The 72,089-nt window shown below is 42.7% G+C and overlaps 2 protein-coding genes and 1 long non-coding RNA gene across 3 annotated transcripts; all 3 read right to left on the reverse strand.

The window, feature by feature from the left end:
- Positions 1-16,850: 16,850 nt before the first annotated feature.
- On the reverse strand, positions 16,851-18,369 carry LOC127329082 (transcription factor bHLH95-like). Its single transcript, XM_051355627.1, has 3 exons — positions 18,013-18,369; positions 17,457-17,933; positions 16,851-16,865 (listed from the first exon to the last, which is right to left on the reverse strand). The coding sequence occupies exons 1-3, from the start codon at positions 18,367-18,369 to the stop codon at positions 16,851-16,853; spliced, it is 849 nt and encodes a 282-aa protein (XP_051211587.1).
- A 1,492-nt stretch (positions 18,370-19,861) lies between these two features.
- LOC127334548 (uncharacterized) lies at positions 19,862-23,088 on the reverse strand. The gene is made up of 3 exons (XR_007872233.2): positions 22,812-23,088; positions 22,280-22,685; positions 19,862-20,649 (listed from the first exon to the last, which is right to left on the reverse strand). It is a non-coding gene; the product is annotated as an uncharacterized lncRNA (long non-coding RNA).
- Positions 23,089-51,905: 28,817 nt separating this feature from the next.
- On the reverse strand, positions 51,906-54,513 carry LOC127330380 (transcription factor bHLH95-like). Its single transcript, XM_051356612.1, has 3 exons — positions 54,157-54,513; positions 53,613-54,077; positions 51,906-52,053 (listed from the first exon to the last, which is right to left on the reverse strand). Exons 1-3 carry the CDS (start codon positions 54,511-54,513, stop codon positions 51,958-51,960), a joined length of 918 nt encoding a protein of 305 aa, XP_051212572.1. The 3' UTR covers positions 51,906-51,957.
- Between the last annotated feature and the right edge of the window lie 17,576 nt (positions 54,514-72,089).

The following is a 72,089-nucleotide window of genomic DNA, read 5'->3' on the forward strand; positions in this document are numbered from 1 at the left end:
GTATGTCGCCATATAAAATGGTTTATGGAAAAGCTTGTCATTTACCTTTAGAACTAGAGCACAAAGCTTATTGGGCTGTAAGAGAACTAAATAAAGATCCTAAACTTGCCGGTAAGAAGAGATTGCTACAATTGAGTTCTCTAGATGAATGGAGAAGTGAAGCTGATGAAAATGCTAAACTCTTTAAAGAGAAAGTTAAGAAATGGCATGATAGAAGAATTATCAAAAGAGAATTTAATGTTGGGGATAAAGTCCTATTGTATCGGTCTTGTCTCAGATTCTTTGCAGGGAAATTACTCTCGAAATGGGAAGGACCATATGTCATTGTGGAGGTGTATCGTTTAGGAGCAATTAAAATCAGTTCTATCCAAGGAGATGCCACACAAGTGGTGAATGGACAAAGACTCAAGCATTATATCTCTGGCGATTCTTGTAATGAAGATGTTGATGTTATTCGAGTGGTAACTCCGGAAGCTTTCATCAAAGGACAAATTGACAGTCCGGCAGAGTTCGACTTTGAATAGGTAACAGTACTGGTAATAAAAAGTTCGCGTTTTACTTTCCGAACAATGTTTTTGCTGTTTTTGGAAAATATGAAAAATTACGAGATCGAAACGGAGTGGAGGAGACGCACGAGGGCGTGCCCCCATAGGCCGGCGCGGGCCCCAGCCTGGCCGCGCCGCCCTATGAGGTGAGACCCTCGTTGCTCCTCTCCGACTCTGGTTCTATCTGGTACTTTCCTTTTGTCGCAAAAATTTATTCTATATAATCCCCCGGACCCCTGGAGGTCCGTATATCGTATTCTCGATGTGTTTTGTTTCGAGCTGTTTTCTGCCAGGATCTGTCTTTGATCTAGAAGCACCATGGTCTCCAACAACAAGGGCAAGGGGCCTTCGGATGAAGATATTCAAGATCCCGAGTGGAAAGAGGTGGACGAGAGTGTCAAGGAAGAAGATGAGGAAGAAGTGAAGAATATGCCGTCAAAACGAGAGCAACAAGCTGTTGGAAGCAAGCAAATCTTGGTGGGATCTGTTGACACTCGACGTTCTTTTTCTCATAACTTGCAGGGACCCTTACCACCTGCTCCTAGCCTCGACTCTTTCCCTGTTTTGGAAGAAGCTTTACAGGTTACCGATGAGTTTTGTGATCAATACCGTGCTCTAAGAAGGGAAGTGGAGATACTTCAAGAGGAGAATCATCGACTTCAAAGAATGCCAGAGCGGTTCCTCACTCCCATCGAGGTTGTTCCATCATCACCACCACCGCCGAAGGAGTAATTCATCATCGGTATTTGCATCCCCTTGGTTTGTTCCAAGCTTGGGGGAGTGCCGCGGTATCACATCATCACTATCTTTTACTTTTTACTATCAAGTAGTGTCATATCATGAGTAGGGAAGTTATCATATTAGATGGGTTGCAGTGTGGAAGTATCTCTCCTTTAGTTGGTTGTCTATGTATCCCTTGGTGTGAGTTATCGTTATGGAATATTAATGAGAAGTCTTATCATTTACATATTGCACATCTTATTTTAGTTTGCAATCTCTATTATATGATTGATCTTGTTATTAGTATTGGTATCACTTTGGGAGCATTGAGTAAATCTATTTGGTTTTGGCAAACTTAGCATTGGTCAATAGCAACAACACTTTGAGGTTTAAGTAGAAAAGAGAAATACACGTAGTTGTTTCATTGTCTTTCTTTCTTGTTAGCTCTTAGCTTATTATTCTGAAGTTAAAATTGTTTGTGCTTACAAGGAAAATGCATGATTGTTTCTATCACATTTATATTTGTTTGTTTCCCTCAACTCTTATGCTTGCTAATCAACCTTGCTAGCCAAAGACCTGTACTGCGAGGGAATGCTTCTCGTGCATCCAAACTTCAACCCAAACCTATGCCATTTGTGTCCACCATAACTACCTACTACATGGTATTTTCTGCCATTCCAAGTAAATACTTCGTGTGCTACCTTTAAACAATTCAAAATTTACTATCTCTTATTTGTGTCAATGTTTTATAGCTCATGAGGAAGTATGTGGTGTTTTATCTTTCAATCTTGTTGGGCAAATTTCACCAATGGACTAGTGGCTTCATAAACTTATCCAATAATTTTGCAAAAAGAGCTGGCAATGGGGTTCCTAGCCCCAATTAATTAACCTTCATAATTTTACAAATAGACACTCCTCCATGGTATGTGATTGTTGGAAGGCACCCGAGGATTCGACTAGCCATGGCTTGAGAAAGCAAAGGTGGGGAGGAGTGTCATCTAAATAAAACTAAAATAAAAAGACACTCCTTCATGGTATGAGAATGATTGGAAGGTGGTTTGTGAAAGCAAAGGTTGGAAGGAGTGTCAACCAAAAATAAAACTTTATGGGAGCCGCTCTTCGAGAGTTTGTCTGGCAAGGGGGTTAGAATACCCACTACCATTCGTTGACAACAACAATCACCTCTCAAAATTTTACTTTTATTCTCTTTATATGATTTCAAAACTGAAAAAAGCTCTAGCACATGATTTAATCCCTGCTTCCCTCTGCGAAGGGCCTGTCTTTTACTTTATGTTGAGTCAGTAAACCTACTTCCCTCCATCTTAAGCAAGCATTTGAGTTGTTGTGATCGAATCATTTATATTGTGATATGCTTAATCATGCCTTTTATTCTTCCTTGTTTAGTACAAGTTTTATCTGAATAAATATAGCTTTGAAAGTTATCAATGATTATGAGGAGATTATTATGATTGAGTATGCAAGTTGTGCCATATAAGCTTTAACATAAGAGCACTGCTCGATAGATAAGTACAATCTGTTAATTGTTCTCTGACTAAGAACGAAGTTTGCCATCACCAACTATGATTTCTTATGCACCTTTATTTGTGATCACCTTATACTTGTTCCAAGTTGAATTATATGAGGAAGTTGTTTACTAGAATGTCTTGTGTGAATTAATATGATGCTTCTTGTCCGTATTTGGTTTATCGACTCTTCACTCCATAAACATTGGGTCCTGTTTACCGAGTTCAGTTTCGCTTGGGGACAAGCGAAGTCTATGCTTGGGGGAGTTGATACGTCCAATTCGCATCACTATTTTATATCATAATTTACTGTTATTCATTGATATATTTCATATTTGGAGGTGATACTTATGTTATTTCATCTATTTTGCATGTTTCATGATTGTTGGAGAATCGCGCACCGGAGTCAGGATTCTGCTGGAAAAAGCGCCGTCAGAATACAATATTTCGGAAGATCAACAATTGACGGAAATTATACTAAAAATCCTATTTTTCCAGAAGACGAAGGTAGCCAAAAGGAGGATCCGAGGAGGGCCACCATGGGCCCCCCATAGGCCGGCGCGGGCCCTGGCCTGGCCATGCCGCCATGTGGGGAGGGGGCCCACTGCCCCCTCTGGCCTCCTCTCCTTCGCGTACTTCTTCGTCCCGAAAACCTAAGCTCCAGAGGATAGTCGCGAAGAGTCACAGCCGCCTCTGCGGGGCGGAAAACACCAGAGAGAAAAGAGCTCTCCGGCAGGCTGAAATCTGCCGGGGAAATTCCCTCCCGGAGGGGGAAATCGACACCATCGTCATCGTCATCGAGCTGGACATCATCTCCATCATCATCACAATCATCTCCATCATCATCACCGCCATCTCCACCGCTGTAACAATTAGGGTTGGATCTTGATTGTTTGATAGGGGAAACTCTCCCGGTATTGATTTCTACTTGTTATTGATGCTATTGAGTGAAACCATTGAACCAAGGTTTATGTTCAGATTGTTATTCATCATCATATCACCGCTGCTCATGTTCCATATGATGTCTCGTGAGTAGTTCGTTTAGTTCTTGAGGACATGGGTGAAGTCTAAATGTTAGTAGTGAATTATGGTTGAGTAATATTCAATGTTATGATATTTAATTTGTGGTGTTATTCTTCTAGTGGTGTCATGTGAACGTCGACTACATGATACTTCAGCTTTATGGGCCTAGGGGAATACATCTTGTATTCGTTTGCTCATTGCGGGGTTGCCGGAGTGACAGAAACCTAAACCCCCGTTGGTATATCGATGCAGGAGGGATAGCAGGATATCAGAGTTTAAGACTGTGGTTAGATTTATCTTAATTACTTTCTTGTAGTTGCGGATGCTTGCAAGGGGTATAATCACAAGTATGTATTAGTCCTAGGAAGGGTGGTGCATTAGCAGAGGTTCACCCACACAACACTTATCAAAACAATGAAGATTAATCAGCTATATGAAGCGAAAGCACTAGACTAAATTCCCGTGTGTCCTCAAGAACGTTTGGTCATTATAAGTAAACAAACCGGCTTGTCCTTTGTGCTAAAAAGGATTGGGCCACTCGCTGCAATTATTTCTCTCGCATTTTACTTACTCGTACTTTATTCATCTGCTATATCAAAACCCCCTGAATACTTGTCTGTGAGCATTTACAGTGAATCCTTCATCGAAACTGCTTGTCAACACCTTCTGCTCCTTGTTGGGTTCGACACTCTTATTTATCGAAAATACTACGATACACCCCCTATACTTGTGGGTCATCACTGGTGGCTTTGCGTGGTCTGTGATAGCGTCGATCGCGTTGAGTTCTTCCTTGGCTCCAAACTTCGAGGTGATCTTCTGGAAGTCCCTGTCGCAGCTGTCTGAACGAGAAAAGCTTCCGTGGATAGTTATTGCTATCCCATTATTGCCTGGCATCTTCAACTTCAGGTACGCGTAATGGGGTACCGCCATGAATTTGGCAAACGCTGGTCTACCGAGGATCGCATGGTACTGAGATTCCCAATCGACCACTTCAAATTCTATTTTCTCCTTCCTGAAGTTGCTAGGTGTGCCGAAAACCACGTCCAACGATATTTTACCAAGGGAATAAGCGGGTCGAGTCGGTATGATGCTGTGGAATCCTGTGTCGGACTCCCTTAGCATGTCGACTGTTAGGCCCATTGCTTTCATTGTGCTGGCGAATAACAGCTTCAGGCTGCTTCCTCGGTCCATGAATACCTTGCTCATGTTGTATCCTCCAATCCGTGCTTCAAGGACCAAGGCAGCGTGGCCAGGCCTTGGAACGGCCTTCGGATGATCTGCCTAGCTAAAAGATATGCTTTGGTCTAACCAGTCGATGTATTCGGGTGCGTCGACCATAGCAACCTCTGCGTACTTTACTTCCCGTGAGAACTTCTTGACTTCTCTCTTTGAAAAACTGGTTTTATGGATCATGCTGACCTGTCCGCGAGGTTCTGGGAACACTTCGGTTGTTACGTACTTGTCGCCTCCTGCTGGTACGCATGGTTCTGGTATATATGGTTCTGGTGGATAACTGTAGGATGCCGCTCTTCTCTCCATTGCATGAACTCTTGCCGCAGCTTCGGCCCTAAGATCGTCGCAGTACTGCCGAATTTCGAGGAACTGCCGACAATTTCTGAGCGGATGACTTGATTTTTCAAGGCTGTCCTTTGGATCGATGTAATAATGTAGATAACACGGTGCTTCAAGTTGCTCTGTGGCCGATAAATAAGGTGTGCGAAGACGACTCTTGCTCAGCTACGTGCTGTGGCATCCTCGCTCATACTGTCGGGGGCGAGTCGCGATTTTCTCTTCATCTTCACGGCGTGAATCCCTTCTTCTTTTCCTTTGCTCCTCTATGGCGCCGAAGCTGCTTTGGCTGCCCTCTCCCGCACTCCTAGATAGGACTGCCAAGGCTACTGTTGGCGCGATACCTTCTGGAGCCGAAGTTCTTGGGCTTGATGCGTTTGAACTAGGGAGGCGAAGGAACCCTCTGGAATCGATGATGAAGTGTACACCACCGAAAGTAGTATCCATGTTGCCGTGCGATTCTGTGGAGATCGGATGCGACGCCTCAGTGTGCGGTACGAACTCGAAGGATCTACAGCGAACAGAATCCCTCGGGTCTGATGGCTTTGGTGACTCTAGTACGAACGCCGCAGATGTGACTAGTACTGCCGATGACCTGCCTTGTGCCGACAGGCTTCCCACATATGGCGCCAATTGTCGAGGGTACCCCTCGGCAATGCCCTCCGATTGGGGCTTAGGGTTGATGGAATCCTGTAGGCTGACATGAGACATCGGTTAACAGACAAGCGGGGAGAGCGATTTACCAAGGTTCGGGGCCCTCGATGAGGTAAAACCCTTACGTCCTGCCTGTCTGAACTTGATTATGAGAATATCGGGTTACAATGGGGTGCCGAAGGTTTCGGTTGTGATCTCGTCGAGAAGCTAAGTGCTATGAAACCCTAGCTCTAGACTTCTTGTGGCTAAAGTTGCTAAGATTGATTGTGTGTCCCTCGGCAGCCCCTCTCCTAGCCCTTATATAGGGTGCCAAGTCTCAAGAGATCTGTCCGGGTACAACTAGGTTACAAAAGATCCTAGTTCTAGACTTTCCTTCCTTGATTCGCCTCATCGTCTTGTTCTTCAAGGAATCTTCTTCGGCACCGCCATAGTGGCCCACCTTGCCATCAAGTGTCTTCATGGGCCTCCGGTTGGGCCACAGATGATAGGGCAATAATAGTTACCCGAAGGGTAATGCCCACGTCACACCACGACCATGCTTACCTGCCTGTTATGTACCTTTACCCCCAAGAAAAATGCAATGCATATGACCAGGTAACGCATAAACTATGTGACTCATGGAATCGACTAAGAAAGTTAGTGAGTCGAGAGGGTACCATAAAAGGGACTCGTGTGGTTGTACGCTCGGTCTTGGTTCAAGAGGCGAGAACTCGGTTCCTAGGGTCGGCAGAAATGAAACAACCCACCACATCCCAATGTGGCCTCTCGTCTGAGCCTTTAATCATGTTTATCGACATCTCTACACTTACCACGTCAACCTATCATGCTAGATTCATTTCATTGTAAGGCTCCAGTCCGAAGACCGGAGTAGTAGCGTGTAACAAACTAAGCATGGCTAAGCATAAAGAGACAAAGGCTCTCGCGACGCACACATGCCAAACCTAGTTATGCTAGGAGCAGTGGATCAGGGTATCGAGGCTACAAAGGTCGGGCATGCAACAGATAGGGTAACTCTATCTATCGATAAAAGACAGTTGAATCGTATGCGATATGTAGGAACCACAAATAAAAGCATTTCGAAATCATAGATAAACCAGGTTAGGGCTTGCCTTGTCCCTCAGCTGATGGGTACTGTTCTTCGGTGGTGTTGACGTCGGACTCCGGCTCAGATCCTATCGCGAAGAATCAAATACCGGAAAGGGAAAAAATCATTCATGACATGGCATAATGCGATGCACATAAAATATGAATGACATGTCAGGTTAATAGAATTTGGTAAACCCTAGGTGCAACATCGGATTAAAGGGGTTCCAGCATCGGACCCCGACATATGAGAGGGGTTCTTTTAGGGTTTCACTAAATTTGCAAGTTTAAAGGTTGCAATGATGTATGAAATGCTCATAAACATGTATGGTTTAACTTTCTGAACAATTTGATATAAAATACATAATTTTTGAATTATAAATAAAACAAGAAATATAAAAGGGTCGGCTGACATCATGATGACGTCAGCACGACGTCAGCCATGGCCATGGCTGGCCAGGTTGGCCACGGCCTCGACGATTCCGTGCGCGCGGGGCAGCGAGGCTAGGCTCGTTCGATGCAGGGGCTCGGGGCGAACCCAACGAGGGCGGCACCGCCCGCTATTGGTCACCGGAGGGCTTCCTCTGGCAAGCCCGAGCGGCGGGGCAGACAGGCGCGCATCGCAGGCACGATACATGAAGCAATCGGTGAGGGGGCGGCCACCATGATGCTCAGAAGCTCACCGCGAGCACGGGAGGCTAGACGGCGTCACCGGAGATGGCCTGAATCTCCGGCGAACGGCGACGACTTGCGGCACGGGCTCTGGCCGATTCGGTTGATTTCGGGCGCCTCCGCTGGCGCCGTTTGGTGGAGGAGGTCGAGGGCGACACGAGGAAGCTGACGGTGTCGTCGGCTGGGCATGGGGCAGCGCGGAACGATGACGAGGTAAGTTGCCCGGCGCTAGGGTTTGCTTGGCGCAGCTCACATAGGAGGGGAGGGAAGGAATGGGAGGCGTGCTGGGGTTTGCTGCGTTGACAGCGAGGTTTTAAAGGGGTCCAGGGGGCGGCGGGGAGCATCCCGGCGGCCGGCGGCATCGGGCGGCCACCGAGGTGCTTCCAGTAGGAGAGAGGAAGAAGAAGAAGGGGATTTTCTGAAAACCCCCCTAGGTTTTTGGGAATTTCCCTGGAAATTAAAAACAGGAGGGATTTTGGGGTATTTTAGGTTATTTTGACTAAAATTTAAAGGGCTTTTTGCATCAAATTTTTAATAGAACAAAGATACAACATTTGCAACATGGTTTCAATCCATTTTGGTGCAAGATTGTCTCAAATTAAATGCAAATGCATGCCATGCTTATGATCAACTAACAACATTATTTTATTAACAAAGTTGGTCTGTTACAGTTGATAATTGTTAGAGGGGTGACAAATAATGCATTCGCCGAAATCCCACAAATATGTATGCCTCATGTTTATACCAAAATTATACCACTTTTGGGACGTTTGAAATTACCAAAACTATATCCCAAACTATATTCCCTAAAAGAAAAGGAATGCGAAAGAAAGTTGATAATTGTTAGAGAGGTGATAAATAATCCATTCACCGAAATCCCACTAATATGTATGCCTCGTGTTTATACCAAAATTATGCCACTTTTGGGACATTTAAAATAACGAAAACTATATCCAAACTATATTCCCTAAAAGAAAAGTAATGCCTAAAAGAGTTTATATTTTTTAGCGCGTGAAAAATAATACAGATAGAGGGTGAAAGCTAGCCGCCGACAGAGAGAGAGAGAGAGTGGTGGCCCCGATCAGAGAGAGAAAGGGGTTATCCTGCCCGTTAGATCATACGATCAACGATCGGCGGGCACAATCCGCATGACAAGGGCTAGACCAAACAGGGCAAGGTTGGGCGTCCCCTGTGAGAATTTGTGAAGGGAGAGGGCAAAACTGAGTAGTATCAAGAAACCAAGGGCACGTGAGTAGTAAACAGACTAAGGGATTCAAATATGAGATTTAAAAAATGGAAAATGCGTGTTTTGTACAATGAAACCCATCTTGGCCTACCTCAAACTATTTGCAATACAAATATATATGAGTGTGAAAATTGTGGCCTCATTCAGACAAATTATGTTTTGGGGAAAGCTGTTTTGGGAAGGACTTATTGTGGAAAACCATGCACCTTCATAGCTACTAGGTGATTTGAGAAGTGGCAATTTGTGGTAAAACTTGAGTTATCTATGATTGTTATGGTTCCCAACGTGGCAGGTCGCGCAAGAAGACTCCATGAGTAAGTGTCACTATGATTTTATCTTTTTTGGATTTTTTTGTGCATGAAATGACTCAATTAGATAGCTTAATCCCATTTGATGACTCTCTATTGATCAGCCACTTGAGGGTAAAACTGAGTATATTGCACTAGCCAGTAGTAGCACTCAAGGGGAAAACTGAGCACACAAAAAATGCTAGTATAAGACTCGAGGGTATACCTGAGTATATCAAAATTTCAAGGGTTAGAATCGAGGACGCGTGTTGCGGTGCAGAAGTGGAAGACGTGCAATTGTTGACGCGTAGGACGCGGGTCGCGGTGCAGAAGTTGAAGACGTGCAATCGTGAACGCGTGTCGCGGTGCGGAAGTCGAAGACGTGCAGACGTGCAACCATGAACGTGTAGGACGCGGGTCGCATTTACGACCCCTCGCCTTTATAGATGCCTCTCCCTGTTCGCCTCCTCGCACTATCTCACTGTCACTCTCACTCCCTCACGCAACGCCACCTCTCACGTCCCATCATCTTCTCCAAAGCAAAAATCCCTCTCCCTCTCCTCTGCCGGCGATGGACAAGGAGAATGCGAATCTGTCCTCCATCCTCGACGCCATCCCCTCTAAGCATGGCGCCTCCGTCTTCGGCGCCGTCCCCTCTACGGCCGTCGCCGCCGCCGGTGTATTGGCGGCTCCCGCCGGTGCATCGGAGGCTGCCGCCAGTGGCGGTCAGATCCGGCCGGAATGGGACCCCTACGAGGAGGTGCCGTACGACCGTCCGGCGAACCCCTACGACACCTGCATGGAAGACCCTTGGAAACAGGTAACTACGATTTTCTCCCTTGTTGTTCCCCTTCCCTTCCTTTTTCAACCCTATTTTTGCTTGTTCCATGATTACTTGCCGATCTGTAGGTAGGATGAGTATTGGGTTAATATTTACGCCGATGTTATTCCATTTTGATTTGATCCCTTCTTGATTTATGCAAGTAATCATGAGATCTCAATCAGTTAAGATTTGGGGTTAAGATTTGAGGTTCGACCGTTCGGTTAATTTATGCAAGTAATCATGTGATCTCAATCAGTTAAGATTTGGGGTTAATATTTGGGGTTTGACCGTTCGGTTAATTTAGTCAGATCTGGAATTTGTTTCTTTGCCGATGATGAATCGTTGGGCACAAATTTGTACACGGCGGGTTCAGCGAACCATTGCTGTGTACAAATGTGTTGTGCATGAGCTTTGGTTCGCTAACCCCGTCCCTGTAGATATATAATCGTGTTCAATCTAACTGAGGCTGCTTCTGTTTTTCCTAACTTTGTTATGTTGAAACTAATTCACGCATACTTTCCGTTTGATATGGATCAGGTGTCTGGCAGCGACGTCGGCAGCGACGAGGAGGAACAACACACCAAGGCTCGGCAGGTGCTGCGGAGGTTGCAGGTCGGCCAGTTCGCCTCCTACTTCGCCAAAGGTGTCTATAAGTGCCCCTTCTGCACTAGGAGACTCGGCGGCACCGACTTCAACTGCCTCCTCACACATGCCGAGGACATCGGAAGGACCTTCCCCAAGGTCGGTGCGACAGTGAACGTCTACTCCTTCCGCGCCAAGCACAAGGCGCTCGGCATTCACCTCCGCAACTTCCATCGGGTGGAGATCGCCGTCGGGCGCATGCCTCTAATCAAGCCCAAGGTGCCCAAGATCAAGGGATAGGGGGGCAAGAACTGGAGGAGGAGCCAGATGGAGTAGGCGGAGTCCAGGATGTGTGCTGCTGCTGCAAAGCAGCTTTTTATTTTGTTGTTGTTAATATGTTGGTGTTGTCAAGAACCTAAGAACCTTATTTTGGCTGCTGTATGCAACTTATTATGTACCTATTATCTATCCCTATTCTACTATACTTGATTGTTGGGCTCCCTTGATTGCTCAGATGTTTTTAGAGTGGACTGCATTCAAACTAAAAAGTGTGAACCTACAAACTAAAACCTAGACTAGATACAAACTAAAGTAGATGAATTAAAGAAAGAACCAAAACATACATCCACAGAGGGAGTACATATGAACCAAGATTGGTGAGGTCATTATTATGGACCAGAGGGAGTACTAGATTTGCTGCCATATTGAGCAAAAAAGGAGAGCCAAAAGGAACAAATAATTGAAGAAAGATAGAAATAGAACCTTCTCTAGATATGATAATAATTTGGTGAAAGAAAGAGATAAAGAGTGGAAAAATGTGCTCTTAAAAAGGGATATGCCAATTTGGGCCGAGAGAGACAGAACCCAGCTCCTGCTCACGTACAACCAAACGCAGTCTCGTCCTGTCCCACGCGATCTCTTTCTACCAGCCCCACGCGACACGGTCCCACACGACGCGGCCCCACACGTCAGCACAGAACGGTCAACTAAACGGGAATCCTACCATCCGAGCTCCTTCTCCGGGTTTCAGACAAGGGTCTGAGGAAAACTGAGGAAAAACTAAGGAGCTGGAGAAAACTAAGTACAATTAAGAAACCGAGTACACGAAAATAGAAAGACCTTTAAAAAATTATTGTTTAAATATATAACCAGTTAAACCTACATCTAGTCTTAGTAATTTAGTATTCTAGATTCAGAACTATCAAAATTCTGTAAAAAGAGATAAAAAAAATCTATTAGATAGTGTTGAGTTATGTTTGTAAACTAAAATCCCATCCAATTCAACCGCCCAAGTTATTCTTTTACGAAATATGCTAAGTACTTTTACATGTTACTACACGCTAGGGAATGATTGTATAGGGCATGTATAGGTTCCATCTATATCCACAATAGATAGCTAAATTATGCCATGCTATTTTAAAAAAATAGATAAAATTAAATAATTTCATAAAGCTATAAACATCTAGATTTGTTTCAAAAATATTGTGCAAATCTATATCTCTTATAAAGCAAAACCCCACTAGAGGGTCATTTAAGTTGTCTATCTCAACATGCAAGATATCCACACAATCCATTTTATTAGCCATCTAATTGTCCATGTCATCCCCCACTAACATTCATTAATACTCTACATACAAGCTACATCATCTATTTTTAAGCCATCCAATTATCCACATCATCAACTTTTAGCCGCCAACTACATAACCATTTCAAGTCGGTTTTTTTTTTTAAGTTAGCCTCTTGACTATTTACGCCAATTGAATCATGCATGTTCCTACAAATAACATCCTATTTCAATCAACTTATATTCTTTTTGTTTTTTATAAAATAGAGTTATCGGAGAAATTCCCGCTGCAACGTACGGGGTATCAGTTCTACCTACGTGTAGTCTTAATAATTTAGCATTCTAACATCAGAATTATCAAAATTCTGTACAAAGAAATCAAATATTTTGTTTGATAAGAAGCTAATTTAGCCTCTATTGTTTTACTGAACCACCATTATGCTTGTGAAGTTTAAATTAAACTAAAACAATTTACAAGATATCGCCTCAATTCCAAAAAAAAAACATCCAGCATGTTGTATACAAACTACACCTTCAATTATCACAATCGTAAGAAATTTTTTTAAAGTTTCATTGGGAATCCTAGGTTATCATTCCTAGTATCCACAAATTATGAAACCTAAACTCACTGAAAAAAATCATTTTCTATACCACCCTCCTACATCATATTGAGCTTTCTGCATGTAGCCCCAATGATAAATCATTAGCACACTTGATACATGTTTCAATACAATTCACTTAACTACCACCTTATCCTCCACCTCAAGTCCGAATTTAGACATTATTTTTATTAGTGAAATGACTTGTAAAATTTGATTTTTTATCTTTCTCATATGTTGTATGGACATTCCTGACAATATCAACCAAGAAATGAGCAAATACGTGAGGCAATTTTTATGGATGAATTCAGATATTCTTGAAAAGGTCATGCTCTTGAAACATGAACAAGAGTTTACATACATAAAAAAGTCAAGAATGCTTGTGTGTGTTGAATATCAACATCCCAAATAAAGCTTTTCTTGGAGAGGTCGACAAATTTTCAGTTGTCTGGACATTCTTTGAGTCAATATAATTTGGACCACCTAATGTAGTACGACTAGAATTCCTGGAAACCACTTAGTAGGATCCTTTTTGTGGAAAATTTGTTTACAACTTTGGTTTATATAATTTATGGCAAGGTGTAATTGAAATGATCAAAGGTTTTTCTTGAACTGGCATTTATCATGATAGTTATATGCACAAAAGATTTCTCATTTCGTTTATGTAATAGAACTTCTATATATTGTTCATCACGTCATTTAACATGAGTTCTTAGAGGACTTACTTAATTTGCCTTTATGTCAATTGGCTCATAAGATTTTCTACAAATGGAAGAAGTTTTTGAACATACTATTACTGTTAGTCGGGGATTCTACCAATGCGTGGAATCATAGTTTGGGGAATCAACATTTTTTCATCTCACGTGGCCTATAAAGTGATTGTTGATTTTCAACCCCCACCTCCCTATTTCAATTACATTTGGTAATCTTTATGTAAAACCAAGTAGTCATTGTTCTTATGGTTACTATTGCATGATATATTGAGAACTATATATGTAATGTTAGAAAAAGAATTCTAGTTACCATTATTGCACTCTACAACTCTTTAATGTTCACAAGAAGACCCTATACTATCTATTTCCCATGAGCCTAGATTTTTTCTCCCCAAAGAACAAGAAACTTCCCAAATTATAGTGATATCATGTCCCCTTCTTCACGCTTCTTATAGTCATTGCATCTTGGGGTTTTGGATTGTTAGGAACAATGAAACTTTGAAGGAACGGAGACCCAATGTCATTGGATGAAAAGAAAAATTTATACATGAGTTGGCTCTGGTTTGCCATAGAATTCAGAATAAATATTCCCAACATTTAGAGGTTCGCCGAAAACACAACTTAATCCTTATATTTTCATATGAATTTGAATTAGAATACCACTTTATTAATTTACAACCTATAGTTGAGATCTCTCTGATGGTTTTCCGTAAAGAAAGGAAATTAACACACAATCAAAATAGTAAGAACAAATACTAGCTTGCATGGGTGGAGGTGTCGAGTGTGGTAAGGTTTGGCAACATCATGCGTGCATTTAGCCTAGGATATATAATAAAATAGGAACATGTTTTATTATGCATATAGGAAGAGAAGTTATACCTTGTTGGAATGTTTTGTTATAATTCAAAGGGTCCAATATACTCCATCCATCCCGAAATACATGGCGTATAAACTTAGTCAAATGTCTATGCTTTCAAAGCTTGACTGAGTATATATACAAAATATGAAGATTTAAAATACTACATCAATACCAATAGATCAACTATAAGATATATTTTCATGATTTATTTACTTAATATTGTAACTATTGATATTACCTTTTGTGTAATTATTCAAACCTAGCAACCGTTGAGTTTTCATTAAATCATAAGTCGTGTATTTCAGAACGGAAGGAGTATAATTAAAACAATTCTATAGGTTTTATCTTGGAAAGTTTGGATTTTCCTAAATTACATGTCATGTATTTTGGGACCAAAGTAGTATATGGCATGTCCATTTCAAAATTGAGAACTATATGTGACAATGTTATCCCTAGCTCTAGCTAGACCTAAAAGACAAACATCATTGCTTTTTTACCTGGATGTTGTGTGAGCGTGACGGAGAGAGGAAGATGAAGCATGATAGGGAGGAACACTCCAAGGAGAACTAACATGATGGTGCTATATTTTCAAGTTCATCATTGAATGGTCTTAACTATCAGTTCTGGGTGAAGAAAAGGAACATCCTAAATGCTAAAGACTATGAGGCAACCACCATGTTAAAACAATATATGATACTTAAAATATTACAATGCAATATTGGCTACTGAATGGGTGTATATTTATTTTTATGTGATCTACTCTGAATAAAATAAAAAGGTTGATGTCATCGAATCATTAGAGTATATCCCATGTTACCATGTAGGTGATTCTCCCACTTTACTAAACTATTTTTGACAATGTAACTTTGTAACATGTTTTGACTCTAGTGGATACACACAATCATATAAGATCCACACTTCTTCCTAGTTTACTGAATTGTTTCAAGAATATTTTTATAATAAGTTTTGTTATTAGAGGATATACGCATTCTGATAAGATTGCGGTGCAAGTCCTGAATCTCTCACTATATTGAACCATTTCGATACCGTGGAGACTATATTCTATAAAATAAGACATGTGCAAATCTTGAGACTATATGCTATAAAATAATATAATTTGGTACATTTTCACATTAAAGATATATATTTTCAAAAAAAGATAGTGTAATTTTTGCAAGTGATGATTAATTATGTTAATATAAGATTCTTTCATATGCTGCTAACTTAAGTTACTTAAGACCCAAAAAATTTTTTTTGCCAACATCCCCATTTATCTTCTTTCTTTTTGAGTTTAAAAATGGGCACGTCACCTCATCACCATCCAGATGTAAAATTTTCTTTATAATGATTTTGAGGGGCACGGAAACCTTCAGTTAGCAAACTGGAAAATATTTTCTAGGAAGAAAGAATTCCGGGCAAAAGGTGTGCATGATCTAGCTAATGTCAATTTTTGTCTCCTTATATTCTAGATTAAAATATGTTCTAAGGAATGAAGGAAAACTTTGGAGAACTTCAGTTGCTGCCAAACATAACACATGCAACACAAATATCTTCTCGTTAAAGCTGGAGGAATTTCGCAATTTTGGAAGGTGTGATGCGTACATTGTAGAATATTAGATTTTTTTATAGGTGGCAAATAATAAATGGTGTAAAAGTTATATTTTGGGAAGACACATTGTGTGGAACTTCCCCATAGAAATTAATTCCTTTGAACTATATGTCTTGTGCCATGAACAGTAAAATACTGTCCAAAAGATTTGGAATTGTAGTAACCTTAGGTTCACTTTTAGGAGGAATTTTGCTGCCTCGTGTGCAACAATGGTATGAATTGAAAAGTATTACTACTAGCATCTCTTCCTCTGCTGATAGTGATGCTCTAAGTTGGCAATATGAAAGTAATGCAGGGTATGTTTCATCATCCCTTTATGATGTTCTTAATTTTGGTGGAGTCACACCCATGTTTGTCCTTGATGTTTGGCAACTCCGCAACTCCTTATTCCTCCCAAAGTGCATGTTTTCCTATTTTGTCTCAGGACATTTTGATGACTAGAGACAACGTGATGAAAAGAAATTTGAATAAACCTGAATGTGGTATTTCATGTGCTGAAAACAAATCAATCCATCACTTATTCTTTCACTACATTGTACCTATACAGATTTGGCAAATCATTCTGTTTTTTCATGTTTCTTTAGAAATGATTACTTGTCAATTGCCAATTGGGTAGATAACAAAAAGCATACAGTTTTAAATTCAGTCTGTGATGCTACTCTCTAGTGTATATATCTGGAAAGTTAGGAATGCTATGATCTTTAACGGTTAAATTTGGCTGAATTTGCACCAATTTTTGAGAATGATATTGCATTCATTCAATAGATGAAAGATCATATTCAAGGACCACTTGTCTGCAACCATAGACAAAATTATGGATATGTGATGCTGATCCTGGAGGGGAATTTCGAATTGACAAGTGACAAGTGACTAAAGGGCTCAAAGTTCTCACTATCACGGATCCCCCCTAAAGATGAGTATGGTGATCACATCTCTCTCGTCGCCAAGAAGCCGGTGATGTAAGTTACCTGGACCAATCCAGCATCGATCCTTGAAGCTGCTTCGATCATATCACATTTTTAGATTCTTTTGTTGAGCCGGTGTGGATGCACCTATAGGATTTGTGTATATAGGGTGTAGTTTCTTGTTTCCAACTTGAACTCCAATTATGCTTTTGTGCCATTAGGCCTCTAAACCCTCTCAAACACGCTTGTGTGATGTAAAACCAGACATGTGTTTATGTGGCTTTCGTAGATTTACCAATGGAGCCACGATGTTGATCCCTTTAATCTAAAAAAATCTAGTACTTTTCGATAGTACGACTGACCATGTTTCCGTGTGTGTGTTCCCCTTACCCCTAAAGTTTACTCAAATTGACTACCAAAATTCGAAGAACATAGCTAGCTAGATGGAGGATAATGGTTTAGGATAAGGGTTTTACTTACGCGAGCGTGGATGGTGAACATGCTCTGGGCGTTATCACACAAGATCCCAGATGTGACCATGTCGATGTTGTGCTTCTCCAGCACGGCTATCAACATAGGCAGCACGCTTCGGCGCCGCTCCACACACACACTGATGTATGCATCGTTTCCTGAAAGACTCAGCACGACGTTAGGCCCAGACCACGTCTGTAGCCCCACCGGCACTGGAGCCGCGGTCACCGCGCCCACAGTTATAGGCAGCGTTGGCGCAGCTCCTGTGGACCCGATCCCAGCAACCAGTAGTGCTACCTGCATAGGTGCCACCTGGTCTGTAAGCGCTAGCGCCGCTGCAGAAGATGAGACCCCATCATTGCCTGCGGTGCCAATCTTGCCTCGTGCCAGCTGCATCTCCAGCTTTCGCTTCTCAAGCTTGCTTAGCGTCTCCTCCAGACTCTTGATGTAGTGTATAGCTTTCATCACTATGCTCGATTTATCAACCTGAAACACAAAAAACTAGGGAGGATCTTCATTTGCATCCACAATGACCTAACATATGAGTAAATCATAATAGCATCACCTTGTCAGGGAGGGTGGGGAGGAGTCCATGCAACTTGGTGAACATCTCGCTCATCCGTTTCCTTCTCTCGCGTTCCGTGATGATGTGCAATTCTGTGTCGCCATGGCAGCCTCCTGAACTGCCATGTCTGGCAACAACTATGACATGTGGAGTGTTGATCTTACCCTTAGATCTACCACCCTCATCTTCTCCTTCTATCTTCATGACACTCTTCCCCTTGTCAATAGCACTCACAATCACCTGATAGCTGCTGCTCTTGGACTCATCTCTACCGTTGTCGTTCTTAGCGGGACTCATGGAGTCGGAGCTGGTCGCCAGCGTTGCGTTGTGGTTGTTGTTGTCTGAGTCCTGAGCCATGATACTAAACTAAGCACTAAGTAAAGTGTATGGAGTTTATATCAAGAGGAGAAGAAGTCCTCCTTTGCTGGCTTTAAGAAATGATGCGCCAAGCTTTTGCGTCTTCTCAAAAGATTGAAAATATCCGCGTGTTTCATGTTTGTCAGGATGTATAAAATTAATTACCATAAGTATTTTGCGGGAACTTTTTCCCTTCTCTCTATCTCCAAGTATTGCTGCCAAAAATGTGTGACGCCTCTTAGCTAGCTGGCTCACGCTAATATTGGCACATTCATTAAATTTACATCCTACAAATTTATTTCAGTAAAAATATGGAAGAACACAAGCAATCTTTTCTGCATGATGATCTCCATTCTTATTTCTGAGTTGGATGATCTAATTAGCAATTATGCACTACCTAGTACTGCTTCATAATCCACGTATACTTAGTAGAATTTAATATAATCGCAATAATAACAACTTCGTCTAAATCACTATTTTCAACTGATAGTACATTCTCCTCAGCTTTGAGACATCTTTATGCATTCTAATATATCAGTCTCTGCAGACTGGATTATGTTGATTCACACTTACTGAAATGCATATAATCGATGGCCGAAGGTTGCACAGCAACTCCATTCTCAAGAAAACTGGCAGTAACGGATTCACACAGTTCACGATCTCAATTTAAACAACAAACTCCATGTAATCTCTCCGTTCCACGAAAGTTATATATAATTTATCTAAATTCAAATGTATCTAGACACTAAATAGCATTTAGATACATCCAAATTTTGCCAGACAAATTCCATGGGATAGAGGGGTACAAGAATACAAAGTTCTTTTTTGTTGAGAAAAATACAAAGTCTGTTAAGAGAAGTATTTTGGGCATGAATGGGATCCAACTTCTTGATCACCTTTTTGTATGTATCCCACCAGACACAATGGCGTATTTCATTGGGTAATTAACGGCGGAAAGCTTTCTCCTTTTCAATTCACTTTGCTTGTTAGTATAACTAGTTGAATGCCCGTGCGTTGCTACGGAACAACAAAATGTACCATCCTGGACAAATTTTCATTAAATTTTTTGCATGTGATTTCCATTCAAATAGCAAAAAATACATATTTTCTCTCCTACCAATTTCCTCTTTGTCGTGCATCTTGTCTCCTTAACAATGTACTCCCTCTCTTCCATAATTCTCGTCAAACAAAAACAATGTCAAGAATTATGGAATAGAGGGAGTAGTTGCAAGTAGAAAATGTGAGTCTTTCTTCCCGCCCCTTTTTTCCATCCATTTTCATTCGCTTCACCCGCTCTTGCTCTAAGATTAACCAGTAACACTTACATTTTGACGTGGCTTCACTTTAACACCAGAACAACTTTAATGAAAATCAGTTTACACAAAAACAATCAATGACCTACTGTCTGCAGAAGAGGTTACTGGCACAGAAAGACAAAAGGTTCCGACATAATGATAAAGATATATAGAAGTTTCCGAATAATGAAAAATAATGATAGTCAGAACATATATTAGCATTTGGATATATGCACCTGGCATTAGGCGTGCAAGTTTATGTAGAACAAGCTTCAGGTCCTCAAAGCTAAATCATATAATGTACATTAAGACCCATCTTTTCAAACTTAACCTTTATACCGACCACCTCATCTACCTAAAGATGCTCAACTATGACATGTAGGAAATACGTATGTGAGAAAGCCGCGAGAAAGCAAGACTACTGTAAAAGAGCAACTTGAGGTTCTAGTCAGATTAAGGTACGCCATAATTGCATTCTTCTTGCACGTGTTCAACAAAACGAGATTGTCGAAGTATCCTATTAACTGTTTCATCCAAGAGCCTTTTTTATATTCTGCAGCCAAGGATGATGCGAAGGAAAATACAAGCTATGGAGATGAGACATAAAAAATACGGTTAATGATCTTAGGCCAGAATGACAAGAGATACTACCATGCTTCGTCCGGCGAGTGACAAGAATGCTAATTGTCACTGCATCTCTGATATGGCCTCGATCGACCATTTTCGTAAAAAAGTATAACACGCCTCTTCTGTCTGCAACACTTACATAATGCATCACATTTAGCCTAAGGTCATTGCAGTAGAACACATAGGGACACCATGTTTGGAAATAGCTTTGAAGGCATGTACATGTTGTGTACTACTCTTTGTTAATGGATAAGTAGTGAACCAACTCTGATTTTAATTTTGGAGAAGCATACCTCCTTTTAAATGATTGGAGTTAACATTAAAAATAAATAGTTCCGCTGCATTTTATAGGACAAACCTGAAAGTCAGGGAAAATGACGTCACACTAAAAATTATGAACAGTTGTAGAATCTTCTGAATTATGAAAGATAGCAATAGATAATAAATATATCAGGAAATGAAATAAATAGCTTTGCTACAGATGCTCTAGACCCAAAGGATAATACATGAGAGATCATTTTAACATTTCAGACATCCATTAATTCCTACTTATGCATTGCTACAGTACATCTCACTTCAGCATCCCCCATCCCTCATAGAGCCTTGACTAATTTCTTTTAGACGAACCAGATGTTTCTCACAATAATAAGGTGACATATGAAGCACCTCTCATTTATTTTCAGATTATTATTGTGAGGTAATGGAGTCCATGGTAAGAGAGATAAAAAGAAGTGTAGCACGTGAACAGAGTCACGACTTCATGGTAGCGTGTTACCCATCCTTATTGTTCAATGCAAAATTGAGCATTTTGTTCATTCAATCATCATGTGTGCACGTGAAACCATATTTATCTAGAAACTTCTTGCACAAAAACTAATATGAGCCCTCGGAACAACAATTATTGAATACCAGTTTGTATGAAATTCAGATTTGTATGTTTCCACTAATTTGTACTCAACCCAATTCATGTCCACCTGAAACATGACCCGGTGAACCCCACCCTAGCAGCATAAAAGAAGAAAAACACGCCCTACCAGAAAATGTACAACCGTCACCAAGAGCAAAAAAAATTCATGGATCCAAATCGTAAAATTATAGTGAATTTGTTTCGTATATGCAGGATTCACCCCGAATGAATAGGGAAACATCACACAGTCGATAAAAGTGAGGCCATTCAACATAATTCTTCCTAAATATTTTGCTGTCATTTTTGGTTGGCATATTCTCCCGTTTATTCACCACACATGTGTATTGTTTGAAACTAAGCTATAACACAGGTACCTTCAAACAAGCTATAACCCAAATGATGTCAGTTAAAGTATATTTCTGCCTGATACACTATTATATATATGAAATTCCCGTTCAAGACCACAGTTCATTTTTTGGGAAAGAAGGAAATATTCATATAACAATTAGCTTATCAGGCATGACTATTCTCACTTGTATCTGCATAATTGAAATCTGAAACCATCAGTTTCTCCACACCAAGTCCAATACTTGTATCTGCCTAACTGAAAAAAAATGTGCTGGTGTATTTTAGGATAAACTGATGACTCAAATTTACATATGATGTGATAGCAGAATATAGCTTATTGTTTAAGCATGGTCTTTTACATGCTATCAAAATAGCCAATGCAATTCTCGTGTTTTGAATGGTCTTTTACATACTTTAAGCATAACGCTATCGATATCAAGGAATCTCTACTATATAAAGGATGTAAATGAAACTTGAGTGTTGGTTTAGTACATTCGTTCTTGGCTTACAAAGCTACACTACAGGGAATCCAAAAGCTACATGTAGGTTGCTTTAATGCAGAAAGCATGAGAAAGGTTATTCTGTTAGCTCTTAGCACTGCATAGAAATATGTATGCCCTAAGGAAGTGTATCAAATCATCAATACTAAAGTGTGGATACAAAAAGAACTTCCCCTAGATACTTAAAAAAATATATACTAACTCGGATTTCAATTTGAAAAAAAGTAGCATACCGGAATGAACAAATTTCAGTGCGCATAGCATCTGATCGAGAGAATAGATGGTGCTCTTTGGTTAATTCATTATTGACCTTGATGACTTTGTGGAGGTCTGCATCCATCAAGTGAAAAATAACATAAATATCCCTGAAGCACCTCCTCAATGGAGGTAACATTATTTGCCTCATCTCAACTATGTCAGGATATCTCAATAGCCGGTGTAATTTGATCTCACAGAGAATCCAGGCAGCATCAGATAAGTGCTCAAAGGTATTGAAGGTCTTCTTTACTGCAACCTTCTCACCAGTATGTTGCTCAATATGTGAACAAACAACATTGTAACTCCCTCTGACAATGGCTTCATGAATTATTTTTCTATTAGCATCACCAAATTCACTGAAGAATTCCATCTTTGATTAACCTGAGAAAAGTGCAACAAATCGATTTAATACAGCACAATGGGCAACCTTTTCTGAACATACGTAAAACAGACCCAAAAAGCGAAATCCTAATACATTCACCAAGAAAACAGGGATGAGCTGCATACAAATAGTGGCTTGAATTCTTCCGGCCGAGATGTCCGCTGAAATTCAGATTCATCAACAAATACCAATTAGTCCAGGAAGCCTGCACAGACAGATCTTTGATGAGAGCAGGCATGGTTCAACGGCAGAGTGTCACCAGGTCATCCTGGACGCTGGAGCAGACCACATCAAAGGAATCATGTACGCTGTGTGCGACGAAGATGCCGTGGAACGGCCAGCTTTGGGCTTTCAGCAGCGTATGAGGTAGCTCTGGTCCTGTCTCCTAGGAGGATGACACGAATAAGGTCAGAGGTGAGGAGGGTATTGTTGGATCCAGCAGGATCAACTAGCTCTAGTTTGAGCCACAAAAGAATAAGATCAGAAATACCTTGGTCTGAAGATGATGCCATGCCTCCTCTTGTTTAATTGCTCACACCAGGATGGAGCAATTTGTGCTAGGTTCTTCCTAGTGCTTTAGTGCTAGCCTGATCGGTGGCTTGTTCTTGAGAGAGAGTGTGTAAGAGAGAAGGCAGAGAGCAGCAGCCGTCTTCAACATCTCCTCTTCTAGGTCATTTGACCCCTTTTATATGTTTAGCACTATGCACTAGGGGAACCAGCACCGTTGGATCAAAATCGATGTCTCCGATCAACACAACACATAAGGATAGGTGGCCATTTACTGTAGCACCGCCCTACTGTAGCACCGTCCTACTGTAGCAACCCAAAAAGATCTGACCTAGGAGAGCAGCCTAGATCACCAAAATATCCAACATTCTCCCCCTTGATCGTAAGGCTGATCATTATAAGCTCATTTTTTCAACAAAATAATGCACTAGGACGAAAAGATTATAATGGTCTGTTAGGTACCATTTAATCTAGTGACTATAGCACATTACTTCATATCAAAATGAACCTCTTTAATTTATGAGCTCCATAAACTTTATTCACATCATATATTAACTTAATTTACATAATTCTTTACATAAACATCATAAACATTACAGACTCATCTTTTGATAAAATGGTACACCAAGACAATAGGTTACAACAGTCAATTAAGTACTGCTAAACCAAGTGACTATGGTTCCCATCCGATCTCAAAATGAGCCCCTTTTGGGGAGATGGTGCCATAATAGTTCCAACTTCTCCAGGATTAAAAGCTTTCAACCAAACCCATGCCGGCAACATGCTCTCTAAATACGCTGGGTGGTAAGCCTTTCGTGAGCGGATCCGCTAACATAAATTTAGTACTAATGTACTTGATATCTATTGTTTGATCCTGGATTCTATCTTTCACAACAAGATACTTGATGTCAATAAATTTGCCAGCTGCACTTGACTTGTTGTTACTCGCATAGATCATCAAGGGTTGATTATCGCAGTATAGAGTGAGAGGCCTGGAAATGCTGTCAATCACTCTTAGTTCCGAGATAAAATTCTTCAACCATACCGCCTGCCCGGTAGCCTCATAACATGCTACAAATTCTGCCTGCATTGTCGACGATGCAGTGACAGTTTGCTTTGAGCTTTTCCATGATATAGCTCCTTTTGCAAGGGTAAAGATATAACCTGATGTGGATTTCTTAGTATCAACACACCCCGCAAAATCAGCATCTGAATAACCCACTGCTTCGAGGTTATCAGATTTCTCATAAGTAAGCATGAGGCTTTTAGTACCTTGCAAATAACGCAAGACCTTTTTAGCAGCCTTCCAGTGATCCAGACCTGGATTGGACTGATATCTGCCAAGCATCCCGGTCACAAAAGCTAAATCAGGGCGAGTGCACACTTGTGCATACATAATGCTCCCAACAATTGAGGCATAAGGAATTGACTTCATCTGCGCAGATTCATAATTATTTCTTGGGCACTGGAAAGTCCCAAATTTATCGCCCTTAACAATAGGAGCAGGCGAGGCTGAGCACTTATACATATTGTACTTTTTCAGTACCTTTTCAATGTATGCTCTCTGAGATAGCCCCAAGATCCCTCTGGATCTATCCCGGTGAATTTCAATTCCTAAAACATAAGTTGCTTCACCGAGATCTTTCATATCGAACTTTGAAGACAGGAATCTCTTGGTCTCCATCAACATATTTTTATCACTGCTGGCCAAGAGTATGTCATCAACATATAATATCAGGAAGATAAAATTACTCCCCTTGAACTTAACATAAACACAATTGTCCTTCTTATTTTCCTTAAAGCCAAATTTCTTTATGACTTGATCAAATTTGAGATACCACTCTCTTGATGCTTGTTTCAAACCATAGATGGATTTCTTCAGATGACATCCTAAATGTTTATTTTCTTCCACAACAAAACCTTCCGGTTGTGCCATGTATACATCTTCATGTAAGTCACCATTTAGAAATGCCGTTTTGACATCCATCTGTTGTAGCTCTAAATCATAATGAGCCACAAGTGCCATAATTATTCTGAATGAATCCTTCGAAGAGACGGGTGAAAAAGTTTCATTATAATCAATCCCTTCTCTTTGAGTGAATCCTTTTGCCACAAGCCTTGCTTTAAACCTTTCGATATCACCCTTGGAGTCACGTTTGGTCTTATAGACCCATTTGCATCCAACTGTCTTGGCTCCTTCAGGGATTTCTACTAAATCCCATACATCATTAGTGCTCATGGACTTCATTTCATCTTTCATAGCATCAAGCCATTTAGATGAATATTCACTTTGCATAGCCTCCTTAAATGAGGTGGGATCATTATCTAGCACTGGCTCATTTTTATCCTCACTCATGTAGGTGAGATAATCATCAGGAATAGCAGGCTTTCTAGCCCGCTGTGACCTTCTAAGAGGCTCATTATTTGGCACATTAATAACAGTTTGAGACTGCTGATTATTTTCAATAAGAGCATCATTAGATGTGACATCTGGAACAGTCGCCGGTGTATCAGCAGGTGTTGCATTAGCAGCACGTTGTCTTCTTGAATACACTCGTAATTGCTGTCCTTGGTCCTTTTGTTGTCCAGTTATGTGAGCACCATCAGCTACAGGAGCTGAAACTTGAGGTGCAATTTCAGTATGTACTGGGAACACTGGCTCTTGGATTACAGGCATCGGGACATATTCCTGTTTTTCCTCCAAGACTATTTCTCTGGGAGTCATGCTCCCCCTCATCATATCACTTTCCAAGAACACAGCGTGTCTTGTTTCAACAAATTTCGTTGCCTGATTTGGACAATAAAATCGATATGCTTTAGATTTGTCAGGATAACCAATAAAATGGCAACTGACTGTCTTGGGGTCTAATTTTCCCATCACCGGATTAAAAATCCTTGCTTCAGCAGGACAGCCCCATACATGAAAATAATTCAGGGTTGGCTTTTTCCCAGTCCATAATTCATACGGTGTTTTGGGCACCGATTTACTGGGGACCCTGTTAAGAATATGTGCTGCTGTTTTAAGGGCTTCCATCCATAAATTCACCGGTAAAGTGGAGTGGCTTAACATACTCCGCACCATATCCATAAGTGTGCGGTTTCTTCTTTCAGCCACCCCGTTTTGCTGAGGTTCACCCGGTGCTGAGTACTGGGCGGCAATGCCATTTTCCTGTAAGAATTTTGCAAATGGTCCAGGAATTTGACCATAAGTTGCATGTCTGCCGTAGTATTCACCACCACGATCAGATCTTACAACTTTAATTCTTTTATTACATTGATTTTCAACTTCAGCTTTGAAAATCTTGAACTTGTCTAATGCCTCTGATTTTTCTTTGATTTGATAAATATATCCATAACGGGAGAAATCATCAGTGAACGTTATGAATGAATTATAACCGTCCACCGATCTCACATTAAACGGACCACATATATCCGTATGAATTAATTCCAAAACTCCCGTGCTTCGGTTTGCACCTTTCTTAATTTTCTTGGCATATTTTCCTTTGATGCAGTCGATACAATGATCAACATCCGCATCCGAAAAATCAAGAGAAGGAAGAACTTGATCTTTAATGAGACGCTCAATCCTCCCCCTCGAAATATGGCCTAAACGATAGTGCCATAATTTCGAAGAAGTCTCATTATCATTACGTTTGCGTTTGGTACCGACATTTATATTTGAGGTAGAACCCACATTATTTATATCATCACAAAGGGAAATTACATAAAGTTTGTCGTGTCGACAGGCAAGGCCAACATTATTATTGTCATACATAATTATACACTGCTTATTCCCAAAGTGACACTCATAACTATCATCATCTAAACATGAGACGGAAACTAAATTCCGTTTCATCGAGGGTACATAAAGAACATTATTTAGCTGAAGCTTAAAACCGCCATGAAGTGTAAGAGTGAAGTCTCCAATCGCCTCGGCATAAGCTTCAACACCATTAGCAACTCTAATTGTTCTTTCCCCTCTTTTTAGGGTCTTCCTCATATTGAATCCCTGCAACGAATTTACAACATGAATTGTTGCACCTGAATCAATCCACCAAGTATTGGTGGCATAATTAACATAAAGGGATTCTTCAACAACAGTAATAGTGTCGGTACCTCTTTCTTTGAGCCATCTCTTGAAGCCAAAACAATCCTTTCGCCTATGCCCACCTTTTCCACAAAAGTGGCAAGCATTGGAATTATTTCCTTCAGCATTAGGCGCTTTTTCTGGCTTCTTTTGCTGTGAACCTTTTGAGGATTGGCCTTTTTCCTTGAACTTATAAGGCTTGGGCTTCACATATTCATTCACAAATTTTCTATACTTCTTCTTTTGTGAATGACCAAACTGATTAACATGATCAATTCTGTCAGCCTTAAGCCTTTCTTCTTCTTGCACACATCGCGCCATCATTTCATCAATCTCCCATTTAACATCCATCGCATTATAGTTGATCATAAATGGATCAAATTGGGGAGGCAAAGATGACATAATAAAATGGACGAGGAAACCATTAGAGATTTCCATCTCCATTGACTTTAGTTTGGCGGCCATGTTGCACTTTTTCATAATATGCTCTCGAAGACTTCCAGTGGGATCATATTTTTCATCAATTAGCCTTCTGATAAGACTTGTTGCATAAACTTTAGAAGACCCTTTAAATTGATGCTCAATTTTTTGCAAAGTACCCTTTTGCTATCTCACAATCAGGAAGGGCTCCCCTCATACTCTGTGTAATGGAGCCCTTTATCATCATAAGGCACTTGCGATTAGAGTCATCCCACTTAGCCTTAATAATGTCATATTCCTTCTTGAGGGCTTCATAATTTTCATTATTTTTTTTAGGCACCTCAGGAGGATCATTAAGGAGAGCATAATCAATATTGAGTAAGGCCATAGTGATCTCAAGCTTCTCCTTCCACGTGACATAATTGCTGCCATTTAGCTGTTCGATGCCATTTAGCATTCCAGCAATATTAGAGACATTAGTTGCTGCAAAAGAAAAATTCAAAATGCTTTAGTAAGCATCATCATAATCATCATTAAATTTTATTGATCAAATTCAAATCAGCTTTGGCCAGAGATGAAAATGAACAACAAAATTTTGTGGACAAATATTCATCAATTAGCTTTGGCCAAATTGATAAATAGAAGCCACACATTAATGATCCTCATTCATTATTTTCTTTTACCGACCCGGTTCACATCAGCTTTGGCCAGAAGTGAAACAGACCAATAAAAGAATTTTGCAGTTAAAATGCCCGTCAAACAACTTTGGTCAGAATGACAAGGCATAAAACCACACTTTATTTGAGGATCCATAAACTTTATTTTGTAGCGAAAGCATTATCACATAATAATTATAGTGATGAAAATCACCATAATTCATTAATCATAAACAAACTTAATAATAAATGTAATAACAACATGTAAATTAACTAGGCATGGTAATTAAAAAAAAATGTGTCCTAAAATAGACATAATAAATTTATGCAGGAAAAATCAGCCTGAAAATAATTATTTCAGCCCCAATTTTTTTTTTTATATTGCATAATAATTACTGAATCTGGGCGAAATTGGCCCAGCCCGATTTGCTCCCCCTGATCCCCTCTTGGGCCACAGCCCATTTGCAACATGCCAGGACGACCTGAACCGTCGGATGCAATCCGACGGCCAGGAACGACCGCAGCTGGAACAAAACCAGCGCGTCGTCGCCCGGCTCCCTCGAAAACCCTAGCCCCGTTTCTTTTTCTCCTCTCCTCTCCCGACGGCGATGACGGCGCGCAGCGCGACGGCGACGGCGACGAGCACCGCGCGACAGAGAGGAGGGCTTCGGCGTCGTCCAGTTCCTCTCGCCGGAGTTGCGTGCAGCTTTGGCCAGCGCGCAGCTCTGTCGAGCGGTTCCGAGCGGCGCCCTGCGCGAGGCGAACGAGCGCGTGCGGGCGTCCCCGCGACGGCGTCGATGGCCAGCGCAAGTCCGGCACCGCGGCGGCCTTCAACGGCGACGAGCGCGCGAGGAAGGAGCGCCGGGGTCCGGTGCGGTGGACGGCAGGTCCTCTCGGGTGTGTGCCCGAGCAGAACCGCCATCATAAAATGGTGGCACCGGCGCCGCCGTGGCCAGCGACGGCGACGACACCCATAAGGTAAGTTTCCACCGCCATGATTCTTAAATTAGGGTTAGGGTTCCGAAAATTTGGGGAATTTCATAATTTAGGATTGATTATGGCATCAAATCAATCCGTCCCCACTTCAATTCATACTTAACCGAAACCATGAGCATCAAAACAGGGGAAATTTTCATCACTTTAGGGTTTCGGATTGGGGAAAATCATCTTAAGAATCACGTTATAGGTTCCCCTAAATCTTTAGCATAAACCAAAACCACAAGCTTTATTGCAGGAGGGAAACACATAATTGCTTAAATTAGAGTCTCGGATTTGGGAAAAACATCAAGATTTATGCAAAATTTGCTTCTTTCCCCATCAATTTGTTACATAACCGAAACTCTTGATCCAAATTAGGGGTAAAAACATAGGAATTTCTGTTCTAGGGTTTCTAGAAATAGGGGATTTTCAGTTGTTGCATCAGACCCCCTTTTACTTAACTTCATAATTGAAACCCTTGAGCCTCAAAAGATTTGTTAGGGCCAGAAAAAAGATCAAGCCAAAAAAAAGGAAGAATAGCTTGATACTTAACATAAACTTGATAAATCAAGCATGAACTTGAGCATAAGAGGGCTCAAACTTAAGAGCTAGGTGCTCTGATACCATTGTTGGATCCAGCAGGATCAACTAGCTCTAGTTTGAGCCACAAAAGAATAAGATCAGAAATACCTTGGTCTGAAGATGATGCCATGCCTCCTCTTGTTTAATTGCTCACACCAGGATGGAGCAATTTGTGCTAGGTTCTTCCTAGTGCTTTAGTGCTAGCCTGATCGGTGGCTTGTTCTTGAGAGAGAGTGTGTAAGAGAGAAGGCAGAGAGCAGCAGCCGTCTTCAACATCTCCTCTTCTAGGTCATTTGACCCCTTTTATATGTTTAGCACTATGCACTAGGGGAACCAGCACCGTTGGATCAAAATCGATGTCTCCGATCAAGACAACACATAAGGATAGGTGGCCATTTACTGTAGCACCGCCCTACTGTAGCACCGTCCTACTGTAGCAACCCAAAAAGATCTGACCTAGGAGAGCAGCCTAGATCACCAAAATATCCAACAGGTATCACCTATTGGAGGTTGGCGGCGCGGCCTCGGACTAAGACATCTATTCAATTAGAACATATTGGATCCATGTCGAGCACGATCAGCAGAAGCATATGGATCATGTGCAATCACGTGCATTCCTAGACCATTAGCACGGCGTGCAACCTGTGAGCCAAACTTTTGAAATCCAAGGATGCCAAGAGTAAGCAAATGAGTAGAAATAACACAATCGCTAGATAAAAACCAGTGAGAAATTTCATACAAAAGGTGTTTAATTGCCCCAAAACAAAATGCATCACTAAAAATGGTGAGAAGATCATCATTGCTGTTACAACTTTCAAAAAGTTGCATTCAAAAGACTGAATGTATGTAGCATCAGCTGCTTCTATTTCTGAATAATGGCCAAACTATTGTTTGAAACAAAGACGGCGTTGATTTAGTCTCAACAGTTCCGGATTTGCACAATTTCAGATGAGGATCTAGCCCGAGGTATTACTTTTAATTAGTCACGCAAACCAGAACATAATAATTTTAGATGCACCAGTGATCGATTTAGAATGGACAAACATTAGGATTATTATCTTCTAACGGTTGGGTATCTAAAAAATAGTACAAGGGGCTAAGGCAACTACACAACCGAAATGTTACCTACAGTGGTCATCTTGGGTAGTAATCCGATATGCAACTTCATAAACCACGATGAGGAAAACGACTCCTCCTTTGGAAACTTGATTTCATTTCAGAAGTGTCGTATCCAAAACTGTATAAGAACTTCAATTCTTCCCTGAAACTTGTGTCTCTCGAATACAGAATGATTGATGTGTCCCTGTGTGTAGCCGATTGGATGCAAGATTTTGTGTAAAAGTATTTGAAAATCTCCATTAGCCTGTTGAAGAAAATAGAACATGAATTTTAAAACAAATGAGGGGTAGGCACAGGAAAAATAATAAGCAAAATGGTCTTGGCAACAATCGAGTGGGAGAGTGGGAGACAGAGGGTGGCATGGACCTTTGGGGTAACGTTGCTGAACTCGTGATGAACAGATAGAAACGGACGAGCCGTTGGCTGAAACTCCACTCGTGGTGGACAGGTACAATGGGATGCGGCTAGATCCTGGTAGTAGGCATCGATGGCGATTTGCTTGTGCAGGTTGGCGGTGGCGGGGTCCCGGGCTAGTTGTCGGCGCTGGAGACGTTGTATGTCCTCGTCCATGTCATGCAGAGTCATCGCCGCCGCCATCCTTTGGGTCAGCCGAGAGCCGACCGCATCCGTTTCCCCATGGGGGGCACCGAGAGGGGGGATTTGATGGCCAGCCATGGCGCCGGACCCTCTCCGCCATGGATCCCGCTCCAGCAGTCTAGCTAATCCCATGTCGCCGCGGCTCTCTTGATCGAGGGGTGGTTGCGATGTTGGGGAGCGACGTGGGGTGGAGGGCAGAATCGCACAGGGCGGAGGTTAGGGAAAGCATTGTTGCGCGGGGGTACAGGATTTATTTCGGTACCCCCGGGAAATAAATCCTATACGACCCGATCTTGAACGACCCGGCGGTAGACCACCTCCTGCATCCTACACGTAGCAATGCATGTTACGATTTGGTACCAGGCCGCTGGCTGTTTTCAGATGAACGGCACCAGATGTGGTCTACCACCGGGTCGCATGATTTTAGGTCGTATTGGGGAGGTGGCGTGGAGTCGTGGGCAGGGTATGCGGTTCCTTGACTTTTTCTATTCGCAAATTTTTTCGAGACAGGGCATGCCCGTGATTTGTTTCATTAGAGCATCTCCAACAAGCGCGCGGCACGCTAAAATTCAGATTCTGCGCGCGGTAAACAGCTAACGCGCGTTGGGCCGTTTTTTTCCCCGCTGGACGCGCTAATATGCAGCGCGTGCGCGGGCGGAAAAAATGGTCCTCCGCCGGGCGCGGCAAAATACAGCGCGCGCGGGCGCGGAAAACAGTTTTCTAGACTATTTTGCATTCACAAAGATCAAATAATCACACATAATTCATGAAACAAATGATGTACCATAATTTAAATGAACACAAAGTGCAACATACATCACATAGTTCAAGAACGACACACAAAATGACGTAGTTCAACAATGACACACGACATATGGTTCAAATGGGCAAAGTGGAACACACAATTTGCATATCACACTTCCGCATTTTCCAAGTCAACACCTTCTTCTTCTTCCTCATCTTCTTGGGTTCAAGGACGAACAGTAGCATTCATGGAAGACACGAAGCCTCCCGGTGGTGCTCCCATACTCCCATACACACCACTCACCGAGCCTCTCATAGTCCCTCCAAACACTCCTCCCTAGGTTGGTCCTCCCATGTCGGCCATGCCTCCATAGCCTCCCATGCCGGCCATGCCTCCCATGATGGGCATGGGCGTGCTTCCCATGCCGGCCATGCCTCCCATGCCGGTCATGCCTCCCATGCCTCCTCCAAACGTCGGCATGCCTCCTCTAAACATGCCTCCTCCAACGATGCCGGTCGTGGAAGTGTTCATGTTGGCTACCAACAATCTCTTCTTGGCCAACACTTCATCGCGAAGAAGGTTGGTGTACTCCTTTTGCCTCTCATCCATTTGAGAAGTATCCATCAAGAAAAGCTTCATCTCCTCCTCCGCTAGGCGTAGATGCTCCTCCGTGGCTTGCCCCTTCTCCTCCAAAGCCAATTTCCTCTCCTCGTTGGCGGCAATCCTCTCCTCCAAAGCGGCTCTCCTAGCTTCAGTAGCATCCATAGCCTCTTTCTCCAAGTTTCTTTGCATCTTCCTATCTTCATTTGCTTGCAACCGTGTATTTGCAATCCTTTCCATAGCCATTGCAATGTCGTCATCTCCGGCCTTCTTTCCCTTCATATCTTTGGCGGTCTTCCTACCATGCACATTCCTCCGCCCATTATTGACCGAGTGAGGAGTGGAGCTTCTCTTCTTGCCTTCATCACTTGAATCATCATCGTCGATGATTGTTGCATCAACGGTAGCATTGGCCGCCATAGTTGCCGCATCCAACTTGCCGCGGGTCTTCCACTTTTCTTCATTCCCTAGAACACCATAGCAATGATGCAAGGTGAATGGCTTGTTAAGAATCTTGTTGCCTTTCTTGTTCTTCTTTCCCACATCCCTAAACAATCCTTGAGCCATAGAGTTCTACACATATGCGGAAAAGAAAATAGATGAGTTATATGAAGTAGAACCGTATTCTTCTCATATGAGCCATATGGTGAACATAGTAGTAGAATGACTTACCCTATCATTCTCATTTGTGCCACTTGGATTGAGAACATCGATGTTGGCTTGCGCGCCCGCCCATTTTTGGCAATCGGTGTTGATGCCGGACCAACGGGACCGAAGTGGGTGCATGGTTCGCTCGTTCCCACTTGTGTTGTGTGTGTTGAAGTACTCCGTCATCCTCATCCAATATGTTTCTCTTGTTTGATCGGTACCGGTTGTTGGATCCATTCCAATTGTCAACCACGTCTTGCAAAGCAACTTGTCCTCCGCTATGGTGTAGTTGGCGGACCGACCGGGATGGCGAGGTTCAATCAACCCTTCTCCTTCCTCATCTACATCCTCATATTCCTCCTCTCCATCGGCGGCTTCATCATGCACGAACGAGGATCCAACATTCATTGTCTCCATGAATGCCACATCATCGACTCTACATTGCAATGAAATTCATTACTATACGGCTAGGTATGCATCTAAACTACAATTTCGACGAAAAGTAGTGTTTTTACCTTTCGGGCATTTCATCATGCACCGTATGTGCGCCCGCCCGGTTGCCAGGCGGAGGCGCCGGCTGGGTCGTCGTCGTCGGAGGAGGAGGCGTCTGGTTCATCGGAGGAGGAGGAGGCTGCGGCCGATGGGAGGCGGGCGCCTTCACTTTCTTCGGCGGCGCGTCGGAGGCGGCACCGATGTACGGCCGTTTGGTCGACGGCGCCTTCCCCCTCCTCGGCGCGGGCCGCGCATTGCCGGCGCCCTGCGCGGCTGCCATCTGCGCGGCGGCTGCACTGCGTGCAGCGCCCCGCGCGGTGGGACAAAGAGCGCGCGCGCAGCAGCCGTTGCGGTGCCGCCATCGGCGGCGCCGCTAGGGTTTGGCGGCGGCGCGGCGGCGGCGGCGGAGGGTGGGACGGAGTAGGGAGGGGTCGGTGGTTTGCCGGAGGGGCCGTCCATCGTCGGGATTTCGCCGGCGGCCGCGCGGATTGGGTGCTCGGGCAGCGACGCGGAAGGTGAAGTTTCAGCACGGGGGTTTTTTCGCGCGTGGACGAGCGATGCCGCGCGCTGTAGCCGACGCGTCACATATGCCGCTCCGGTTTGTGCAAAACGCCGCGCGCCCTAAATTTTTTACAGCACCGCGCCGTTTACCGCGCCTGCTGGAGCTCCTGATTCCCTCCCGCGCGCGGTATATCGGCCGTTTTTTTTGCAGCGCGGCCTATATAGCGCGCCTGTTGGAGATCCTCTTAGGGAGGGTAGTAGAGGACGTACCAACCATCCCACCACCTCTAGCCATTTAATATAGTAGAGATAAGCTTGCAAGTACAGGCAAAAATTACACGTGGACGAGGAGCTAAGACAGAAACACATAAACGAGTTAGCCTTTTTCAACAGAATTGACATGGGCTTTTGGTCAGGCAGGCTTGTCTCCGGCCCACGCATTGCACCGCGGCTCCCGTCCCTGGCTTGACCTCTGTTTCTGACGCCTGTCTCTGGACGGGGTGCCACTATGCGGGTCCACAAAAGATGCAACCTTCTAGTCTTTATACCGCTTAGACCATCTTTAGTAGATCCTCCATCCCGCCGTACCGCAAAACGCAAATAGAGTTAACCACATTGGCATTTTTGTCATGAAATACATCGCAGTAGAACAAATTCCGTATAATTGTACCGCATAATATATGTGATGTCGCGGCAGAACACATACCGTATAACTATACCGCAAAAAGTATGCAGTATGTGGTACACTTATGTGGGTCCGTTCTTAAAGCATAAATAGTTGAAATAATAATGATGTTTGACATAAAAACATAGTCACGATGAGGTAGCATAGCATAGATGATAGATTATTGACACATAGTGATTCAAATCGTAGCGGAAGGGCCATTTCCGTTGCCATCATCTCCACCGACACCACCATTGATGGAGGCAGCAGCTGCTGCAAAAGACGAGACCTCCCTTCTTGCCTTCTTTGTTTGCAAGATCTCTGTCCTTATCTCCCACAATTCTTTGGCGAGAGCATCCATTGTAGTGGATCCATCATCATTAACCAGTTCTCTTCTTTTTTTCTACTCAAGCTGGATCCTTCTATCTTCAAAGGCGGCCTTCCACTTCTCGTCTTCTCTAATTACTTCGCACTTCCTAATCTTCTCCCAATGTTTGATCTCGGCTAACTCCTTCCTAGTTAGCAATTTCTCTTGACAATTTGTTTCTTAACAATCATCATCTCCTCAATCTTGGAGGTCAACCTCTCTTGCTCCACCCTTTTTGGACCTCTAACTTTGCGTGCCTTTTCCCGTTGGGCCTTCCTTTGTTTCTTCCTTCAGACGGTGCATCATCACTATCATCATCCAAAAAAATTGGAGCCCCAATGCGAGGAGAAGGCAATTGGAGCCCCAGAGCGAGAAGGAGGAACATCTTGGTCCCTCAACTTCCACTTCTCGCTATGCTCTAGAATTTTCCAATAACGGTGTAATGTGAAAAACCGGTTCTCGCTTGCTTCCATGTTTTTATACCTTTGTTGCGCAGTACGATAATGAGAAGAAACAATTCAAAGAGATAAAAAGTTAACATATAGGGAGTAAACATTGCAATGGGAAAGATAACCATTTGGGGAGAAATGACTCACGAGGTGCAGGCCAACAAACCTGATCAGTGGTTTGTCTGCGTCGAGTTTAACCATCACATGCACAAAGTTGGTGCTCCACTGCACGTGCCAAAACCTCATGTCAATCCTCGTTGAAATATGCTAATCCCTACTCCCTCTAATCCATATTAACTGTAGCCAATATACATATATCATACATATATATGGATAAGTTTAACTTCCAACTACATCTATATTAGAAACAAGTAATATGGATATGATGAACAACAAGTGTAACCCTCATAGGTACAAAGATACTGACACGGGCTCCCAACAAAGGGACAGAGTGGACAACGCGGTGACCCATTTTCCAATATAACCATTGTTTGAACCATTTTCATCCTAAATTTAGGCTTAGAATGTGGTCAGACGGACACGTGCGGACACCAACTGACATGTGGCGCGTCCTCCAAGGGCGGTCCAGTTAGCCACCACCTCTTTCAATGTGACGTGGTGGTATACCTTTCTCATCCCCACTTCACCAGTGGACATATCCACTTCCCCCTGCATCTTCAACGTCCCACTACCATACCCAAGTATGCGGTGATGGCCTCTTGTCGCCGTAGATCATGATTACCCCCACGCCCATGATGCCAAAGAGGTACGGGCACCACATGAACAATGACGAGATGGGGTCCTTGAAGGGTAACCGCCATTGTGGCTTCTTCTAGGCGCGGACCATGCCGAAGCCAGTGTTCCACCATGTCAGCGTCTCCGTGGATATGGCGCATGCGTACTTTGAGGCATACAAAGCCCTAGCATGGCCCGACGTGCACCTACATGCGGATATGGCGCATGCGTGATAGGGTTCTGGTGCTGCCTATCCCTAGAACAACCACCCCTGAGCCCATCTGCCCACCTGACCTCCCATCGGATCCAGCCTATGCCTGGGACTCACTGGAGTGGGCCAAGTGTTTTGGGACAGAGCACAACCTCCGGTGGCATTCCTTGTTCGCCCCCAAATTATTGATGCTATGTGTTGCGACCCCGAGGGTCGTAGGCTAGACAAACCCAGATCCTCATCTGGCATAAGCCTAACCTAGATCTCTAGGGCCTACAGGGTGAGAATCGGTAACACAACAGTGACTCTATGACTCAAAGAGTAAAACAAGCTCATAACTGGGCGAAAAACCAAAGTATTACAAGCAGAGGTCACTGACCTGACAATTCATCAATCAACGGAAAGCGAAGTTATGATATTCTAAATAGCAAGATAGCAAAACGGCCTAAGAGGCCAAGAGCATAACGACGACGTCCCAGCCCATAGATTTCAGGCTGCCACCTGGGAATCCCAAGCTACTCGTCGATGTCGAACTAGAAACCACCATTTGTTGGAGAGACTTCGTCTAAAACAAAGCATGCAAAGCTGAGTACAGGAACTCGGCAAGACTTAGTACAACCTTTTAGCAAAGTTGGTATGCTAGGCTTTATGTGGAGGTTGTTTTGCAAAAAGCCAGTTTTCCTTTGTAAAACAAGAGGTAGCTGATACGTCCAATTTGCATCACTATTTTATATCATAATTTGCTGTTATTCATTGATATATTTCATATTTGGAGATGATACTTATGTTATTTCATCTATTTTGCATGTTTCATAATTATTGGAGGATTGCGCACCGGAGTCAGGATTCTGCTGGAAAAGGCGCCGTCAGAATGCAATATTTCGGAAGATCAACAATTGACGAAAGTTATATGAAAAATCCTATTTTTCCAGAAGATGACGAGAGCCAGAAGGAGGAGCCGAGGAGGGCCACCATGGGCCCCCCTCACAGGCCGGCGCGGGCCCTGCCCTGGCCACGCCGCCTTGTGGGGAGGGGGCCCACAGCCCCCTCTGGCCTCCTCTCCTTCGCGTATTTCTTCGTCCCGAAAACCTAAGCTCCATGAAGTAAGTCGCAAAGAGTCACAGCCGCCTCTGCGGGGCGGAGAACACCAGAGAGAAAAGAGCTCTCCGGCAGGCTGAGATCTGCCGGGGAAATTCCCTCCCGGAGGGGGAAATCGACGCCATCGTCATCGCCATCGAGCTGGACATCATCTCCATCACCATCATCATCATCTCCATCATCATCACCGCCGTCTCCACCGCTGCACATCGTCACTGCTGTAACAATTTGGGTTTGATCTTGATTGTTTGATAGGGGAAACTCTCCCGGTGTTGATTTCTACTTGTTATTGATGCTATTGAGTGAAACCATTGGACCAAGGTTTATGTTCAGATTGTTATTCATCATCATATCACCTCTGATCATGTTCCATATGATGTCTCGTGAGTAGTTCGTTTAGTTCTTGAGGACATGGGTGAAGTCTAAATGTTAGTAGTGAAGTATGGTTGAGTAATATTCAATGTTATGATATTTAAGTTTTGGTGTTATTCTTCTAGTGGTGTCGTGTGAACGTCGACTACACGACACTTCACCTTTATGGGCCTAGGGGAATGCATCTTGTACTCGTTTGCCAATTGCGGGGTTGCCGGAGTGACAGAAACCTGAACCCCCGTTGGTATATCGATGCAGGAGGGATAGCAGGATCTCAGAGTTTAAGGCTGTGGTTAGATTTATCTTAATTACTTTCTTGTAGTTGCGGATGCTTGCAAGGGGTATAATCACAAGTATGTATTAGTCCTAGGAAGGGCGGTACATTAGCACAGGTTCACCCACACAACACTTATCAAAACAATGAAGATTAATTAGCCGTATGTAGCGAAAGCACTAGACTAAAATCCCGTGTGTCCTCGAGAACGTTTGGTCATTATAAGTAAACAAACCGGCTTGTCCTTTGTGCTAAAAAGGATTGGGCCACTCGCTGCAATTATTACTCTCGCACTTTACTTACTCGTACTTTATTCATCTGCTACATCAAAACCCCCTGAATACTTGTCTGTGAGCATTTACAGTGAATCCTTCATCGAAACTGCTTGTCAACACCTTCTGCTCCTCGTTGGGATCGACATTCTTACTTATCGAAGATACTACGATACACCCCCTATACTTGTGGGTTATCAAGACTATTTTCTGGCGCCGTTGCCGGGGAGTGAAGCGCTATTGGTAAGTGGAATTGGTAAGTGAAATTTCTACTGTTTGTGCTGATTTTATTTCTGCCTGCTGCCATAATTCATTATGGAGAGATCTTCTCTTGAGTTTTTATTTGGAAAATCTACTACTACTGCAAAGGTAGTGGATGAGGCGCCAGGTGAGGAAGAAATACCATACAAAATACCTATGAAAATTATTGAACGTGTAGTGGATAACCGTTATACAGGGGATGGAACTGTCCACCCTGGAGATCATTTACTGTTCTTACATGAATTATGCGGTTTATTCAAGTGTGCAGGTATTGCTATGGATGAAGTGAGGAAGAAACTATTCTCTATATCGCTGTCTGGTAAAGCGGCGCATTGGTATAAATTACTGGATAATGGGGATTCTCTTGAATGGAATGATATTGTGCCCCGGTTTTATTCTAAGTTCTATCCTCCAAGTGAAATTCACAAAGATCGGAACCGCATATATAATTTTTGGCCTCATGATGGAGAGAGTATTGCCCAAGCGTGGGGGAGGTTGAAGTCTTTAATGCTCAAATGCCCCATTCATGAGCTTCCTGGTAATGTTATTATTAATAATTTCTATGCAAGACTTTCTTTTCAAGACAAGACCTTGCTGGATACTTCTTGTTCTGGATCATTTACGCGCAACAAAGAAGAGTTTAAAAGGGAACTTCTTAATCGGATCCAGGAAAATACTGAAGGATGGGAGAACGACAAAGATAGAGAATCAGGTATAAATTATGATTACAAATGCATTGAAGCTTTTATGGATACTGATAAATTTCGTAATATGAGTGCTACTTATGGTCTTGATTCTCAAGTTTCTACAAATCTTTATAAAGCTTTTGCCTCTCATTATGAATTGCCTAAGAAGAACGTTGATAAGTATCATGAACCGTATAAAGATAAAATTGATTCATCTATAAATAAATGTGTTGTAGTTGAAACTGTTGATCATGTTATTCCTGAAGCTTATATTGAAAAAACTCCTTTCCCTGCTAAAATGAAGGAGTACTCTGTTATAAATAGTGCGGTTAATAAAAGTGAAAAGAAACCTATAGAACCTGAAGAACAAATAAAGGTTGAACCTGCTGTTGCAATTGTTAAAGATCTTGTGACTGAAAATGTAGAAGATGTTCATATTATTTTCTGTGAAGATGCTTCTAATATTGTTTCACATCCTAATAAATCTAGAAAAGCTAGTGTTCCTATGCTATCTGTTAGAATTGGAGATCATTATTATTATGGTTTATGTGATATTGGTGCAAGTATTAGTGCTATTCCTTATGAGCTTTACACGGAGATTATGCACGAAATTGGTTCTTGTGAACTTGAAGATATTGATGTGGTTATTCGGCTGGCTAATAGAGAAACTATCTCTCCAATTGGTATTGTTCGAGATGTGGAAGTTCTATGCGGTAAGATTAAATATCCTGCTGACTTTTTGGTACTTGGTTCTGCTGCTAGTAAATATTGTCCTATCATTTTTGGTAGACCTTTTCTAAATACTTGTGGAGCTGTTATAGATTGCAAGAAAGAGAAAATTTTGACTAAATTTGCTGGTGAATCTTATGAGTTTAACTTCTCTAAATTTGCCAAAACTCCTTATAAAGTTGATTCGCCTAATAATGATTTTAGAGTTGAACAGTGTGCATCTATTGCTCTTGCTCCTAATAATCCTTTGCAGCAGCATTTGGAGAATAGTGAGAGTGAAGTTTTTAGGGAAGAAAGAGATGAGCTTGATGAAATTTTCCTTCGTCAACCTATTCTTAAGCATGATTTACCGGTAGAAGATCTGGGTACAACACCACCACCAAAGGAAGATCCTGTCTTTGATTTAAAACCATTGCCTGATAATCTTAAATATGCTCATATTGATGATAAGAAAATATATCCTGTTATTATTAGTTCTAAGCTTTCAGAGTTTGAAGAAGAAAGGTTATTGGAAATATTGAAGAAACACCGAGGTGCTATTGGCTACACTCTTGATGACTTGAAGGGGATTTCTCCCTCTATTTGCCAACATGCCATTAATATGGAAGATGATGCGAAGCCTGTTGTTGAACCTCAGCGTCATCTAATTCCTAAGATGAAGGATGTGGTAAGAAATGAGGTATTAAGACTTCTTGAAGCTGGTATTATATATCCTATTGCTGATAGTAGATGGGTTAGTCCTGTGCATTGTGTTCCTAAGAAAGGAGGAATGACTGTTGTGCCTAAAGATAATGATGAGCTCATACCTCAAAGAGTAGTTGTAGGGTATAGAATGTGCATTGATTATCGAAAAGTTAATAAAGTTACTAAGAAAGATCATTACCCTTTACCTTTTATTGATCAAATGTTAGAAAGGTTGTCTAAGAATACTCACTTTTGCTTTCTTGATGGTTATTCTGGGTTTTCACAAATTGCTGTTAAAACTAAGGATCAAGAGAAAACCACTTTCACTTGTCCCTATGGAACTTATGCTTATAGATGTATGCCTTTTGGTTTATGTAATGCCCCTGCTACTTTTCAAAGATACATGTCTGCTATTTTTCATGGCTTTTGCAATAGTATTGTAGAGGTATTCATGGATGATTTCTCTGTCTATGGGAATTCTTTTGATAATTGCTTGCGGAACCTTGATAAAGTTTTGCAGAGATGTGAAGAAACTAACCTTGTTCTTTATTGGGAGAAATGCCACTTTATGGTTAATGAAGGAATTGTATTGGGACATAAAATTTCCGAGAGAGGTATTGAAGTTGATAGAGCTAAAGTTGAAGCAATTGAGAAGATGCCCTATCCTAGGGATGTTAAAGGTATTCGTAGTGTTCTTGGTCATGCTGGGTTTTATAGGAGGTTTATTAAAGATTTCTCCAAGATTTCAAAGCCTCTTACTAATCTTCTTCAAAAAGATGTACCTTTTGTTTTTGATGATGATTGTAAGGAAGCTTTTGAAACTCTAAAGAAAGCCTTGACAACTGCTCCTATAGTTGAACCTCCTGATTGGAACTTACCATTTGAAATTATGTGTGATGCTAGTGATTTTGCTGTAGGCGCTGTTCTTGGACAGCGAGTAGATAAAAAATTGAATGTTATTCATTATGCTAGTAAAACCCTTGATGCTGCTCAAAGAAATTATGCTACTACTGAAAAAGAATTGTTAGCTGTAGTCTTTGCTTGTGATAAGTTTAGATCTTATATTGTTGATTCAAAAGTTACTATACATACTGATCATGCTGCAATCAGATACCTTATGCAAAAGAAAGATGCTAAGCCAATACTTATTAGATGGGTACTTCTGTTGCAAGAATTTGATTTACATATTGTAGATAGGAAAGGTGCTGATAATCCTGTTGCTGATAATTTGTCTAGATTGGAAAATATCGCTTATGATCATGTTCCTGTTAATGATAGTTTTCCAAATGAACAATTGGCTGTAATAAAGGTGAGCTCGCGAGACAGTCCTTGGTATGCTGATTATGCTAACTTTATTGTTTCCAAGTATTTGCCTCCAACCTTTTCAACCCAGCAAAGGAGGAAATTCTTTTATGACTTGAGGCATTATTTCTGGGATGACCCACACTTATATAAAGAAGGAGTGGATGGTATTCTGCGAAGATGTGTTCCCGAATATGAACAGCAAGAGATATTGAGTAAATGTCATGGTAGTGCTTATGGAGGACATTACGCTGGAGAAAGAACCGCACAAAAGGTTCTACAATCAGGTTTTTATTGGCCAACTCTCTTCAAAGATGCAAGGAAGTTTATCTTATCTTGTGATTAATGCCAAAGGGTTGGTAATATCTCCAGACGCAATGAAATGCCTATGAATTATACTCTTGTTATTGAACCGTTCGATTGTTGGGGATTTGACTTTAAGGGTCCTTTTCCCTCTTCAGAAGGTAACACTCATATACTTGTTGCTGTTGATTATGTTACTAAATGGGTGGAAGCCATACCTACAAAAAGTGCTGATGGTGAGACCTCTTTAAGAATGCTTTTAGATAGTATTTTTCCTAGATTTGGAGTTCCTAGATATATTATGACTGACGGAGGTTCTTATTTTATTCATGGTGGTTTTAGAAAAACTCTTGCTAGATATGGTATTAATCATAGAATTGCTTCCGCTTATCATCCTCAAACTAGTGGGCAAGTAGAACTATCAAATAGAGAAATTAAATCTATCTTGCAAAAGACTGTTAATAAAACTAGAAAGAAATGGGCTAGTAAATTGAAGGAAGCACTATGGGCTTATAGAACTGCTTATAAAAATCCCATGGGTATGTCACCTTATAAAATGGTTTATGGAAAAGCTTGTCATTTACCTTTAGAACTAGAGCACAAAGCTTATTGGGCTGTAAGAGAACTAAATAAAGATCCTAAACTAGCCGGTAAGAAGAGGTTGGTACAATTGAGTTCTCTAGATGAATGGAGAAGTGAAGCTTATGAAAATGCTAAACACTTTAAAGAGAAAGTTAAAAAATGGCATGATAGAAGGATTATCAAAAGAGAATTTTATATTGGGGATAAAGTCCTATTGTATCGGTCTCGTCTCAGATTCTTTGCAGGGAAATTACTCTCGAAATGGGAAGGACCATATGTTGTTGAGGAGGTGTATTGTTCAGGAGCAATTAAAATTAGCTCTCTCCAAGGCAATGCCACACAAGTGGTGAATGGACAAAGACTCAAGCATTATATCTCAGGTGATTCTTATAATGTAGATGTTGATGTTATTCGAGTGGAAACAACGGAGTCTTTCATCAAAGGTCAAATTGACAGTCCGCCAGAACTCGACTTTGAATAGGTAACAGTACTGGTAATAAAAAGTTCGCAATTTACTTTCCGAACAATGTTTTTGCTGTTTTTGGAAAATATGAAAAATTACGAGATCGAAACGGAGTGGAGGAGACGCACGAGGGCGTGCCCTCATAGGTCGGCGCGGGCCCCAGCCTGGCCGCGCCGCCCTATGAGCTGGCCGCCTCGTCGCCCCTCTCCGACTCTGGTTCGACCTGGTACTTTCCTTAAGACATACAAATTCCTGCTATATAATCCCCCAGACCCCTGGAGATCCGTATATCATTTTCTCGACGTGTTTTGTTTCGAGTTGTTTCTGCCAGGATTTGCTTCGGATCTAGAGCCATCATGTCTTCATCGGAAACTCCGAAGGACAGCTCCTGCAAGGACGTTGACAACTTGTACATGAACGAGTTGAGGATGCACCCCAAGGAGTTGCTGCTCGTTGATGGAGAGCTGCAGATCAAAGATGTCGTTTGTTGATGGAGAGCCTCTTCCTTGGAAATCTGATGATGGGAATTCATCACCACCATCGCCGAAGGAGTAATTCATCATCGGTATTGGCATCCCCTTGGTTTGTTCCAAGCTTGGGGTAGTGCCGCGGTATCACATCATCACTATCTTTTACTTTTTACTATCAAGTAGTGTCATATCATGAGTAGGGAAGTTATCATATAAGATGGGTTGCAGTGTGGAAGTACCTCTCCTTTAGTTGGTTGTCTATGTATCCCTTGGTGTGAGTTATCGTTATGGAATATTAATGAGAAGTCTTATCATTTACATATTGCACATCTTATTTTAGTTTGCAATCTTTATTATATGATTGATCTTGTTATTAGTATTGGTATCACTTTGGGAGCATTGAGTTAATCTATTTGGTTTTGGCAAACTTAGCATTGGTCATTAGCAATAACACTGTGAGGTTTAAGTAGAAAAGATAAATACATGTAGTTGTTTCATTGTCTTCTTTTCTTGTTAGCTCATAGCTTATTATTCTGAAGTTAAAATTGTTTGTGCTTACAAGGAAGATGCATGATTATTTCTATCACATGTATATTTGTTTGTTTTCCCTCAACTCTTGTGCTTGCTAATTAACCTTGCTAGCCAAAAACCTGTACCGAGAGGGAATGCTTCTCGTGCATCCAAACCTTAACCCAAACATATGCCATTTGTGTCCACCATAACTACCTACTACATGGTATTTCCGGCCATTCCAAGTAAATACTTCATGTGCTACCTTTAAATAATTCAAAATTTACTATCTCTTATTTGTGTCAATGTTTTATAGTTCATGAGGAAGTATGTGGTGTTTTATCTTTCAATCTTGTTGGGCAACTTTCACCAATGGAATAGTGGCTTCATCCACTTATCCAATAATTTTGCAAAAAGAGCTGGCAATGGGATTCTCAGTCCCAAGTTAATTAACCATCATAATGTTACAAAAATAGACACTCCTCCATGGTATGTGATTATTGGACGGCACCCGAAGGATTCGGTTAGCCATGGCTTGAGAAAGCAAAGGTGGGGAGGAGTGTCATCATAATAAAACTAAAATAAAAAGGCACTCCTTCATGGTATGAGATTGTTGGCAGGCACCCGAGGATTCGGTTAGCCATGGTTTGTGAAAGCAAGGTTGGAAGGAGTGCCAACCCAAAATAAAACTTTATGGGAGCCGCTCTTCGAGAGTTTGTCTGGCAAGGGGGTTAGAGTACCCGCTACCAGTCGTTGACAACAACAAACACCTCTCAAAATGTTACTTTTATTCTCTTTATATGATTTCAAAATTGAAAAAGCTCTAGCACATGATTTAATCCCTGCTTCCCTCTGCGAAGGGCTTGTCTTTTACTTTATGTTGAGTCAGTAAACCTATTTCCCTCCATCTTAAGCAAGCATTTGAGTTGTTGTGATCAAACAATTATATTGTGATATACTTCATCATGTCTTTTACTTTTTCTTGTTTAGTACAAGTTTTATCCGAATGAATATAGCTTTGAAAGTTATCAATGATTATGAGAAGATTATTATGATTGAGTATGCAAGTTGTGCCATATAAACTTTAACATGAGAGCGCTGTTCGATAGATAAGTATAACCTGTTAATTGTTCTCTGACCAAGAACGAAGTTTGCCATCACCAACTATGATTTCTTATGCACCTTTATTTGTGATTACCTTATACTTGTTTCAAGTCAAATTATATAAGGAAGTTGTTTACTAGAATACCTTGTGTGAATGAATATGATGCTTCTTGTCCGTATTTTATTTATCGACTCTTCACTCCATAAACATGTGGTCCTGTTTACCGAGTTCAGTTTCGCTTGGGGACAAGCGAAGTCTAAGCTTGGGGGGAGTTGATACGTCCAATTTGCATGACTATTTTATATCATAATTTGCTGTTATTCATTGATATATTTCATATTTGGAGATGATACTTATGTTATTTCATCTATTTTGCATGTTTCATAATTATTGGAGGATTGCGCACCGGAGTCAGGATTCTGCTGGAAAAGGCGCCGTCAGAATGCAATATTTCGGAAGATCAACAATTGACGAAAGTTATATGAAAAATCCTATTTTTCCAGAAGATGACGAGAGCCAGAAGGAGGAGCCGAGGAGGGCCACCATGGGCCCCCCTCACAGGCCGGCGCGGGCCCTGCCCTGGCCGCGCCGCCTTGTGGGGAGGGGGCCCACAGCCCCCTCTGGCCTCCTCTCCTTCGCGTATTTCTTCGTCCCGAAAACCTAAGCTCCATGAAGTAAGTCGCGAAGAGTCACAGCCGCCTCTGCGGGGCGGAGAACACCAGAGAGAAAAGAGCTCTCCGGCAGGCTGAGATCTGCCGGGGAAATTCCCTCCCGGAGGGGGAAATCGACGCCATCGTCATCGCCATCGAGCTGGACATCATCTCCATCACCATCATCATCATCTCCATCATCATCACCGCCGTCTCCACCGCTGCACATCATCACCGCTGTAACAATTTGGGTTTGATCTTGATTGTTTGATAGGGGAAACACTCCCGGTGTTGATTTCTACTTGTTATTGATGCTATTGAGTGAAACCGTTGGACCAAGGTATATGTTCAGATTGTTATTCATCATCATATCACCTCTGATCATGTTCCATATGATGTCTCGTGAGTAGTTCGTTTAGTTCTTGAGGACATGGGTGAAGTCTAAATGTTAGTAGTGAAGTACGGTTGAGTAATATTCAATGTTATGATATTTAAGTTTTGGTGTTATTCTTCTAGTGGTGTCGTGTGAACGTCGACTACACGACACTTCACCTTTATGGGCCTAGGGGAATGCATCTTGTACTCGTTTGCCAATTGCGGGATTGCCGGAGTGACAGAAACCTGAACCCTCGTTGGTATATCGATGCAGGAGGGATAGCAGGATCTCAGAGTTTAAGGCTGTGGTTAGATTTATCTTAATTACTTTCTTGTAGTTGCGGATGCTTGCAAGGGGTATAATCACAAGTATGTATTAGTCCTAGGAAGGGCGGTACATTAGCACAGGTTCACCCACACAACACTTATCAAAACAATGAAGATTAATTAGCCGTATGTAGCGAAAGCACTAGACTAAAATCCCGTGTGTCCTCGAGAACGTTTGGTCATTATAAGTAAACAAACCGGCTTGTCCTTTGTGCTAAAAAGGATTGGGCCACTCGCTGCAATTATTACTCTCGCACTTTACTTACTCGTACTTTATTCATCTGCTACATCAAAACCCCCTGAATACTTGTCTGTGAGCATTTACAGTGAATCCTTCATCGAAACTGCTTGTCAACACCTTCTGCTCCTCGTTGGGATCGACATTCTTACTTATCGAAGATACTACGATACACCCCCTATACTTGTGGGTCATCAGTAGCCAAAGCTCATCTATCCAGATCATTTTAAAAAGGGATAAGAGAGCGATATCACTAGCTCCACTGATCATCATATTGAATCCACCGAATCTTCATCATGAGCTGAACCTATCAACTAGGATCACCCCCTCGATACCCTGAGAAGGGATCCTTATCACACATTGATTCCAAGTTTTTCGATTAGTTTAAAGTTCTCTATGATCAACACATCCTTCCCCAAGTCGTGCGTAACCGTGGACACTGGCGGAGCGCCTTGGAGGCGAAACTGGGCGATCGCCCCCCTTCCTAAAGTAGTGCAGGTAGTTTTGTACACCTATTCTCTATTCATCGATCGTATTTTCCTGGTTCGCTATTAAACACAGAGGAAGGAGAAACATGCCTCAGCTATCTCCCGCCTTTACTTTTCTACCTCAGGGCATTGATAATTCTAGTGGAAGCAGTATGTTGTTCTCTTGCCTTGGGACTTGAGCATACTTTATGATTTTTCTTGCTTGCCATCGGTGGATGGATCTTGGGGTACAGACACAGGCTACACCGATTTTATTTTTTACACATAGAACTCTATTCAATGCCAATTTCTATGTGCGTCAAGAATTGCCATATCGGTGGATTCTATGCAAAACAAATCTCCTCCCGTATTTGCTGGGTCAACTCTTGCGTAAATTAATAGATGCATTTTCAAGCTTGAAAATCATCTCTTGTAGTTATGAATAGGACTGGAAATTGCAGAAAAATTAGATGAATGGTTTAAAAAAGTTCCAAATATGTTTAATTTGGCCCCTGCTATGTTTTTGGTCACGCTCCGCCACTGACCGTGGACACGGCTTTTCGAAAAGATTTACCCTGCAGGGGTGTACAACTTTACCCACACGCGCCGACCGACTCTTAGCGCCGTACGTTACACACTTCCTTGGTGTGCCGTCAGAGGATGGTCAACCTAAACCTTTCCCTAAGTCAATCTAACTGGGGAACTCCGTCATCGTAGGTAACCATTCTCCGAGGCGGTCCCGGTCATTGTGCGCAGGGGATCCAGTTCAATGCCTCCAGCATCCTTCACCCTAGCCACGTCCCTGTATGATGCACCTTTGAAAACCTTTTCCACGCCTTCGCCATTCAGAATGCCAAATGCAACTCGCAATCTAATTGACTCATGGGCAAGTTAGGCAAGTTCGGGCCAAGGGGTTCCCATGGGCCTCGTGTGGTTGTACGCTCAGTCTTGGTTCCGAAGGAGAGAATCTCAAGTCCTAGTATCAGCGAGATCGAGTCAAATCACTACATCCCCATGTGGTGGCCCATCCAAATCTTGAAGCATGTTTAATTGTCATCATTGATCTTACCATATCATCCTGCCATACTAGGTTCATTCGCAGCTCTGATTCATCAATCGGATGGATCAGAATTCGTCAACTGAGCATGGCTAAGCATATTCGATAAAATGGATCTAGCAATGCACACATAGCTCAAACCTAGTCTTGCTGGGAGCAGTGGATCAGAGTATTTAGGCTACAAGGATGGTAAATGCAACACACATAGGATAACTATATATGCCGATAAAACATATTGGAATCGAATGCAATATGTACGAACCTGAAGCAAAAGAATTTCTAAATAATAATATGAACCAGGGTAGGGCTTGCCTTTGTCCCTGACAAACCAATATGGATCTTCGGAGATCCCATGCTTGACTTGTTCGTCAGTGGACAAATATTGATCTACGTCGTTGTCGATCTTCATCATCTCGGGCACTTTCTCTATCGATCGCAAAGAAGCAAACACCGGAAAGGTAAAACAACAATCAACACATGGCATTGATGCAATGCGCATATAAGAATGATGACATGACATGTTAAAGATATTGAACTAACCCTAAGACATGATCATCATTTTAACTGGGTTTCGGTGAACTAGGGTTAGCAGTTCCGGAAACCTCAGAGGGGTTGATTTTAGTTCCTCTAAAACAACTAGGGTTAAAGTTGTTTAACAATGCATGATTTTGATCCCAAAATGTAGATCTCATTTTTCTGAAATTTTTGATATATTATACATATGTTTTCTGATTTAAAATGAATTACTTATGAATTTCACAAGATTTAACCATTTTAAATCATTTTATGGGAAATTCTGGAAATTATTAAAATCTGACAGACATGGGCCCACATGTCATAGATTTATTATTTTCTTAAATGTTTTTGAAATTATTAAAAATCTGATAGGGGATCCCACCGGTCAATGCATTTTCATTTACAAGAAATAAAACAAAAAGAAAAGAAAAGGGTGGCGGGCCCCACAGCAGTCAACCACGGTGGTCAACCACGGTGGCTGCCGCCGGTGACCATACCGCGGCGGCGCTGTGGCGCACCCCTGGACGCGTGAAGAGGCGCGTTGGACGCGGGCTACTGCGGGGAGTCGCTTCGTGTTGGCGGCTCTAGCTGGGGATGGCCGGAGCATCCTCGGCGGCGATGCCGAGTGGCAGCCGGGGCAGGCGCTCGTGGCGGCGGTACAGGGCGAGAGGGAGAGGGAGATGGGGTCCAGGAGGACCGCTAGCTCACCAGGAAGCCCGTGGTAGGGTCGATGAGATCGGGGGAGGTCCGTGGCGCCAGCGATAAGCCGTTGACCGGCGGCCGGACTCGGAGAAGAAGGGCGCGGCGGGACCGATTCGGGGCACCCCGCGTCGATTCCTTCGATGGGGAGGGTCATGGCGATGAAGCGGAGAGGATGGCGTGGTCGGTGGAGCTTGGGGGTGGCCGGAGCGGCGGGGGCGAGTGATGGCCGACGAGATAGGGTTCGGTCTACGCGGAGAAAATGCTCGAGGAAGAGAGGGAGAGGGGAAACTGGGCGCTAGGGTTCATCTCGGCGGCGCGGCGAGGCTTTGTAGATGCCCAGGGGCGGCGGCTCGAATCTTGGCGCGCGGCGTTGGCTGGCGTTCTGCTACCAAGGGGCTTGACGAACAGAGGTGGGAGATGACCCGGCCATTTTACACATAACCCCCTGGGGGATTTTCCGGGCTGAGGTGGGCTGCTAGCTAGGCCAAGTTGGGCCGAGCCAGGGGGAAAGAGAGAGGGGAGGGAATTGCGCTGCACCCAGAATGAGAGAGGGGTGAGGGTTTCTCTCCTTTTTTTTTCAAAAACTATTTTCTGGTTTTGTTTTCAAACTCATTTGCTGTTTTCAAATTTGCAGATTCAAACTTTCTGACTTTTCAAAATATTCATGGCCATCTTGACATAATGCAAAGAGGCCACAAGTGTAGTTTAAACATTTGAAATACATTGAGCATTTGAAAACAGAGAGGAAAAGATTCAAACCAACACTTAGGGCTTCCAAAATATTTACTTTTGTGCAATTTTCTTAGGAAAATATCATGATGCAAATGATGCACAAATAAACCCTAATTTAGGTTTAGCAAAACAGGGGTGTTACAATGTGGCTCAAGGACTCGCCCTCAAATTGTTGATGCTGGGGCTCAAGGACTCCGAAACGGAGTTCTATTATGACTCTCACGACCAGCTTGTTGTGCGAAGAGAGAAAGTCAGAGATGTATGTGTGCCATCCGTGCGAGTCAGCTACCTCCCACTGGAGCAAGAGCTTCCGCCGCCAATGGACATGCAGGCGGGGACTGAAGCTTCCGAGCTAGAGGCGCTTCGCTGGTAGCAAGATCTGGGTGTGGAACTCCCCGCGTCTACTATGGAGTTCGCAAGAAAACTTGGCCATCAGCCCATGAGAGCTCATCGAAGGGCCACGACAAAAATCGAAGTAACACGATACTAGTATTGAATGAAGAACATAATTTTAATGTAGAGCAGCAGAAACCAACAATACAAGTCTACAATTGGAATTCCGAATTCAAATGCAACATGTGATACAAAGGTGCACACACATGACAATCTCAGAACAGTTCAAGAGATATGATGATTCAAAGGTTCAGTTCGACACGATATTAAAGCTAATCCTCAAATGTAAACAACCAGGCCACTCTACTACTTTTATTAAAGAGTGCAGAAAATCCATCTTTATCATTATTCAGAGAGCCAAACCATCATCTCTGACACAGCCAGCTTGTATATCTCCTCAGATCGCACATTATATCCCAACTGGTTGGTCGCCCCATTTATCTGTTTCAGCAAACCATAAATTAAAGGGATGCTCATGTAGAGTATCTAGAATTTATGAGGGACGTTTGCTTTTGTCAAGAGTGTATCCCATTGTTTCTAGATAAAGTATATATCAAAAACCATATCATAATCAAATAAACTGCATATGCACAAAAGTAATAACAGTTTATCATAGAAACAAACGACTTCAACCCTATAACCATAATTTATCCGATCATGTATTTCAAAATCGTTTCCTGTTATCCACTGATAGCAGCCTTCAAGCAATTTAACTTTGTACATATTCTATACTATCGAGAACAATCTTTAGGATGGTGTTGAATTGAGGTTGTAAAAGTCCCATTCTATTCAACGGCCCAAGGTATTCATTTATGAAATATGCTACATGTTACTGCACATACCGCTAGTGAATGAATGTATAGAACATGTATAAGTCTTTCTATATGTATCCTTCAAAAAAAAAAAAGTCTTTCTATATGTATAGACTATAGAGCAATGCTGCACTTATGGGAAACACTTGCGGAAAACATTTACATTTACGGGATGAGGTGGAGGCACACGATTGGGCTAGATCTTTTCCTTCCCTTGTTTATAGGATCGTGAACCACCCACTCGAACAGCACGTCAGCACGTATACCACAGCCCATAAGAATCCTCCCATATGTATAGGATTATCGATATGCATAATAGCTAAATTATGCCATGCTATTTCAGAAAAAAGAAAATCAAATTGAAATAATGGCATAAAGTTATTAGCATCCAAATTTATGTTGCGCAAATGTATTGTCAGTTCTAGCTTCATTTAGTCGTAATAGTTTACTAATTATATCTTCAAAATTATCAAAAGTCTATACAAGGAACTCAAAAGCCTTGCTTTGATAAGAAACTAACCTAGCCTCTATTTTCTTTTCCTGAACCACCAGTCCACCACGTTAGGAGATATACACAATCATATAAGATCCACATCTAAATTGTGCGAGTTCTTCCGGCCAGTTCAGTATTTCTTCTATAGAAGGTTTTAATATTTGACAATATACGCTAGATAAGACTCAAGTGTAAATTGTGCAGGTTCTAATTCTCTCACCATGTTAAACCATTTCGATACTTTAGGGAATATATGCTACAAATAAGACGCACGTGCATGCTTTTAGAGTTTTTGTTCTACCACTTTATCATCCGTCTTCCAAAATACAATTTAGTACATTTTGACGCCATGGGATATACGATGTCAAAAAAAGATAGTGCAATTTTTGCGAGTTATGATTAATTCTGATAATTTATGAAATAGCTCAGATAATGTAATTTTTATAGTAATTTTCTATCTTACAACAATAGGAAGACCCTGCTCATTTAGGACGCAACAGGGAGCATCCGATTTTTTTGGCGATGGTCGGATGATAACTTTGGTTTTCTTTCTTTGCCTTGCCACGTGGCGAACTACCATTGGATCGCTCCATAAAATCGTTGCGCGCAACTAGATTTCAAATCCGTAGCCGATATTTGAGTAACCAAAGCCCCAAAAAGTAGGTAGCTAAATGGAGGACGAGGGTTTTACTTACGCGAGCATGGATGGTGAACATGGTCCGGGCATTGTCAGACGAGATCCCCAAGGTGACTACGTCAATGTTGTGCTTCTCGAGCACGGCCATCACCATTGTCAGCACGCCCAGCCGTCGTGCCACGCATACATTGATCCATGCATCATTGCCCGACAAGCTTAGGACGACGTTCTGCCCCGACCACGTCTGTAGCCCCACCGGCGCCGGCGCCACCATGCCAACAGTTATAGGTGGCGCTGCTCCTGTTGACCAGATCCCAGCACCTGGCAGTACTACTGGCGCCTGTGCCACCAGGGCAGTAGGTGTTATCGCCATCGCTGAAGATGAGATCCCACTATTGGCTGCGGCACCGACCTTGCCTCGTTCCAACTGCATCTCCTGCTTGTGCTTCTCAAGCTCCATCAGTGTCCCCTCCAAGCTCTTGATGTAGTGTATCGTGTCCATCACTATGCTCGATTTGTCAACCTGAAACACCAAAAGACTAGTGAGGATCTGCATCTGATGCACGAAGCCCTAATATACGAGTATAACATAATCTCATCACCTTGTCGGGGAGGGTAGGGAGGAGGCTGCGAAGCTCGTTGAACATCTTGCTCATCCGTTTCCTCCTCTCACGCTCCGTGGTGATGTGCAATTCTCTGTTGCCACGGTGGCCGCCTGATCTGCCATCTCTGGCAGCAGCTGCGACGTGTGGAGGGCTGATCTTACCATTAGATCCACCAACCTGGTCTTCTCCTTCTGTCTTTGCAACACCCTTCCCCTTGTCAATAGCACCCACGACTACCAGGCGACTGCTGCCTTTGGAGTCTTCGCCCCCGCTCATGTCCTTGCAGGGATTCATCGAGTCGGAGCTGGTCACCTGCAGTGCGTTGTGGTTATTGATATCATCATCTTGAGCCATGGCACAACTGAGTACTGTAAATTGTATGGAATTTGGCTCAGGAAAGAAGAAGACGTTCTTTATTCGCTTTAAGGAATAATTATGCGTAAAGCTTTTGTGTGCTCTGGAAAGGTCGAAAGTTTCACGCCATTTCATGTTTGTCAGGATGCATAAAATTAATGACAAATAAGTATTTTGCCGAAACTTTCTTTCCCTATCTATCTCCAATCAATTGCTGCCAAAAATGTGTAACGTCTGTAGCTAGCTGGGTCACGCTAATATTGGCACATCCAATGAATTTACATCCTGCTCATTTATTTCACTAAGAATATGAAAGCAAGACAAGCAATTTTTTCTGCATGATGATCTCCATTCTTATTGCTGACTCAGTTGATCTGATCAGAAATTATGCACCATCTAGTAATTCTTCATAATCCATGTTTACTTAATAAAACTTAGTAAAATTGCAATAAAAACAACGTAGTAATCACCATTTCCATCTAATTGTACATATATATTCTTCTTAATTTTCAGACATCTTTGTGAAGTTCCAATATCTCAGTATGCAGATGATTTATGTTGATCCATACGCAGTAAAATGCATATAGTAATCGATGGCCGGTGGTCGCACAGTAACTCAATTCCCCAGAAAATTAGTAGTAACAGACTCACCCATTTCTGGATCTCGTTTTGAACAACAAACTGCAATTGCAAAATACAAAGTATGTTCAGTATTACAAAGAGCAGCATTTGGGGCGTGCATACTAGGCATCATCCAACTGCTTTAGCACCTTTTTGTACGTATCCCACCAAACACATGGCGTATTTCACTGGGTAACATCGGCAGAGGGCTTTCTCATTATCATTTGACCTGGCGTGTAACTATAAAAAGCTTCAAAGCACAGGCAAAGGATCACATGACGAGCTAAGACAAAAACACTGAAACATGTTACTTCGTAGCCTTTTTCAGCGAGGATTTACATGGGCTTGTTGTCAGGCAGCCATGTCTCCGGCCCAGGTATTGCCCAAATAGATTCTGAAGAACTTTCCCCTATCTCTCATCTTCAAAGCAAGTATTGAGGGAGCACGAGATGTGAAGGATGTGCTGCTGAAGTATTGTAATGCTTCGGAACAACGTATTAATACGGATAAGTTTTCTATTTGCTTTAGCAAGAGATACCCGACGAATATCAGAGGGGATGTCAAGTCTGAGCTTGACATTCATAAGGAGACCCTAAATGAGAAATACCTTGGAATGCCGGCCGATGTTGGTAGGTTTACGGGCGGTGCTTTCAAATATCTGAATGATAGAGTATGGAAAGGTCCTGGGATAGCTGGAACATCTCCTGTCAGTAGGAGGGAAGGATATTCTCATCAAGTCAGTAGCGCAAGCTATACCCACTTTTTCTATGTCATGTTTCAAGCTACCCAAGGGACTTTGTGAGCATATCAATTCCATGTTGATGAACTTCTGGTGAGGATGCAGAGATGGGGAGAGAAGAACATGTTGGGTCTCCTGAGAGAAGATGACTCAACCGAAATATGATGGTGGGTTGGGGTTCAGAAATATACTCAACTGAAATATGCTCGTGGGTTGGGGTTCAGAGACATTGAGATTTTTAATCTTGCTCTTCTTGCCCATCAGGCATGGCGCGTTCTCTAGGAACCTCAGACGCTTAGTGCCTGTGTGCTTAAAATTTGTCTACTTCACAGGGCCGATCCTTCTTGAGGCTGAACTGGGCGGTCACCCGTCGCATGTTTGGAGAGCCATTATCGAGGGACACAATGCCTTGGCAGTTGGTCTCGTACGTTGTATTGGTGACACAAATCCACCGATGCCTAGAGCGATAATTGGTTTCCACGGGATGAGAGGTTGATGCCAACTGCACCAAAAAAGGAGGGGGCACCCAGGTTGGTGAGCGACTACATTGATGCTTCAACAGTGTCATGGAAAGCATATTTGATTAGCAAGTTTTTCCTTCTAATGGATGCGGAGGTGATCATAGGTATTCCGCTCTGCACAAGGATCCAGGAAGACTTCTCGGCATGGCATTTTGAGAAGACGGTGCTTTTCGGTTCGCTCGGCATACCGTGCACTTGTAAGCAAAAAAGCGAGTGATGGAGGATTGGATTGACGAGCGCTCGGGCTCTGCTAGACCTGGTTCAGAAGGGAAGTTATGGACTAAACTATGGAAATGTAGTGTCCCAACTAAAGTGAGGGTTTTCCTCTGGCGGCATGCTCCGTGCTCCTTGCCAACGAGTTATATTCGACACCACAGGGGCATGGTACCATCCCTGGCGTGCTCTATGTGTGGCATGGAAGATTCATGGAATCATTCCCTCATTGAGTGCACCATGTCGAGGTGTATATGGGATCCCTCTAGTCCAGTTATCGTCGAGCACATTAGCTTGTCCACGGAGCCATCGGCGTGACAATGGCTATTTTCCAAGCTCGAGTCGATGGATCACACTGATCAAAACGATGATAGCAACACTCTGGTCCATATGGCATGCTAGAAGGAAGCTAATCCATGAGGACATACAACAGAGTCCGGGGGCAGCACATGCTTTCATAACTAGCTTTCTATGAGACTTGGAGATCTCCTCTTCACTGAAGAAGGAAGCGACAGGTGGCCGTTAGGTTGTGCAAGTATGGTGCTGGCTTCCGCCGCCGGCTGGCATGTGTAAATTGAACGTGGCTGGAGCTGTTGCATGGACAAGGCGCGGTTGGATTTGAAGGGTTTTGGTGCTCAAGAGGCAATAATAAAAGAATATTTATTATCACCAATCCATGTTGATGATAATGTTTATATACCATGCTTATTGTATTACCCGGAAACATAATACATGTGTTGAATATGAAAACAATGTGTCCCTAGTATGCCTCTATATTAGTTCATGAAATAAGTGTTGGCTATTTGTTTCCATAGCCATGGACATAGTGTCACTTATTAGCGAGGTCATATTAATAAAAATAATAATATGATGGACATTACTTAATCAAAGTGTAGCAACTGATCGCGTTATATAGTTCTAATTGCAAAGGTGTCCAGTTGTCATCAGTACTATTCCTTTGACCATGAGATTATACAACTCCCAAGTATTGGACACATCCATAGCTTTTTGCAAACGTCACTTCGTTATTGGATGATCATAAAGCTATCTGGCATGTAGTCTATAAAATACTTGTATGTTATCAAAAGTGGGATTTGTCCATGCAAGTAACATAAAGATATTCTCTGGCCCCTCTCGGTAATACACACTCAATCTCTTGCAAGACCATGACTAGGTCACACGAGGGTGCACTATTACGACGAGAAAAAGTACTTACCGATAACGAGATAAGAATAAGTAATGAAGGTACCAACGATCAAATCTCTGGTAACTAAGATATCGCAGCACATGTGAATTATATATGAATGACATAATTGGTTCACTCGATAAGATCGTCGTTGAATATGTGGGTGTTAATATGGATCTTCAGATCCCTCTATTAACCATTGGCTATGGACATAGTCATGTCCACATAATCATTAACCCTTAGGGTCACACACTTAAGGTTCGACACCGCTATGGATAGAGAGATACCATGTGTTGTGTTTTCTGTCTCCCGAATGCATTCGGGGATATCACTGATGATTCGGAAGGGCGACAAACCTATTGGAACATACATGGGAAGTACGGAATGGTTCCAAAAAGTTCCGGATTTTTAGGTTGTACTGGAAAGTTCCCAAAGGGGCGAACCCACCTAGCCTAGGGCCGGGTGGGGCCCACCCGTACTCCAAGTGGGCCGGCCGGCCAGCTGGACGTCGTTGACAAGTGGGAGACGAAAGTCGTCTCTCCACTTGGTTTGGAAGTGGGAGGGAGGAGCTTTCCTTTTCCTATTCCAGTTCACTTGGGGACTTCCTTGTTTGGTTCCAATCTGAGTTTGACAAGATTTGAGAGGGAGTACAATTAGGATTCATACATCATATGTCCTCTCGGGTCCGAGCCTTTATATACGGGAGCCCCGGGGCTGGCCACAATATCACAAGTCCACAAGAGCCAGGCTGCCCCGAGCTCCCCACGCCCAGAGCCACCTTCGCCCATCGCACATCGACGGTATCCTCACCGCCATCGGCAGTCGCCAGTCCTCGTCGGGGTCCTCTTCTGTCCTTTGCCGTTTACCTCCATTGGTCCTCAGACCTCTAGCAGTGATAGTCGGAACTCGCCTGAACAGTAATTCCGGTGAACTCCAAAAATATAGTCCGGGCGAAGCCCTGCCGGCTGCACCAAGTTCGTCGTCACACCATCGTGACGCCGGAGCGATCTCTCTACCTCGACTCCAACTTGCTGGAACAAGAAGGAGCCGACATCCCCAAGCCGTATGTGTGCATCACCTTGGAGCCACCACACAAGCCACATAGTTGATCAAGTTGGATCGCCAAAATTGAACGGATTGTGATCGTCTACATCGACACCAACCGTTACGCGTCCGCACCCGATTTCCAACGGTACGCAAATCAAGTTGTCCAATTGTTACATGCTACTACATCGTTACATGCATCTCCTAGATTAGATCTTGGTAGTTTATTCGTTGTTGCATAGGATTTTTTTGTTTTTTATGGTATGAATCCCTACAGTGGTATCAAGGCCGATTATATGCGTAAATGCTTTGTACGATTAGAACAGGATGGAACATAGTGGGCGTTGGATCTTCTTGCTTTCTATTTTTAGTTTAATTATAGTTTTTGTGGTATAGCGGAATAGAAGTTGGCTCGGACCGACTTTACGCGTACCGTCACGCCAGACTGATCTCACAAGACACATGATTTTACACCATATATGTGATTTACAAGTGTCAGCCTCTGCTACTATAGTAAAAACAGAGTTGTTCTAGAAAGCTGGGAGATTCTCTTTGAAGATCTACGCGGGGCTCATACGTATGTGACGAAGTCAATGGTCGATGGTTTAAGATTATTGTCATCTCACTCTGTCGAACACCCCAGAACGGTTAATAAGCAACTAGTGGATCCATGTTGTGGCTTGGCGTAAGTAGATTGACGATCTAGAGACGTTGCCCCTAGAATCCGCGCAAAACTTTCTCAACTAAATAGAGGAACGTCTAACTTGGTTTTGAAGGGGCACCCATGATGTGGTATAGCAATGCCATTGCATTGCATGCATATGTTAATTGTATTTTGTCTTGTTCTTATACCGGAGTACATCGTGTACGAGAGCCAATGACCGTGGGGCCTACAACATTGGAGGTCGTGCCGGCACGGCAAGATGGAGATCATGACGTGAAGAAATGACTATACTATATGACACAGATATTTAACTGTATGTGATGAGTTAATCCTTTATTATGTGCGCATCTTGTAGTGCTTAGATCGAGAGTAGCATTATAAGATGAGCCCTCACAACAATATCAAGATATTAGTATTCTCCTAAATATGCGACGTTGCTAAATTTTGGCATTTCGAAGTACTTCCTATCAATCGGATGTGATGGATCCCTCCATTCACATACAACGGTATAAGACTATTTCTCACACATGTGGAGATAGTTTTGTACATGTGTAATATTTAGGTTTACTTGACGAGCCTAGCATATATAGATATGGGCACGGAACACAAGGACCAGAAGGTCAAACACGAATCACATGGCGTTGTGATTGACGATGATGCATCTACCATTGAAGCAACGTTACTTCACGTGTAAATCAGACATGATGTAGTGAATATGGATCGTATGGCACCAAATCAACCGAGGGATGTTGAATTTGGAGGGAGTTCGTAGGTTTAATACAAGATTAATAATTGAACCACATATTGTGAACAAAGTCTGAGTGTCTTTGCAAATATTTGTTGTAGATGGTTACACCCGTACAATCCTTCAACTTAGGTTTATTCCTAGAGAAAGCAAGGAAACTGAAGTCGTCTGGATCAAACTTGATGAGGACATCCCATCTATTGATACAACCGTTGTACCTTCAGCCACACAAATACAAGGACCAATCACTCGAGCTCGTGCCAAACAACTTAACTATCAGGTACTTTCGTTTGTTGGAACTATTCCACACATACATGAGAATATGATGCTGCCTAAATCAGATATGTTTTTTACGCTTAGGAATGATGGACCTATCATGGATGAGGAGGACAACCATTGGAGCATGATCACACAAGGAGATGGTAGCAAGCATTTGAGGATTGAAGAGGACGCCGCAAGTGGAGATTTCAGAACTTTGAAGCCACCATAAGAAGAGATGAAGATATGGATGAAATATAGAGTTTTCCACTTCATAATTTTGTCCATAGCATAATATGGTGCTGCGTCACCTTTAGTTTGGGCCAGACCCATGTCATTTTCGCAGGAATTAAGTCAACCATTTTTTAGAGTCCGTATTAAAGGGGGAAATGCCTTCTTGGGTTTGTTTCGGCCACCATACGTATGGATGGCCGAAACCCCACCTTTTCATCCTTTAAATACCCCCATAGCCTTCACGTTTAGACTCGGATTTTGATTAGACTAAAAGTTAGCCATTGCTGCAACTCTCGTGTACTTCTTTTGAGGCTAACGCCCAGAACAAGACCGACTATTCAGAATCACACCTTATTCAATAAAGCTTTCATCTATTTCAGGTAGGAATTAAGACCCTCGCTGGTCAGGCTGATCGTGCATCCGCAAGATTAGTAACTCCCGGAGAGATTGCATTGGCGCACGAGCTTTGCACGTGTAGTCGGATCGTCAAGCACGAACTCTACCAAAAAATTGAATTATCCTCGTCTCATCGAAAGATCGGCCACCTTTGGCCTATCAAGTGGTATCAGATTAGTCACGCCGTCGCTCGCACCATACATAGATCACCGCCGTCATCGCCATATAAACCTGCCATATAGTTCCGCCATCGCGATATACACCTGCCATATACACCTACCATATACTTCCGACATCGCCAGATACACTTGCCATATACTTCCACCATCGCCATATACACCTTCCATATACATCCGCATCTATCATACACCTGCCATATAAACCTGCCATATAGTTCCGCCATCGCGATATACACCTGCCATATACTTCCGACATCGCCAGATACACTTGCCATATACTTCCACCATCGCCATATACACCTTCCATATACACGGATTGTTGTTGTTTCTCTACTACGATAGAATTAGGTTTTATTGTTTTTCTCCTTAGTTGTTGCCTTCTAATTTCGTCCGTGCTGTAAAAAAAAATTCCGTGAGATAAGTTTCGGCCACCGGTAAAGAATTGTGAAGGAGAGCAAAAAAAAAAGTGTGGAAACGCCTCTGAATTTTTTTTCTGGCTACACTGGTTTTTGACCTTGGCGATCACTTTTCGCCACTGGCCGTTATAGCGACATTTTTTTTGCACCTGCGCGCTTTCCGGAGCACTTCCGAAATTTCGACAATTTTTTTTGTGAGGCTATACTGCTTTTAGACCTCGGGGATCAGTTTAAGACAGTTGCCATCATAGTGATTTTTCGCATCTCGGTTCGCCACATCATCACCACCTCATCACTGCTAGTTGCTTGTGTGCCACGTTGTGACCTCGTTAGTGTTCTAGGCTCGCGTCTCTAGTACGATCTAGACTAGGACCAGCACAGTACCGTTGTTGAGCATACTTTCAATATTGCATTGCTGTTTTGACAATTGTTGTTTTGCTATCATATTAGCCTTCCTACAGCTCCACATATTGTCTCCACGTGCACCATGTCGACACCTGGTAATTACGCTGGCAATCTTTGGAGATGCTGATCCTTGTTGGTTGATGTATTACCTTCCTCCTGTTGGGTAAGAACTTGGAAGAGCTTTGTATTTTGCTTGACGAATTACGCGTGAACCACCAGATTCCGTAGTTTGTAGGCATATACATTTGTGCATTTTGAGTACTAATCATGACAGGAACCACGACGGACGCTGTTGACCCATCTTAGATGACGAAAAAGGAGTTGCATGCTCACTTCACCCACCTTTTAGGTGGGCATGCACAGGACGTAGATGCGCGCCTTGGTGACGTGGACGCCAAACTCACTGATACGTCTCCGACGTATCGATAATTTCTTATGTTCCATGCCACATTATTGATGATATCTACATGTTTTATGCATACTTTATGTCATATTTATGCATTTTCCGGCACTAACCTATTAACGAGATGCCGAAGAGCCAGTTGCTGTTTTCTGCTGTTTTTGGTTTCAGAAATCCTAGTAAGGAAATATTCTCGGAATTGGACGAAATCAATGTCCAGGGGCCTATTTTCACACGAAGCTTCCAGAAGACTGAAGGAGTCACGAAGTGGGGCCACAGGGCGCCGACACGCTAAGGTGGCGCGGCCAAGGGGGGGCCCGCGCCGCCCTAGTCTGTGGCCCCCCTGTCAGGCCCCCTGACCTATCTCCTCCACCTACTTAAAGCCTTCATCGCGAAACCCCCAGTACCGAGAGCCACGATACGGAAAACCTTCCAGAGACGCCGCCGCCGCCAATCCCATCTCGGGGGATTCAGGAGATCGCCTCTGGCACCCTACCGGAGAGGGGAATCATCTCCCGGTAGATTCTTTACCGCCATGGTCGCCTCCGGAGTGATGAGTAAGTAGTTCACCCCCTGGACTATGGGTCCATAGCAGTAGCTAGATGGTCGTCTTCTCCTAATTGTGCTTCATTGTCGGGTCTTGTGAGCTGCCTAACATGATCAAGATCATCTATCTATAATGCTCTATGTTGTGTTTGTGTCAACACCCGGATTTTTAAGTCCAGATGCCTGTTATGCCATACATCGCAATCCCAGGAATATTGTTGTTGCGAGACATAACAGTTGAATATCATAAGTCATCATTCATTACATACCATAGTCGTCTTACAAATAGAGATCACATGATCAAATATTACACAAATAGTTGATCTATTGATCAACAGACACAAAGTTCCTAGTTTCATAGCGGAAGCGTAAGTAGAAGGGACTCTCTAGTCCACATGCCAACGTCTGACGTCAGAAGATTTCCTAGTTGTCGTAGGCGTCCTGCTGGTCGTCATCCTGATAGTTCTGCTCCTCCTCATAGTCTGGCCATTTGAATAGCCAGGGACAAAGCCTTGAGTACTTTAAAGTACTCGCAAACTAATACTAATGTAAGTGCTAACAATTCTAGTAAGGGGGTGCTGAGCTCTAGTTTATTTTGCATAAAGCCAATTTTAGTTCACAAACATTTTAGTAAACAACTCTTCATGTGCTAACTAACTCAAGTGGGAACATTAGTGTCATTCCCACAACTCTGTTGTGATTCAAAGTCAATGTCACCTTTCAAGTTCAAATTCACCAGTCACCATTCCCATTCATAGTTTTAGAAAAATTCTGATGACGGAACAGTATGGCCTTTCCAACTGTCCATAACCGCGGACGCGGCTATTCGAATAGGTTGAACTCTGCAGAGGTTGTACACTTGTGCCACAACAATTGCAATAGTTCGTCAGGGGTAACTGGCCCTGATTTATCGTACACAGTACGCGAACTACCAATCCTAACCTTTCATTTACATACCCTAGTATAGGCACCTCTCCCCATGAGCTTGGCCTCCCGGTGATAGCCAACTGTTACCCCGGGAACTGCACAGGGCTTGGGCCGGGCATTCACCTCATTTCACGTCATTTCACATCATTCCTTTTGTTGTAGAGGCAGCCTCCGGCATAACCCCGATGACGCTTGTTTTAGAGGGAACCCATACTAAGACACATAAATTTCCAGCTAAGCCTTACCCAGATTCAGGTATTGTGGGGGTACTTGTAAAATTGGAATGGTATCGCATCCGAACCCAACCATCAGTTTTGGTAACATTCACCAAGTCATTCACAGATCATATTCACCTTCAAAATCTTTCAATAGAATGACTCATCATTCCAAGGTTTTCAAAGTCATTTCATTTCACAAGTTCCCAACTAGAGTAGTCACTTTTAATTTAGCACTAGCATCTATGTATGAGGGGTGCTAAGTATTTTGCTTTGCTTCTAGGCTAACTTTGATACTCTTGTACTAATCCAATACTAACCCAGTGAATCATGAATCAAAAAGTACTTTAAAAAAAACAAAAGTAAATAAAGCTTGTAAAGTAAAACTGGGAAATAGGATCATAAGCATAAAGTAAATGGGGTAATGCCTTGCTCATGGTGAGCTTTGCACTTTGCAAGAGTATTATCTTGCCTTGGTTGGGGAATTGGTCAAAGTGGTCTTCTTCTCCTTGGAAGTAGACCTCCTCCTCCTCTGGATACTCCTTGGTACTAGCGTCTAAAATACGAATACGGGGTACACAATCATCATACCAAACTTATGTACTAAACTAAGCACACACAAGATTCACACCACTTAACTAGCATCACACATTACTATTAAGTGTGTGGACTTGTTTTCTTATTTAAGAAAAATAATTTCCTCTCATACTAACTTAGGTGTTACTTTTAATTACTTAGAGAAATAATTTCCTCTCATTATCTTATTAAGATTTAATCTCTCCCATGAATAATATATGACCTAGGTTGACCAAAGTCAACCTCTTCATACTTATCATTTAAGAAAATGATTTAAATGAGGTGAAGCACCTCATACAATTTAATCCTAACAAGGTAAAGATTTAATATCATCAAACAATTCACATGAGACCTAAATGACCAGAGGCTCTATCTCATTTGAAAAGTTCATGGCAAGATTTAAATGAGAGACACACTCCCATGCTATTTTTAAATAATTTTGGACAATATCTTTGACTAGAAATAGCCATATAGTCCTTTAATTTAGCTAGGCCATGATCATTCAAAGTAAGCATGGCATATTTTTGCATAAACACTTAGTACAAGTGTAATGTGATTTATAGGAGTTGGAATTAACTTAAAAGCATTTTTGGTTGATTTTTAATAATTATTCTAAGGCAGAAAAGTCCCTGTCTTGTTTATTTTGCTACTTTAATGCTACAACAGATATTGGTTTGAATCTAGTGGCATTGGATAGATAATTTCACAGGCTTTCCAACCATATTAAATTCACTAAAAATGGCCAAGTAGATTTGGAGTTATTCAATTTTGAACACAGCACCAGTTTTGCATTATTTCTCTATTTTGTATTTTCGAATTAAAAACGTGGGCTGGCGGGAGAGTTAATGGGATGAAACGGTTGGAACAGGGGAAACCAGCCCAACTAACATTTTGGGCTGCTGACAGCATGGGGCCCAGTGGTCAGTGGCTTATAACACCGAAACGGTATGGGCTAACCTCGACCGTTGGATCAGAAGGGGATCGAGCGGTGCAGTGTCATCGTCGTCCTCAGCGAGAAGCAGCGGTGGGCACGGCGGAGGTAGGAGGTCGGTGGCGCTCCCAGGCTCCAGTGATCGACGGTGATGGGCTGCAGCGACGTTGTCGAGGCAGAGGAAGTATATGGAGCAGACGGCGGCTCGGATGGTGGCCGCAATCGACGGCTTGCTTGGCGGCGGTGCTGCGGGTCTTCAGCTCGCAATTGGGCGGCTGCCGGCGATGATGTGGCTGGGAGAGGAGCGGTGGAGGATCAGGGAGAGGAGAGGAGTAGAATGGCGTGAGAAATCCTTCGCGGAGGGGTCTCCTTTTATAGGTTCGAGGGGGTGGCCGTGGCAGAGCTGGCGGGTCGACGGCTAGATCGCCGTTCCAAGGCGACGAAGGGGCAAGTGATGGGCGTGGATCGTTGGCAACATCAAGGCGATGCTGACGCGCTTCGTGGCGAGGCCAGAGGAGGGACAGGCGCGTCGTTCTCTTCCTCGCAGTATGGCAGTACGGTGGCGGATGATCTTTGACGCGGGCGTCATCTACAGCAGGTCCGCGGCCAATTGGCGATGTCCGTGAGGTAGAGGGGACCGTGGTGAGTCGACGTGCGCATGGGGAGAGCGAGGGGAGGCGTGAGGCGACGGGGCATGGCGGCATTCTGTCGCGTCCAGGGATGTCACCGTGCGCGTCCTGGCGAGCGTGGGCATCCTCTGGGCATGTCTGGGCGCGCGTGGACTGGGCAGTGTCAACGTCAACTTGGTCCAAGGCGTGCACGAGCAGCTTCAGGAGAGTCAGGGGAAGGCCGCTGACATGGTGAGGGGAGATGGATGTGAGAGGAAGAAGGGCTGGCATGGTGTGGACTTGGCATGCCACGGCATGCATGATCATGGTCGTGGTGACCAAGCAACAGTGAAGGCAGAGGCATGGATTGATGCTGAGGGGTGAGAGGAGGCTTCAGGGCAGCAAGGAGGGGCCAGGGTTGGACTTGGTCCAACCAAAATCATAGCATGGGCACCATTTGATTCCCTGCCTGCAAGGTGTTTGTAGAAATGGCCGCAAGAAAGTTTTTGTCAAATTTTGGAAATTCCTTTGGTGGATCTCATTCATATATTCATATAGATGGAATGGTGGTGGTGGTGGTAAATTTGGTGTTGTTTTGCAAGTTTTCAAATTGGGGTTGATCTTCTCTTTATTTCAAAGTCTCCTCTTGTCTCTTCTATTCTGGTCAACCTACTCAAAGTTAGCTCTGGTGGTCAACAGAAAAAAGGTTCACCTTGACATGGTCTTGGATGACATGGCAAGAGTTGGTCAATGTTGGATTAGGAAAAATCAAAACCAGGGGTGTAAAGTGGGTAATATTTTATAAATGGGTCACATGACCATTATCACATGTATGTTGAATTTGATTTTTCCTTTGATTTGAAAATGGTTTCTTTGATGCATTTGTGTTTGTTATTCATATATAAGTGTTTTACAAACAATGGCACAAGCCAAAGTGGCCTTGGGTGAAGATTTGCAAAAATGGCTAAAGGTGTATGTGAGTGAAAATGGGATTTTCTCCCTATTTGATTTCTCTCCTTTTGATTTGATTTTTCTTGACTCTAAAGTGATTCTTATTAGTTTAGGAACATTTCCAAACCATTAAAACTATTCCAAAAGGTCTAGCTCAAAGATTTGCAAAATTGGCCATAACACATAAGAGGTGACATGTCAACTTTTCTTATTCTTGTAATTTGCTCCCCTTCCTTTACTTGGGCAAGGTTGAGGTTCAATTTAGTGTTAGATTAGGTTTAGATATGGTTTCACACCATTTGGTCAAGGTATAAAGGCATAGGTCAAGAATTGGTGAAATTGGCTATGTGTCACATATGCCTCTATGCATATGTTGCATTTGATTTTTAATTTGACTAGGCTTGACCCAATTGATGTTGTTGAGTGTTGAAATGGTATAGAGGAGTGATCCAACCTTTCACATCAAGTCCTAGGGTCAAGATTCTCAAATTCACAAATTTGCATTTTACTCTCATATGCCTCTATGGCATTTTTAGTTTTCTTTTATTTTCTTTTGTTTCAACTTGGATTGGGTTTGAGAAGTACTAGATAAGGTTTATGAAGGTTTTCCAATCCTCTATATAAAGTGGAAAAGCCTAAGGTAAAGTTTTATAAAAATAGCCATAGGCACATATGCCTTTTTCTTATTTAAAATTCTTTTTATTTTATTTTAACTGGTATGGTAAAAAGGAATTTGAGGTTTAGGGTTTAAGAGTATTTCAAATACTAGTTAAATAATCAAGCATGGCAATAGCACAAGAATTAAGCAAGATCACTATGTATCAAACTTAATTTAATAAAAGTTTTTGTTGGTTCCAAATTTTGGAACTAGGGAAATTCATTTTGTTTGTTTTGAAATTTTTGGGATGTTACAAACAGTTCCCCCTTAAACAAATCTAGTCCCGAGATTTTAAGAAAAGTTAGGTTCCTAAGAAAGATTGAGCAGTGGGATTAACAGGTGAACATACTTGGCATGGCCTGAGGGGCTTCCTGGGCTTCATTGGCGGCCATGTGATAGAAATGACCGTTGTTGTTGTTCTGGTTCCTTCTTCCTGCAAAGCGGCGCTGTTGCTGAGCAGGTGTTGAGGTATTGGCGGCAATCTTGGCAAGCTTCTTGGGGCACTCATTGGAGTAGTGACCCACAACTCCACATTCATAGCAGTTGACGGTGGACTTGTCTTTGGGGTTGACGGGGACAGTGTTACTCCCAGTCACGGGGGCAGTATTGGGGTGGTTGTTGTTGCCATTGGGGTGGTTGTTGTTGTTGTTGTTGGTGCGGTTGCCGTGGTTATTGTTGTTGTTGTTGTTGTTGTTGTTGTGGTTGTTGTTGGTGTTGCGGTTGTTGTTGTTGTTGTTGTTGCTTGGGCGGTAAGTCTGAGCTGGGGGCTTGTTGTATCTTGAGGCAAATCCTCCAGTTGAGTTGTTGCGGTACTTCTGGGCATTGTTGGGCCCATTCTGGTTCATCATCCTTCTCTTGCGGTTCTCATTGGCTTGGTGTAGCTTCCCTTCCATCTGGATGGCGGAGTCCACCAGGGCTTCGAGGTCAGCGAACGGAATGTTCACTAACACAGTTTGCATTTCATCATGCAGTCCGTTCAGAAATCTCTCCTTCCTTTTTTCGTTGGTGTCGGTCTCATCCGGGGCGTACCTTGACAGAGTAAGAAACCTGTCGCGGTATTCCACCACGGACATTCTTCCTTACTTGAGTTCGCGGAACTCGTCTCTCATCTTTTTGATCAGTCCTTGGGGCACGTGGTACTTGCTAAACTTCAGCTTGAAGTCTTCCCAGGTCATCATCTATCCTGCATTCATGGCACGGGTGCTGGTCCACCAGGCTCTTGCGGGTCCTGCTAAGTAGTGCGTGGCAAACAGCACTTTCTCTGCGGCTTCAACTCCCGCAACTTCGAGGTTGTTCTCCATCGTCTGGAGCCAGTCATCAGCATCGAGGGGTTCTTCAGTCTTGTTGAAAATTGGAGGATTGGTGTTCTAAAAGTTCTTTAGCTTTGATCCTGGGTGATCATGATGGCCTTGATTGTTGTTGGCAAGCTGTTGAAGTGCTGCAATGTTGGCTTGTCTTTCAGCTCTTTCTGCTTCTCTATCTTCCAGCATGGTTTGCAACATCTGCATCATGGCCTCTTGACTTGCGCTACGAGTGGGAGGGGCCATCTGAACAGTGAGGTAGCTGATAAGATAAGAGGGAAATTTCTATGGTTTGTTTTGTTAAAGTTCACAATTTGAAATTTTGAGTAGTGTTGCGGGGGTAAAAACCAACAACACTTTTTCATTCATACCAAGCATCACACATTACAAATCTAACACACCGTTGGTTTGAAGAACCATTCCTTCGCTCTACGATACAAGGGGATTCCTGGTACAACTCACACCTACAAAAGTGCTTAAATGATACTACTCTTCAGGGGGGGATTCTTCATCTTCACGGGTAATGTGCTTGGCGAAAGGCGAGGGCATTGTCCAACTCCTTGCAGGTCTTGTACATCATGTAGTCCAGGTGTGCTACATAATGGTTCATCTCCGGGTGCTGGGGCATGGTTATTGGTCTTCCCATGGGATCATGTCTTGGGTAGTACGTGAAGCGGGTATTTCTGAGCTTGTTCATGTTTTGTCCGCACAGACGGGCAATTCCTTCTTGCATGGCTCTGACTAGTCCTTCTTTCCAGGTGTTTCCCGTTACAGAAAACCATATGGTTTCCCAAATTGGGGCTCCACGATTTCTTCGTAGATCTGCAGAAACTTCCCACCGAAGTGGTCCTCCCAACTGATTTTTGAGGGGTGTTCCGAAGAACTCGAGATACGGGCGTCCTAGATACTCCACTAGTTGCTTCAAATCCTTTTCGAACATCAGTTCTCCTCCTTGACCAAGCTGATAGCACTCCCATTTGTATTCCATCTATGAACAAAGAGGAGGAGTAAATTAGAGAAGTATTCCAGTGTGCAAAGTTTTATGTAGGTAATGGCAAGGAAAAGTAGGGCATGAATTTCTCATGTTTGAAAAAGATCTCAAGGATAAGGGTGAGAATAAGTTTTTCGCAAATATTCACTTCTTTGGTTTTTGAAACTAAGTTTTGCAGACGTCTATTCTAACTAGGTTCTCCTAAGGTCAAACAATGGCTCTGATACCAACTTGTCAACACCCGGATTTTTAAGTCCAGATGCCTGTTATGCCATACATCGCAATCCCAGGAATATTGTTGTTGCGAGACATAACAGTTGAATATCATAAGTCATCATTCATTACATACCATAGTCGTCTTACAAATAGAGATCACATGATCCAATATTACACAAATAGTTGATCTATTGATCAACAGACACAAACTTCCTAGTTTCATAGCGGAAGCGTAAGTAGAAGGGACTCTCTAGTCCACAGGCCAACGTCTGACGTCAGAAGATTTCCTAGTTGTCGTAGGCGTCCTGCTGGTCGTCATCCTGATAGTTCTGCTCCTCTTCATAGTCTGGCCATTTGAATAGCCAGGGACAAAGCCGTCAGTACTTTAAAGTACTCGCAAACTAATACTAATGTAAGTGCTAACAATTCTAGTAAGGGGGTGCTGAGCTCTAGTTTATTTTGCATAAAGCCAATTTTAGTTCACAAACATTTTAGTAAACAACTCTTTGATGCGCGTAGTTGACTTTATGTCTTTTCGTTCAACACGCGTCCGTTGGGAACCCCAAGAGGAAGGTGTGATGCGCACAGCGGCAAGTTTCCCTCAGTAGAAACCAAGGTTTATCGAACCAGTAGGAGTCAAGAAGCACGTTGAAGGTTGATGGCGGCGAGATGTAGTGCGGCGCAACACCAGGGATTCCGGCGCCAACGTGGAACCTGCACAACACAAACCAAGTACTTTGCCCCAACGAAACAGCGAGGTTGTCAATCTCACCGGCTTGCTGTAACAAAGGATTAGATGTATAGTGTGGATGATGATTGTTTGCAGAAAACAGTAGAACAATTGCAGTAGATTGTATTTCAGTATAGAGAATTGGACCGGGGTCCACAGTTCACTAGAGGTGTCTCTCCCATAAGATAAACAGCATGTTGGGTGAACAAATTACAGTTGGGCAATTGACAAATAAAGAGGGCATGACCATGCACATACATATTATGATGAGTATAGTGAGATTTAATTGGGCATTACGACAAAGTACATAGACCGCTATCCAGCATGCATCTATGCCTAAAAAGTCCACCTTCAGGTTATCATCCGAACCCCCTCCAGTATTAAGTTGCTAACAACAGACAATTGCATTAATTATTGCGCATAATGTAATCAGTAACTACATCCTCGAACATAGCACCAATGTTTTATCCCTAGTGGCAACAACACATCCGTAATCTTAGAGATTTCTGTCACTTCCCCAGATTCATGGAGACATGAACCCACTATCGAGCATAAATACCCCCTCTTGGAGTTAATAGCAAAAACTTGGCCAGAGCCTCTACTAATAACGGAGAACATGCAAGATCATAAACAACACATAGATATAAATTGATAATCAACATAACAAGTATTCTCTATTCATCGGATCCCAACAAACACAACATAGAGAATTACAGATAGATGATCTTGATCATGTTCGGCAGCTCACAAGACCCGACAATTAAGCACAATGAGGAGAAGACAACCATCTAGCTACTGCTATGGACCCATAGTCCAGGGGTAGACTACTCACACATCACTCCGGAGGCGACCATGGCGGCGTAGAGTCCTCCGGGAGATGATTCCCCTCTCCGGCAGGGTGCCGG

Source organism: Lolium perenne, chromosome 6, assembly GCF_019359855.2.
Source record: "Lolium perenne isolate Kyuss_39 chromosome 6, Kyuss_2.0, whole genome shotgun sequence".
Classification (NCBI taxonomy): Eukaryota; Viridiplantae; Streptophyta; class Magnoliopsida; order Poales; family Poaceae; genus Lolium; species Lolium perenne.

Excerpts from the sequence above, each read along its gene's own strand:
- LOC127329082 (XM_051355627.1), bottom strand. The coding sequence starts at position 18,369 with ATGGCTCAGGACTCAGACAACAACAACCACAACGCAACGCTGGCGACC. Across the intron at positions 17,934-18,012 it reads TCCCCACCCTCCCTGACAAG|GTTGATAAATCGAGCATAGT; the intron begins GTGATGCTATTA and ends TTTGTGTTTCAG.
- LOC127330380 (XM_051356612.1), bottom strand. The coding sequence starts at position 54,513 with ATGGCTCAAGATGATGATATCAATAACCACAACGCACTGCAGGTGACC. Across the intron at positions 54,078-54,156 it reads TCCCTACCCTCCCCGACAAG|GTTGACAAATCGAGCATAGT; the intron begins GTGATGAGATTA and ends TTGGTGTTTCAG. Across the intron at positions 52,054-53,612 it reads TGTTCACCATCCATGCTCGC|ATAAATGGGGCGACCAACCA; the intron begins GTAAGTAAAACC and ends TTGCTGAAACAG.